The following is a 60,948-nucleotide window of genomic DNA, read 5'->3' as shown; positions in this document are numbered from 1 at the left end:
GGTTGCATCGCCTAAAGGACTCTAGGGCCATGCTTAGATCTCTGGGCATACGCACCCCAGCCACGCCGAGGAGGTCATACAAGCCTAGGCCACTCAGGAGCCTTAAATGCAAAAAGTGATTTCGTGCTTAACCAGTGGGGGGGGGGAGAATCCCAGGAGCCACCTCTCGCTGCGTGTAGACGTGCAGCCGCTGAGCCGGTGGTTACTTTTTGCCTAAGGGGGCGGACGCTCCGGGTTCTCGGCGGGGGGCAGCGAAGGGTCCAGGGCCGCCTCTTGCTCCTGAGCATGCGCCGTGAGCGAGCAGCGGCTAGGTGACCGTCTGTGCACAGCAAGTGGTTTTGAAGAGCCCGGCACCGGGAAGCGCATGCGCCAGAGATAGTCGCGCCGCACCCTTGGAGCAGGCCCCGCCCTTGCCCAGCACATGCGTGGCGCGCGCTGTAGCGCGAGTCGGTTGCGTGGCAACGGTGAAACACAAACGTTGCCCCGGGAACCGGAGGGAGGCGAGCGGCGGTTACGCGCCGCCCCTCAGAGCCCAGCCGCAGCGCGGAGGTGAGAGACGCGCTACAGCGCCTGCCGGGGGGAGGCACCAAGGGCTGCGCCCGCCTGTCCCCGCGCTGGGTCCCTGCCGCGCGGTGCCAGCCCCTGGCCGTCGCCTGATAGGGCCGGGCCGGGCTGCGGCCTCGGAAGCCGCCGCGGTGGCTGATCCGGAGCGACGCGCCCCAGAGACCCGGCTGCGCACAGCGAGCGCGGGCAGCCCCACCCGCTCCCCTGCCCCTGCCCCGGCCCCGGCCCCTGCCCCTGCGCCGCGCGGCTCGTCAGCCGCCTTTGCTGCTAGCCCGCCCGCCCGCCCGCCGGCGCCACCGCGGTGTTCCCTGGCCTAGGCGTGCCCAGGGGTGTCCCCGCGCCCTGGCGCTACGGTGTTACACAGGGCACCGGGGGATCTTCATTTGGCCTGCTCGTTATTTAAGCATTGGCAACACTCCCTGCCCAGCAGCTTTCCCTCTAAAACAGACAGACCAGCCCCGTGTAGCCACGCGAGGAAAAGTTGATCAGAAAAATGAGTTTTCTGAATGTGATATGGAAGAAAAACTTTTAAAGCTTCCCCCCCCCCCCCAATATTTCTCTATGCCTTTACTTTTCACTGCAGGTGCATGTGTGGGTGTGAGAGACAGTGAACGATTGGTGCATAGTGATCTGAGAGAATCACTTTTTAGCACAGTCTGTTTTTACCAACACTATCGGTTCTTGTTCTGATGTTGGGTAATGCTATAAGAGTTCCAATTTTCTGATTTAGCTTATTTGGAGAAAGCCATGTTTTTTACCTGCTAGTTCAGCTTGTCCTATTTCTATTATAAAACCGCTCATTCCACTGTTGACTGTGAAGTCAGAGGACTTAAGAGCTCCATCTATGATTTTAAAATGCTTTTAGAGTGCTTTTAAAATACATTTCTCAGGATTTTTAATTACTCATATGTTACAACAAGACACATGAAATTTGCTTTCTGGTGGTACTGTATACAGCTAACAGCACAGGTTAATAAATATTTACTCTGCTTAAATATATATACAGATATAGTGGAAACTTTGTAATCTTTGCACTTAATTGTCTTCATAAAAATGGCAAGCTCTCACAGCAAATATTTACAACACAACAGTGTTGTCCCCAGAAAACAGACATTTTCCATTGTTGCAGGACACTACTGGAGCTACTAGTCTGGTGGTGATGCATTCATTCTGTGGTTCTGCCTAGCAAGATGTGACAACATTTTTCTTATAGTATGAATCCTTCTACTTTCCCAGTAGGGCTCTATTCTATCTTTAAGCACCTAGCAGAGTTCTCAAAGCTTCTTTGTCACCATGAGAACTTGGAATAGAGCATACACATTCCAATTCAGTCACCAGACCACCTAACTTCTAAGTCAGGGTTTCCCAACCTATGGGTCGGGACCCGAATATGAGTCGCCATTACATTTCAAAAGGGTCGCCAAGTGTCTCCCCAGGTGACTCTGCCTCCCCTCCTTTCCCCGTTTTTGAATTGCCTTGGGTCATCAAGTCTTCCTGAATTGTCAAAATGGGTCCCCATTTGGAAAAGGTTAGGAATCGCTGCTCTAAGTATATTAACTGGAAAGGGTTGAAACTCCATGGTTCTGCAGGCACTTGTGGATTGCTGTGGGCATTTCATGGACTTTAATGCTGACTAGTCTTGGAAACTTGCATGATGCTTGCATCTTTCAAAGCACTGGCTGTGACGTAGTGGGGGTACTTGCTGGGCTGTGGTGACCCCTGCTGTCTGGAGCAAGACCCAGAAGGGAAAACCTCACTATGCAAAGGTAATGCCAAACTTGTTGAACCAGTAGCCAGACACCCCCCATGGAGAGGAACAAAGGAAGGTGGAATGCTGCCCTGACTGGGGGGCAGGGCTGGAAGGGAGTTTAGTTAGTGCTGTCGGAGAGCATGGAGGAGAGCCTAGGGGAAGGGGCTGGAGTTTAGGGGCCCAGTCTCCCCCATCTCAAGGGGGCCTGAGGCATCCTAGCCCAGCTCTGTGACCAGATTCCATCTGTGCTGTGCTGTATCCTGGAGAGGCAATAAACTTCCTCTATTCCACCGGCTGGTGCAGTCTGTTTGTGCCATTTCGGGGTGCAGGAGACGGGGGACCCCCAACGCGCCGTCACACTGGTGTCAGAAGTGGGATGCACTGCACCCCGTGGTTGGAGCTTCCAGCGGCGAGCGACAAGGCGCAGGAGAAGCAAGAGCCTGGAGCCAGGCATGCTGGAGACAGAGTGAAGCGGTTCCTGGGAATCGTTGGGCGCTGCAGCACTAGACTGGTGAGTCTGCACCGAGGGGACCCGCGGGCAGATGGCCTACGCCTGACTGTTGAAGGCAGAGCTGGTGGAGCTGTGCAGAGAGAGGGGCTTGCCTGTGGAGAAAGCAACCAAGGCCCAGCTGATTGCTCAGCTAGAAGAGAACGACCAGCCACAGGGCCAGGATCTTGTCCCCAGGGGAAGCAGCCAGACCCCCCCCGAGAGTGTGTCAGGCTCAGAGAGGGGGAGGAGTGCTGGAACTCACCGGAGAGATGAGACAGCTTCCCCCAGGAGGCCTGCAAGCTGCAGCCCATCTAGGGCAGGGGCCAGCCAAGCAGAGCTGCGGCGGCTGGAGATCCAGCTGCGGATCAAGGAATTGGAAGTAGAGGACCGAGAGAGGCAGCGGCAGCATGAGATGGCCATGGCAGAGCGGAGAACCGGCGGGGCACCGGCTGCGCCAAGTGCGGATGGGCCCCAGGGTCCCAGGACTGCCAGATGCTTGGAGAGGCCCGTGGTGGCCCAATTGAAGGACATGGGTGACATAGATGGGTTCCTCAGTGCCTTTGAGAGGGCCTGTGGACTGCAACGGGTTCCCCCAGCTGACTGGCTGCAGGAGCTCATCCCCGCACTGAGCCAGGAGGTGGCCGGAGTGCTCAGTCAGCTGGAGGACCTACAGCCAGGGGATTACAACCGAGTCAAGGAGGCCCTGCTGCACAAGTTCGGGCTGACCCCCGAGATGTACAGGAAGAAGTTCTGGGGGGTACAGAAAGGGCCACGGGAGACCTATGTGGATCTGGCCTCCCACCTGGCGCAATACTGCCGCAAGTGGGTGTCTGGAGTCGGAGCCCAGACTGCAGAGGAGCTGCTCAAGCTGGTCATGATGGAGCAGTTCTATGAAGTGTGCCCACCCAAACTGAGGCTGTGGCTCAAGGACCGGAGACCAGAGAACCCCCAGGAGGCTGGGAGGCTGGCGGATGAGTTCACGGAGAGCCGGTCCGGGTGTGAACCGGAGTCCCGGAGAGAGAGGGAACCGCGCAGAGACCGGATCTTGGCTGAGCAACGGAGAGAGACACCTCCGAGGCGAGCCCCAGGGATCAGGACCAGTCATCGATACCCCAGAGAACCAGCCAGGCCCTGGACAGAGACAGCCCAAAGCCTAACTTGCCATCGCTGTGGGCAAAAAGGCCACAAGAGGGCTCAGTGCACCAGGTCCCAGGACCGGGGACTTTCCAGGGTTAACTGGCTGGGGCGGGAGGAAGGGCAGGCTGCCCCAGAGGCAGGGGCTGGCAGGCAAACCTCAGCTCAGAGAGAGGGGAAGGATGCTCAGTGCACCTCCCCTGGGAGGTCTGATTCTCAGGAGGCGGATTTCTCCGTGTACCGGGTGGGGGCAGGACGGCCCCTGCGGAGTGAGTGCCTCATACCCCTGGAGGTGGATGGTAGGAAGGTGACGGGCTTCTGGGACACGGGGGCAGAGGTGACTCTGGCCCGATCCGACATAGTGGCCCCAGAGCGGATACTACCCCACGCGCAGCTGACCCTGAAGGGCATAGATGGGTCCCCGTTTAAGGTGCCTGTAGCCAGGGTGCATCTGAAATGGGGGGCGAAGGAAGGCCTCAAGGAAGTGGGGGTGCACCCGCACTTGCCCACCGAGGTGCTGATGGGGAATGACCTAGAGGAGTGGCCCCATGAATCCCAGCGGGCTCTAGTCACTACCCGGAGCCAGAGCCAGCGGGGGGCTGACAACCTGGGTCCAGGGAAGGACTCCGGGCAGCATCCTCAGGGTCCCATCCCAGTGGACACGGGGTCCAGCCAGGCTGGGACTCCGGACCTAGGCAAAGGTGGGGAACAGGTCCCGATCCCTGCCTCAGCAGCTGAATTCCAGGCTGAGGTGCAGGCAGACCCCTCCTTGCAGAGGCTGAGGGACCAGGCTGGCCTCCGTGCAGCTCGGCCCCGGGGGAGAGGTGGCCAGGAGAGATTCCTGCGGGGGCGTGGACTCCTGTTCCGTGAATGGCTTCCCCCCAGGAAGGCAAGGGCATGGGGGGGTCCAGCGGCAGCTGGTCGTCCCCCGAAAGTATCGCCTCAAGCTGCTGTATTTGGCCCACGATGTCCCCGTTGGGGGCCACCGGGGGATCCGGAGCACCCGGCTGAAGCTGCTCCAGCACTTCTATTGGCCGGGAATCTTTACAGCCGTGCAGCGGTACTGCCGGTCCTGTGACTCCTGCCAGAGGGGCGGGAGGGCCCAAGACAGGAGGAAAGCGGCTTGGGGGTCTCTACCCCAGATAGACCCTCTGGGCTTGCTGAGAGAGTTATGGGAGGGGAAGACCTCCCTGGATGGAGCTTCGGGGGTGGAAGCCGCCCTGGCTGTCCAGAGAAGGCTCACTGGGCTCATGGCCCCGGCCCGAGAGACCCTGGCCAGAGATCAAGGCCAGCGGAAGGGTGGGTGTGACCCCCGAGGACAGGCCTGCGCCAGTCGCCCTGGAGCGGGGCGGCGAGTGGACATAGGGAAGCCAGCTCATGTGGGGCCTTGCCACGGCCGGCCTGAGTCAAGGGGAGCACCCATGTCCCCGGGGCGGGTTCCCACGCAGAGGACCCGAACTTCCCTAGGTCACGAGCGGAGTGACCCTGCTCAGTTCGCTCTCGGAGGGGGGAGAACTGTGACGTAGTGGGGGTACTTGCTGGGCTGTGGTGACCCCTGCTGTCTGGAGCAAGACCCAGCAGGGAAACCCTCACTATGCAAAGGTAATGCCAAACTTGTTGAACCAGTAGCCAGACACCCCCCATGGAGAGGAACAAAGGAAGGTGGAATGCTGCCCTGACTGGGGGGCAGGGCTGGAAGGGAGTTTAGTTAGTGCTGTCGGAGAGCATGGAGGAGAGCCTAGGGGAAGGGGCTGGAGTTTAGGGGCCCAGTCTCCCGCATCTCAAGGGGGCCTGAGGCATCCTAGCCCAGCTCTGTGACCAGATTCCATCTGTGCTGTGCTGTATCCTGGAGAGGCAATAAACTTCCTCTATTCCACCGGCTGGTGCAGTCTGTTTGTGCCATTTCGGGGTGCAGGAGATGGGGGACCCCCAACGCGCCGTCACACTGGCGTATTCAGGAAGCTGCAAGTGGGGACTTTTTTCTCAGGCTAGAAGATCACCATGGAGGATGTGGAAATGCCCTGAGGACATCTTTGGAGACTCTGCAGTGGCTAATGAAGCTGTACATAGGGAGCCTTGACTGCAGCAAGGAGCAATTTAATAACAGGATGAGCTGGTGTGGAATGGATGTGGAGTGTGGTTTTGGCAGTTTGAAAGTCCACTGGCATTGTTTATACTGGAAGCTGGACCTGGCCGATGATAATGTCCCTGTGGTACATCACCTTGTGCTGTACACTCCATAATTGCAAAGGGTGAAAGCTTCCCTCAGGACTGGACTGATGAGACTGAGCGCTTGGAAACCAAGTTTGAACAGCCCAAGATGAGGGTTACTAGAAGAGCTCTGTGTGGGGCCGTATAGATCACAGATGCCTTGACACAGCACTTTGATACTGAAAATCAGTAAAACCTGTTGCTATGCATTGGAATGCAGTGGCTGCATTGCTAGGGGGTTACTCTGGCTTGTATGTAGCACTTAGCACTACAGTGACCATTGCTTTGCTTGGGCTTGCTTTCATGTAATGGAATAAAGATTGTATTGAAACACATGAATTTCAATTATTAAACACAGTAAATGTAGAACACACATGAAGCATGTAACATCTGCACTGGGTGGGAACTAGTGGGTGTCTGTGGGAGAGGCAGGAGGTGAGGCGTGCTGACACTTTCACAGGTTTGTACATGTCCAAGATTTATATGCAGCCCTGCTGACTGATGTGCTAAGAATAAGAACATAAGAATGGCCGTACTGGATCAGACTAAAGGTCCATCTAGCCCAGTAGCCTGTCTGCTGACAGTGGCCAGCGCCAGTGCCCTGGAGGGGGTGGACTGAAGACAATGATCAAGCGATTTGTCTCGTGCCATCCATCTCCAGCCTCTGACAAACAGAGGCCAGGGACACCATTCCAACCCTTTGGGTAATAGTCTTTTATGGACCTAACCTCCATGAATTTATCTAGTTTCTCTTTAAACTCTGCTATAGTTCTAGCCTTCACAGCCTCCTCTGGCAAGGAGTTCCACAGGTTGACAATGCGCTGTGTGAAGAAGAACTTTCACTTATTAGTTTTAAACTTGCTACCCATTAATTTTACTTGGTGTCCTCTAGTCTTTATATTATGGGAATTAATGAATAACTTTTCTTTATTCACCCTCTCCACACCACTCATGATTTTATATACCTCTATCATATCCCCCCTCAGTCTCCTCTTTTCCAAACTGAGAAGTCCCAGTCGCTTTAGCCTCTCCTCATATGGGACCTGTTCCAAACCCCTAGTCATTTTAGTTGCACTTTTCTGAACCCTTTCCAAGGCCAAAATATCTTTTTTGAGGTGAGGAGACCACATCTATACACAGTACTCAAGATGTGGGTGTACCATAGTTTTATACAGGGGCAGTAAGATATTCTGTCTTATTTTCTATCCCTTTCTTAATAATTCCTAACATTCTATTTGCCTTTTTGACCACCGCTGTACACTGAGTGGACGTTTTCAGAAAAGTATTCATGATAACTCCAAGATCTCTTTCCTGATTTGTCGTAGCCAAATGAGCCCCCATCATACTATATGTATACTTGGGGTTATTTTTTCCAATGTGCATTACTTTACATTTATCCACATTAAACTTTATTTGCCATTTCGTTGCCCAATCACTTAGTTTTGTGAGATCTTTTTGGAGTTCTTCACAGTCTGCTTCTGTCTTGAACAGTTTAGTATAATCCGCAAACTTTACTACCTCACTGCTTGCCCCTTTCTCTAGATCATTTATGAATATGTTGAATAGGACTGGTCCTAGGACTGACCCTTGGGGGACACCACAAGTTACCCCTCTCCATTCTGAAAATTTACCATTTATTCCTACCCTTTGTTTCCTGTCTTTTAACCAGTTCTCAATCCATGAAAGGACCTTCCCTCTTATCCCATCACAATGTAATTTACTCAAGAGCCTATGGTGAGGGACTTTGTCAAAGACTTTCTGAAAACCTAAGTATACTTTATCTATTGGATCCCCCTTGTCCACATGTTTGTTAACCCCTTCAAAGAACTCTAATAGATTAGTAAGACATGATTTCCCTTTACAGAAACCATGTTGACTTTTGCCCAACAAATTGTGTTCTTCTACGTGCCTAACAATTTTATTCATAACTGTTGTTTCGACTAATTTGCCCGGTACCGACGGTAGACTTACTAGTCTGTAATTGCCGGGATCACCTCTAGTGCCCTTTTTAAATATTGGTGTCACATTAGCCATCTTCTAGTCAGTAGGTACGGAAGCCGATTTAAAGGATAGATTACAAATCACAGTTAACAGTTCTGCAGTTTCCCATTTGAGTTCTTTTAGAATCCTTGGATGAATGCTATCCGGTCCCGGTGATTTGTTAACATTAAGTTTTTCTATTTGTTCCAAAACCACCTCTAATGACACTTCAATCCAGGACAGTTTCTCAGATTCATCTCCCACAAAGGACGGTGCTGGTTTGGGAATCTCCCCAACATCCTCAGCTATGAAGACTGATGCATTTTGCTTCTCCGCAATGGCTTTATCATCCTTGATTGCTCTTTTTGTATCTTGATTGTCTAGGGGACCCACTGTTTTTTTAGCAGGCTTCCTACTTCTAATGTACTTTAAAAACATTTTGCTATTGTTTTTTGAGTTTTTGGCTAGCTGTTCCTCAAAATCTTTTTTTGCTTTTCTTATTACAGTTTTACACTTAATTTGACAGTGTTTATGTTCCTTTCTATTTATCTCACCAGGATTGGACTTCCATTTCTTGAAAGATGCCTTTTTGTCCCTCACTGCTTCTTTTACATGGTGGTTAAGCCATGGTGACTCTTTTTAAGGTTTCTTACTATGTTTTTTAATTTGGGGTATACATTTAAGTTGGGCCTCCATTATGGTGTCTTTAAAAAGTATCCATGCAGCTTGCAGGGATTTGGCTCTTGTCACTGTGCCTTTTAATTTCTGTTTAACTAACCTCCATATTTTTGTGTAATTCCCCTTTTTGAAATTAAATGCCAGAGTGCTGGACTGCTGAGGTGTTCTTCCCACCACAGGAATGTTAAATGTTGTTATATTATGATCACTATTCCCAAGCGGTCCTGTAATAGTTACCTCCTAGATCTGATCCTGTGCTCCACTCAGGACTAAATTGAGAATTTCCTCTTCTCTTGTGGGTTCCTGTACCAGCTGCTCCAAGAAGCAGTCATTTAAGCCATTGAGAAATTTTATTTCTGCATCTCTTCCTGAGGTGACATGTACCCAGTCAATATGGGATAATTGAAATCCCCCATTATTATAGAGTTTTTTATTTTGGTAGCCTCTCTAATCTCCTTTAGCATTTCAATGTCACTATCACTGTCCTGGTCAGGTGGTTGATAATATATCCCTACTGCTACATTCTTATTATTGGAGCATGGAATTACTATCCATAGTGATTCTGTTGAACATGTTAATTCATTTAAGATTTTTATTTCATTTGATTCTACGTTATCTTTCACATATAGTGCCACTCCGCCACCCACATGGCCTGTTCTATCCTTCCGATATATTTTATATCCCGGTATGATTGTGTCCCACAGATTTTCCTCATTGCACCAGGTTTCTGTGATGCCTATTATGTCAAACTCCTCCTTTAATACAAGGTACTCTAGTTCATCTATCTTATTAGTCAAACTTCTAGCATTTGTGTAGACGCACTTTAAAAATTTGCCATTGTTTATTTGTCTGCCCTTTCCTGATGTATTACATTCCTTTATATGTGGTTGTTTGTCCACTCTGGCCCCTTGTTTGTCCTCTCCCCTCCTCTCTTTCCGACTACAGCCTAGAGAATCTCTATCAATGGATTCTCCTCTAAGAGAAGTCTCCGTCCTCTGTGCTGTGCAAGGGTGGGATGTGGGGGGGCTGCAATTAATCAGAGCTAAACTGTATGTGCATGGGCTTTGAGTGCATTGGGAGCCTGTGGGAATCTGTTTGGGTGGAGGTTGCATGGGTAGGTGTGGAATGTGGCAGGGCCGGCCTTAGGCCAATTCAACCGATTTCCCCGAATCGGGCCCCGCGCCTAAAGGGGTCCATGCCCTGAACCCAGAAGTGTGCCGGACACCATGGGCGGCGAGTTACTATTCAGAGCCGGGCCCTGCTCCAGCAATATTTAGATCTGGGTCTCTCCCCCTGGGTCTGTCTTGAAGTAGATGGTTTCTGGGTATTCGTCTGGCTCTTTCAATTTGTTTTTTTATTTCTCCAGGTGGGTGATTGAGGTTTATAAATGCTTGGTAGAGATCAGTGACACAGCCATGGGTACCCACATGGCCCCACAGTACGCTAACATCTTTATGGCTGACTTAGAATAATGTTTCCTCAGATCCCGTCCCCTTTTACTCCTTCTCTACTTTCACTACATCGATGATATCTTTATGATCTGGACCCACGGCCAAGAAACACTGGAGATATTCCACAGACATTTTAACAGCCTAAACCCCACCATCAATCTCAGCCTGGACCATTCTACACGAGAGATCCATTTCCTGGATACCACAGTACAAATCACCAATGGTAAATTAGACACCACTCTCTACAGAAAACCCACTGACTCATACAGTTACCTACATGCCTCCAGCTCCCATCCAGAACACACCATACGATCCATTGTCTATTGCCAAGCCCTTCGATACAACCGCATCTGCTCTAATCCCACTGACAGAGACCAGAAACTTTAGGATCTCTACCAAGCATTTATAAACCTCAATTACCCACCTGGAGAAATAAAAAAACAAATTGAAAGAGCCAGACGAATACCCAGAAACCATCTACTTCAATACAGACCCAAGAAAACCAACAATAGAACACCACTTGTCATCACGTATAGCCCCCAACTTAAACCCATCCAACACATTATCAATCAACTACAACCTATACTAGAACAGGATACTACACTTCGAGAGGCTCTGGGAGACAGACCCATAGTCTCCTACAGACAACCACCTAATCTCAGGATGATTCTTACCAACAACCACAGAACATACCACACTAATACCAACCCTGGAACTTTTCCTTGCAACAAACCCCATTGCCAGCTTTGTCCATATATTTACTCTGCTGACACCATTATTGGACTTAACCAATTCAGTTATAAGATCAAGAACACATATTCCTGTTCATCCAGAAATATAATTTATGTCATCATGTGCCAACAGTGTCCATCTGCTATGTACTTTGGACAAACGTCTCAGATGCTTCACCAAAGAATCAATGCACACAAAACGGATATCAGACAGTATCACAAAGAAAAAACAGTTTCTTGCCATTTCAACCTGAAAGGGCATTGTCTCAACGACTTGATTACCTGCATACTGCTTCAAAGGCATTTTAACACCAGACTTGAAAGAGAAACCTCTGAACTGTCATTCATGCTTAAATTTGACACTTTACGCCGGGGTCTGAACAAAGATGCTAATTATCTTACCCATTACAAAGATAGCTTCCCCAATTATCACCTCTAATATCACTAGCTCACAGACATTTACCTTGCCCCCCCATCCCTCCTCTGTTCTGAAATTTGATTTGTCCTTTTTATATGTGTTCACTTTTTTTATTGTATCCCTTTGGTATATATGGTCATGCCTATTTTCTTCCACAATTTGATCTGAGGAAGTGGGTCTGGCCCACGAAAGCTCATCACCTAATAAACCATCTTGTTAGTCTTTAAAGTGCTACATAGTCCTGGTTTTTGTTACAGTCCTGAAGAACATATTCAAACGATGGAGCTATCTACACATAGACCTATTTGCCACCAGCGCCAACAAAAAATGCCTAATGTCTTGCTCCAGAGCCGGCATGGGAAAGCAGTCCCTCAGGGATGCTCTCATCCTCAAGTGGGATGCGCCTTTACTTTATGCATTTCCCTACTTTCCCTTCCTCAACAGAGTGCTCATAAAGACATGAGAGGACAAAGTAAGAATCTTCCTCATTGCACCTTATTGGTCTCAACAACCTTCGTTTCCCCTCCTAAGCAAGATGTCCCGATACCATCCAGTCACGCTCCCACGCACTCCAAATATTCTATACCAACCGGGAATCACGTCTCCTCACCCTCAATTCCTGACTCTCTACCTCAAGGTGTGGTTCCTAGAGGATGCACAGGCATAGAACTGCAATGTTCACAGCAAGTACACGACGTCCTCCTACACAGCAGGGCTCCTGTGACGTGAAAAGCATACATTAATAAATGAACCCGTTTCACACACTGAGTGATCTCGCATGACATACCACTGAAGGATGCTCCGCTCCCCACAATCTTAGACTACCTACTGCACCTCTAACAAGTGCGCAAAACCTCTACCTACTGCATCTCTCCCTAAGCTCTATCAAGGTCCACTTGGCAGCAATAATGACCTTCCACATACCTGTGGATGATACTACGGTATTCACATACCCAATAACTAAGCGATTCCTAAAAGGGCTACAGGCATTATTCCCAGACATTGCAGCCCCTTGAGAACCATGGGACCTGTACGTGGTTCTAAGAACGCTGACTAAACCACCATTTGAACTGCTGGCCACATGTTCTTTACACGGCCCAACCTTAGACAGCTTTCCAGTGGCAATAACCTCGGCACATAAAGTGGGTGAAATAGCCGCCGTAATGGCAGACCCACCTTTTACCGTCTTCTTCATAGACAAAGTCTCTGTCCAACCAGACCCTAAATTCTTACCTAAAGTGTGTTTTTCCTTCTACCTCAACCAAACTATACACTTACCTGTATTCTTCCCAAAGCCTCATGTCAACACGTTTGAAGCACAGATGCACACCCTAGATATCAGAAGGGCGCTCTCCTTCTACATCCACAGGATGAAACCGTTCAGATCATCTCCACGAAAATATCGTCACAAAGATTATCACACTGGATCTCTAACTGCCTTGCTACATGATACTTACTTAACAACTTATCTTCACCTACTTCAATCTGGGCACACTCCACCAGAGCTGTCACCACCTTGGTCACTTATCTGAGAAAATTCTCCATCGATGACATATGCGCAGCAGACACGTGGGCATCAGAACACACTTTTGCAAGACATTACGTACTTGGGGAACATCTAAACTACATTCTTCTTTTAAAAGAGGAATGTAAATGAGGCAAATCAAAAGTGCAAATGAAGCATGGATTTAAATATCCGGCACTTCATTTGCATATTCACGTCCGAGCACTTTTTCGAAAAAGGGTTTTTTGAAAATGAAAGCGCAGTCTAGATGCGGTTCTTTCGACCCCCCCCCCTTTTTTTAAAGAACCCGTACTCCTAATTTTTTCAGAAGTACAGGTTCTTTCGAAAAAGGGTGGGCCTCTCAAAGTAGAAGAGGCGGTTACTCACCTTCCTGTAACTGACGTTCTTCGAGATGAGCATCCCTGGGGGTGCTCCACTACCCTCCCTTCCTCCTCTATACTTCGGAAAATAACACAATAAGACATAAAGATGGGGAAGTTTCATTGACTTCTGGATAGAGAAGGAACTGAAGGTGGGGGGGGGGGAGGGCGCCGCGCATGTGTGATGGCACCGGGGGGCCCGCATGGCCCCAAATGCACTGCTAGCAAAAATCCGTTGAGAGGCGCTGGGACTCTCCAGCACCTAATGTGGAGCACCCCCAGGTATGCTTATCTTGAAGAGTGTCAGTTACAGGAAGGGTCTGTTTAGTCTGCAGAAGCGAAGAGTGAGGGGGGACTTGATAGCAGCCTTCAACTTCCTGAAGGGAGGTTCTAAAGAGGATGGAGAGAGGCTGTTCTCGGTAGTGACAGATGGCAGAACAAGGAGCAATCGTCTCAAGTTGTGGTGGGAGAGGTCCAGATTGGATATTAGGAAAAACTATTTTACTAGGAGGGTAGTGAAGCATTGGAATGGGTTACCTAGGGAAGTAGTGGAGTCTCCATCCCTAGAGGTGTTTAAGTCTCGGCTTGACAAAGCCCTGGCCGGGTTGATTTAGATGGGATTGGTCCTGCCTAGAGCGGGGGGCTGGACTTGACGACCTTCTGAGGTCTCTTCCAGTTCTATGATTCTATGATAAGGGGATGGTTGGATGAAATAACATGATCTTGGTAACTAATTGACCATTCATTATCAGTTGGAAATAGGTCAATGGAGGGATGATAGGAGTTGCTATAGGGAACTTTCTGGTGTCTGGCTGGTGAGTCTTGCCCACATGCTCAGGGTTTAGCTGATCTCCATATTTGGGGTCAGGAAGGAATTTTCCTCCAGGGTAGATTGGCAGAGGCCCTGGAGGTTTTTCGCCTTCCTCTGTAGTATTGGGCACAGATCACAGCTGAAGGACTCTCTGCATGTTGGGGCCTTCAAAGTATTTGAAGGCTTCAATATCTGAGACATAGGTGAGAGGATTATTCTAAGAGGGGTGGGCGAGATTCTGTGGCCTGCACTGTGCAGGGGGTCAGACTAGATGATCATAATGGTCCCTTCTGACCTTAAAGTCTATGAGTCTATGAATAACCCCTTCTTACCAGGTGGTTTATCCACAACCTCCAAAGGCTATGACTGGCTCCCCTCATCAGGGGTACAAGCTCCTATCTGCAAGCCTCTGTGGATCCTCTTCTGCCTCTGGGTTCACCTCCCCTTCAGCATACTTGACCACAACTTCCTCCTTCTGTCTCAGTCCACTCTTGGATCGCCTCTTAGCCCCCAAAGTGTCCACAGGGGTTTTTGGAGTGGAGGTGGGGGTTATCCCCAGTATATCATTCAGCTCTTTGTAGAACCTGCAGGTTGTGGCACAGCACCAGAGTACTGGTTTGCTTCCCATGCCTTGTAGTAGGCATTTCACAGTGCATTCACTTTGATCCTGTGCTGTATGTATCCAGATTGTGGCCCCTTTTGGTCATGCATCTTGAGATGTTCCCATAGGTATCATAATTCCTATGGCTGGAGAGCAGTTGGGACTGGACTGTCTCCTTTCCCCAAATGTTGATGACTCCAAGTAGGGGATCTCTTGATGCGTGGAGCAAGCATAACTAGCTGGAGAGATGTGCTGAGAACACACCATACATCACCGAGCAAACAGAAAGGGGACTTTCAAATTTCAAAAGAATGCAAAGAGTGAGTCTGAGGGTTGGTCACCTGAGAACAGAACAGTAGAATTCTGACAGATGAATAGAGAAGCAAAACTAGTGTTGTGGAAAGGATGCTGGAGGCCAGTCACAATGCAGTACTACACTATGGTGTTCACACTGGCATCCCAGTGCACTATCCAGAGCACAGCAAACTCTACACTTCTTGCCGAGGTGGCTTACCTAGAGTGCACTTACTGTGGAGTTAGTGTGCACTATGTGCCTTACCAATGTAGACACCTCAAAAGTTACAGGGCCAGAGATATCTTGCCAGTGTAGACTTGGCCTTAGTTTCACTCTTTCATTTTTTTCATCATAGTTTAGTTACTGATTGAAATTTGGAGTCTATTTTCCTTTCCATCACCAATAAAGAAAAACTTTGTGGTATAATACATCTGTTTCCATCATCTGGTGCATATTACCCCACTGCCTGAGTTAGCCTGTTACAGAACTAGGATAACCTAAATTCATTTCAGATTTGCCTTTTTATTTTGTATATCATGCACAGAATCTGTATCATAAAATTGTTAAAGTTGAAAAATATAGTTACAAAGTGAAAGTAAAGAGAAGACAAGGGAGCAAATGGATGTTTTCGGTTAAAAGAAAAGCAAAAAGGAAGATAAAGATAAAATAGTGTTCCTGATCACAGGAGCTATAGAGGAAGAGAGTCATATACTTTTGTGAACTTGCCTCATTTATTTCTGACCAGGCTAAAACAAACTCTGTGACTAAACAAATATATTTCTTTCCTTTTCCTTTCACCTTTTAATTTAATTCATGACATTAAAATAAAATGGCTGCAGTGCCATCTGCTTTCTGTTCTGGAACAGGATCTCACAATTAAAATGAATATTTGGGGTTTTTATACAGTGAGATGAATAATAAAATTAAGAGAATTTGTATGGAACCATACTAATCTCTCATATGTTTAGAATTAATTTATATTTTTAGTTTTTTCAGGATCTTGTTATTGAACCATACTAGAATCATGCCTCTTCCAGACACCATGTTTTGTGCTCAGCAGATTAACATACCCCCTGAACTCCCAGATATTTTGAAACAGTTTACCAAAGCTGCCATCAGGACTCAACCTCGTGATGTACTGCAGTGGTCAGCAGGGTAAGTAGTACTTTATATATGGACTCACAACAAAATATTGCCGCATTACATAGAGACCTAAGTAAGTTGACTAGATATTAAATATTGTGTAGAACATATGCTGATATGTTTTTATGCAGGGTGGATTTGATTTAAATTAAATTGATTTAAATCAAGGTTTAAATCACTAGTCAGGAAGACTTGATTTAATCATGGTTTTCTACCTAAAAGTGCATTCTTGTTGGTTGTTATACCCTTAATACATTCTTTTCACAACTCAGAGATAGATATAGTTTTCATTTTAGAAGATACACAATCTATACATTTTTAAACAGTAATTTATTTTGAAAACTTTTCAGATGAGTTTTACATCTATATCAGAAAATGAATGGTTGGTTTGGTTATTTCATTTACCAAAAATAAGCGAAGCAGGTATTTATGAAGTGATTGGGAAATGAGCTATCTCGAATTCAACAGGTTAATCATTATTTCGAAGATTTTCTTGCTGTGTTGTTTTAGGAGAACGTTACCAGACAGACATTAAAATTGTTTTATTTAACTAAAACAAAAACATTATGTATTCTGGATATTTTTCTTCAAGAGCAAACATATAATATTTTAATAAAGCAAGCATCTGAATTTTTGAATTTAAACATTCAACTTTTTTAAAATCAGGGTTGTTTTTGTTTAAATTATTTTAAACTAAAATAGTTCTTAATAAATCAAATTAAATTGACTGTGTCAGCAAGGTCAATATGAGACATTTAAAATATTGGTGTCTGCAGCTACCTCAGTCATATTCACCTTCATTTTCCTGTTTGTTAATAGTCTGGAAAAGCAAAACAAGCTTTTCTGCTTTTTCAAGTGCAAAACAATATTTCAATTTGGAATGAGTAGTTCAAAATAAAATATCCTTTCTACACTGGCAGAAGAAGCTACTGCTGTTACAAGCGAGATTATCACATTAACAGTCTCTGAATCCAAGTGCTTAAGTGACTTCCACCAGTTTACTGTTGTGACTTTCTTTAAAACATCTTCAAACATACGTAGAAGGACACCCACCTCCCCCCATTTGCTCTTTCAGGTGCAGTTTAAACAAGTTTCCTGTTATGCGTTGTTGAGGTGCGAACCCCGCGACCCAATCGGCGATGGGAGCGGGGTTCCCCCCGTTCCTTGTGTTGCCACTCTAGGTGGCGAATATCCCCAAGTTTTTAGTCCCAACCACTGGTCTTTTCGGCCGTAGGGCCCTATGCACCCCGTGCGTAGCCGCCCAGCTGTGTGTGGGGGGGTAGGAGGACCCAGGCCCGCCCTCACTCACAGGCCCCAGCCCAGGGCCCTAAGACAGGTCCGCCCAGACCTGCTCAGCCGGCGGGGGAATCTTCCCCGAAACCCTCTGGCTCGCCGGGCTTAATTCCAGCCCCTGCCCTGGCCTCCTTCCTACCCCCACTCCTCTGTCCTCCTCTCCTTCCCCCCCTTCCACCGGCAGTTTTCTCCCCCCGGTTTTAAACTTCCCGCCCCCCCCCACCTTACATCCACGTCCGTGCGCCCTCCTGCCTCGGACTGTCGGCACACCCCTGACATAATCCTGCCTATGTCAGCACACCGGCCGGCGTGCCTGCCTCCGCCCCCCCGGAGGCGGATTGACCCGCGATGGCTGTGCAGGGTGCACAGACCCACCGCGTTCCCCGGGCAGCACTAAAAAGCGCGAGAGCAACCGCCGGCTCAGTGCGGGGCGGGCTCGCCTCTGAAGGGCAGAGGTGTCCCGCACCGTCACATGCGTAGTAGCTGCGAAAATCCCCATAATGTTAGATGCTTTTGAAACCACACTGCCTTAATAGAATCAATTGTATTCATGCTTATGAATATGTATGAAATGCATGAGGAAGCGTGACTGAGAAACTTCCAGTCCTAAAGCAGTACAGCATGTGTTCCCTTTTATGACTAAGGAAGTATCCTGCAAAGTGCATAAATTAATGTGACAGGTGGCCAGGTGTGGCTTTTTTCCTCGGGAAAGATGGAACAGCTTGCCAAGTTCGGGACCAAACCGGAAGCAGTAGAGCCTTCTCTCAGATCCGAAGGGACTCCAGGGACTCTTGTCATCTCATGGGCAATCTTTGGAAAGTTGTTGCCTGGCCAGCCACCTGTGAAATTGAAACTAATTCTCGCCATGCTTGCAGCCTGTCTCCAAACTGCCAGAATGAATGTGATGTGTATGTGAGTATTGCCGTACGATTAAGAACCTGTACTAATAAGCCAGCCTCAGTGCTGCTCCAGTTCACCCTTTGTCTGGTCTTATTCGTTGGCTGATTCCAAGGGCAGGTAACAACATATATTTCTTGAATGATTCACCCTTAGCTCTGAAGTTTATTGTAGTTGACATTATGGAGGGATGATTACTGGATGCACATGTCTTAGCCAACTCCTCTTCTTCAGCAGTTAATGTTTAATCCTGGTACCAAATATCAAGAATATTTGTGAGAAAATGAGCTGGAGATGGTGCTTGTGCCATTTGTTTTTTTAATGCTTGTATTTGAACTTTGTCATTGCATATTTCTCTTTTTAAGATCTCACTGAATTCCTTCCAAATTTCAAAAGCCTCAGCAATAAAACATCTATTTCCTTATATTTTTTTTCAAGGTTACAGAAATAGGTTTCAGGATACTCAGCATATTTTCTACATTTCTCTTAAGCCCAATGTTGAGAACTTTGGCTGAGACAGTACTATGAATTTTTTTTTATGATTTTGTTCACAAACTGTCATCAGATTAGGTCAGTTCTTGATGTAGTGCTCAAAACAGTCGACTACTGAGTCCCATCACATGCCTTGTGAGAGTTAGCTTGGTTCCTGCAATTTTTTTAGGACAACTGCTGCAAAGTAGTTCTTATGGGAGAATTTTGCAATTTCAACAACATGAACCTTTATTTGTGGAACATTGAAGTCTTTGAGTAGGAGGTGCCTCAAATGAGCATTGCAACCGTATGTTACTAGCTTGGGACTTTCTTCACTCCTACATTTCTTCTCATCTTGGATACATTTGCAATGTTGTCTGTGACCACGCTGTGTACTAGACAATTGAACTTTTTTCACAGTTTGTTATAGCTTTTATTGCTATTTCTTGTAAGTATTTTGCTGTGTGTTCATTTCCTGATGTATCAATTGTTTCTGTAAGGAAGATATTCCCTTCTTCTGTTGTCATACAAGCATGTACAACAGGATCGTTGTGGACAGTACTCCATCCATCAAGACTTAGGTTAATAATTTTACCCTCTACAATTTTACCCTCTCTAGACCTTTTGCTCACTGCTCAATTTCTCTTTCATATACTTTATCCTGCAATTTATCTGCAACATCTGCTCTGTTGGGTGGATTGTATTCTGATCTTAGTGACTGAATCATATTAATAAAGTGTTGATTCTTAATCATATGGAAAGGAGAATTTGTTGCATAAACAAACCAGGCAATTTTTTAATCAATTACCTATTTTTGTAATCTGCTCGTTCTTATCACAAACTTATCTATGGTTGTTTCTGGATGATGGAGATTTTTTTCCCTTTTGCTACAGGTGATACACTGTGCTTATGTGACATACATGATGTAACTGAAACTCTATCATTGACAGATAACTCTGAAACTATAGAAAATTATGATGATCTTGAATGTGGATAGTCTTCAGAATACTGTATGTTGAGGATGGATTCTCCTAAACAAATAAGCTAATGCAGTTATTTAATTATTATTAGCATACTTCTCATTTAGAATTACTCACTCATTGCATTCACTGACACTCAGAACTATTTTAAACATGAAATTGTAAAAGGAAGATCGGCCTATTTCAGCTATTTATTTTTTTCACAGCTGCATCAAAAACTATATATTTTGCTCAAACATGAGAATTTAAAAATAGTCGAGAAGGAAGACAGGAAGTCCTTAAGAAAAAAGCATTAAATAAAAAAAGTTTAAAAACCTGAAGAATCCTGCATGTTCAGACATGTTCTTTTCATCATCTTCAATGCAGCTTCCTCCTGAGAAGGAAAAATTCTCATTGTGTTGTTTCATTCAGGCAACCAGGTCTTGCATTTCTTTGTTGTAGTATTTGCATTTTGCACTCATGCTTGCCTTACCCACAGATAGATGAACTTCATTAAAATATTTCCAAACTGGCTCCTTTTTGCAATCTGTTGATATTATAGTTTTTCCCTGCTAGAGAGAGAATGGTATGGTAGATCTCGAATCAATGAATCTTACATTCAAAAGGACCTCAAGACTTCTGGAATATGCTGCTTTAACAGTTTCACTTTTGTTTCTACTGCCTGTCCCTTCCTTCTCACATTTATCTCCAGACTTCTTCTCCTTTCCAGATCTATTCCACACCAGTCTTCTGTTAATTAAACTTTTTGAAACTTTGCACATTTAGAGAGAGATAAGGGATTGACTATGTGTATGCAAATTTGCAGAGGGACATTAGGGTCACATCTTTCTATATTATTCATTCCTTCATTCATTCATTTATTTTAAAACATTTTTGCTGTTAATAAGCCTGTTATCTCTATAGACACAAATCCACAGTTTGAGAATTGCAAAACTAACCATCTCTGATGGTATCTTATAGACTGAGCACTTAGTTCCATTGGGTAGATAGATTAACCTAAATAATCTATATAGAAGCCTCAGGACCCCCATAAAATTAGGTCCCTAATCCATGAACTATTGGAACTCATTTACATACATTTTCTTAAACATTACATGAATATATTGTCTCATGCTATAGAATTAGAATTTAGAATCCGTATTCCATGATGAGATAACTTTGCGCTGTAATATATCTTAATTAAAACTATCATTTATTTTTATCCACTGTGTTTCATGTAGTCTATTAATTAGTTAAAAATAATGTGATTTAATTTATATTTATTGGTGCAATTTTAGATATGGACCTTGGCAGTTGTGATTTAGGATTGCTACCCTATGAACTGGCTCACATTTTTGATGCTGTTAATTTTTGCTTTGTATTGACTCATAATTCATTTTCCTCAGTAGATTTAATAACTAATCCTGGTTGAAAAGCAGATGCAAGGTGTTGCCATCTTTAGATCCTTGTATTTGGTAGGATTTTCTGGGGTAATTACTTTTATACATCAATTAAATCCATGTAATAGTTCATGGGAAGGAACAGAGTCTGAAAGGAATCATTTTCTGTGTTAGTTGAACTATAGCTTTACAATAAATACTGTACTATGTATTAAGAAGATATAGACTACTGTTGAAATGTGTTGCTCTTTGTAGTTTTCTTTCTGAAAATAGCTGTGGGGATAGTTTTTAGGAAAAGTTGTTAAAGTTGAGTGTTTTTTTAGATTTTGTGAGCAAGACACTGTATATGGGTAGTGAATGAAATGGAATTAAGTTTTTGGCCAGTTACAATAGTGTCATTGTCATTGTCTCTAAGAGGTAGATTTCTGTATCAGAAACATTAATATTCATTATTAGAGATGTGTGAGGAAAGCTTAAACGTTGCTATTTGTCAGCACAAACTAATAATATTTATAAATCGTTCCCCATTGCCACCAAGGAACATGAAACATTGCATGCACAATTAAAACACAATAATAATTACAGTGTCAAACATTGTGACTTTAATTAAAAAGTCAGATGGAAAATGGATACAGAGCTGGGGGGGAGTCTCTGTACAGGAACTAATCGAAGGCAATTTTCCATTTCATGATTACTTAGATTTTTGAAAAGCTTTTTTTTTTTTGTTTAAATTTTATTTGCTGATATACATTCACATTTGTTGATATTCCTGCTAATCTAGGTACTTCTCAGCTCTGTCAAAAGGAGAGCCCCTTCCTGTAAAAGACAGGATTGAAATGCCAGTAGCAACACAGAAAACGGATACTGGGCTGACACCAGGCCTCCTTAAAGTTTTGCACAAGCAGGTACAGCTTACATTGAATATACAATATTGTTGAGAAATGTCACTGGACATTTTCATAGTCATGACTCATAGATATCTGTAAAACTCTTCATAGACAGCTTGTTCCTAGTAGACCATTAAGTCAAGGAAAGGGTATGCCACAGATTTCTTGGGAGGAGATGGAGGGAAGTGGTCCTAAAGTTTTGTACTCTTAGTTTTGTCATAATCTCCATGTTTTTTTCCCAGAGTTTTATTTGTGCCATTGTGTTTTGTCTTTTAAAGCTTTCTGAGAAGGGCCGCGTGAACAAGATTGAACTAGAGAAAAAATGGAAACATCTGTGTTTGCCAGGGGAGCAGCTGAGAGCCCTCCTTGAATTGGACAACTTTGGTCAAGAGGTGGAATGGATGAAAGTTCTAGCCCTGGGGTGTAGTATGCTTGCTGGGGTATGTTGACTTGTTAAAATCTTCCATAATCAAAATCAAATGACAAAGTACCAAACAGATGATAGAATAACTATAGTAAATAGAAAAAAACAACAAATGATCGGGTAGCACTTTATAGACTAACAGAACATGTAGATGGTATCATGAGCTTTCATGGGCACAGCCCACTTCTTCAGATGAAAACTCGAAATAAATAGGAGAGGGGAAGGGGAGGGGGGAGAGAAAGAAAAAGAGAGGGGAGTGGGAGACAGAGCATCATTAAGTATCTGGAGATATAGATACTTATGGGTACTTAAACCTAAGCAGATAAAAGTCAAAGTCAATAGATAGATTCCTAAGACAGGAAGGATACCACTCAGAGACCTGTTAGCACCTTCAGTGGTTATTAAGTAGGTAGTGTCCTAGTCAGCCCATATCACGATTGAATCCATTAGCATGTGAATTGAATCCGTCTATTTCGAGTTTTCATATCCTAAACTCATAATTCCGGTCATCTGAAGAAGTGGGTTGTGCCCATGAAAGCCCATGATATCCTCTTTATGTTTTGCTAGTCTATAAAGTGCTATCAGACCATTTGTTGTTTTTTTCTGTAACAGACTAACTCGGCTACCCCCTGAAGCTATAGTAAATAGCTTATAGATCTAAATATAATTGTGTTATTTTAAAACCCCAATTTTTATGCAGCAAAGGCTGGCCATGTATTTTTGTTTGTCCTTAGCTTAGGATGGGGCAGCAGTGTTCTGGTAAGTGGAAGAAGGAGGAATAAAAGTGCTGCCTCTGCTGGTTGTAATATCAGTACAATAGCGAGCAGGTGATGCAGGAATACCACTCATTGACATAGAAGTGGTAGTAAATGAATGAGAAGAGGGGAAAGAGGACTGAAAAGATTCGCCATTAGTCTATTTTGGTAGCCTTTTTTAAAAAAAATAAAAAATAAAATGACAGTGACTATTCCTAGTTCTGTAGTATTTTAATTCTTTCAAAAAGTACTTTAAAACAGTTATGTTCTGAATACAGTTCTGTTGTGAGATAATAATGCCTATATGAGTAAGACTGGCTTATGGGAAGCCCTGAACCTCAATATTCCTTGTCCGTTTCCCTTCACCTGTGGGAGCTGGAGTACCAGAAACGTGAAGTGTCTCAGTTGGGAGCCACATCAGTGAGGGTTGGAGTTTTTTGAAGGTGTTTTTTGCTTCACATTTGTGTGGTATCCAACTGATTTTTCTGTGGGTCAGTGATCCCCAACCCAAAAAAGGATAAACTAACAAATGAAAGTTAAAATATTTATCTTTTTCATTATTTAAATTAAACAGTTCTCCCCAGCACTAGTGTAACCCTTCTGCTGGGTAGGCCTGGCAGCAACCAGGGCCGGGTTCAATATCTAGGGCTCCATCTCACGCAGAACTGGCTCGAGCCCCCACCCAGTAGCCTGGGAAATTCACACACCCATGGGCGCCTCTGAGAGGCAATGCTTCCCTACTCACAAGCACAAAGTCTGAGTGTAGAAGAGAAACATTTAATGAAACAGAGAGAGAAGTCACATGGCATTAACTTGGAAAAATACCGCAAACAGAGTTCATAGCCCAAACCATGAGCAAAGTCCAACACCCCAAGAGTCTCTGGAGTCCAGCAGCCCAAAAGTCTGATACCCCAAAAGTCTCCCAGAGTCGGACACCCAAAAGTCTCTGTCCCTGGCCAGTGCCGCCCAGCATTCAAAAGTTCACCTGCAGGGTTCTACCTGATAGGGGTACCTTACGTGGTCCAAGGCCGACAGCGCCACCTCTCTCTACAATTCTGCTGCAGCCTTTACCACGAGCCACTCCGCCACGCTCCAACACCTGCCTTGTTCTGCTCCACTGGCGCTCCGGTGCCACCTCTCCGTACGATTCTGCCACAGCCTTTATCACGAGCCACTCCCAACAGCTGTCTTGTTCCACTCCACCGGCCGCTCCCAATGGCTGCTCTGCTGGTCACCTGCCACCGCTCCTACCAGCCACCCGCCAATCATTCCCACCAGCCGCTCCGCTGGCTGCAATGGATCTGGCTCCCAGCCAAACCAGTGATTTCAGCTCTTAGGCTATGTCTACACTGGTGGCTTCTTGTGCAAGAAGTCTTGCACAAGAAAACGTCCACACTGCCATGTGCCAGCTGTGTTTTTGCGCAAGAGCGCCCATGGCAGTGTGGACGCTCTCTTGCGCACGAAAGCTCTGATGGCCATTTTAGCCATAGGGCTGTCTTGCGCAAGAAATCCCTGCCAAGAGTCCACACTGCCCTCTTGCGCAAGAGCTCCTGCGCAAGAGGGCTTACACCTGTTAGAAAAGAGCGTAACTCTTGCACAAGGAGCCCTCTCTTACCACGCCGTACTGTAAATTTCCTTGCGCAAGAGCAGGCGAGCAGTGTGGACGCTCTGCAGATTCTTGCACAAGAACGGCCGTACTTGCGCAAGAAGCCATGAGTGTAGACATAGCCTTCGTGATTTCAACTCTTTAGCCATCACCTAGACTAGCAAAAGATTCCAGCTTCCACTGGACTAGCAAAAAGACTCCTTATGGAGTCTACTTCAGGACTGTCCTTAAACAAAAGGGGGAAAGAGGCAGGTTGGGCTAGTCTTACAGCTCACACCTAGGAGGCATGAAGCAGGCTGCCTCAAGCCCTTTAGCCCTTCCCCCAACTCCATTCACTCAACTCTGGAAGGCGGGAGGCTTGTTCCTCGGAGACCTCTTACAGTGATGGTGTCTCTCCTGCAAGCACTGGTGTCATGTTTTACAGTTCCCACATTTAGGGGTAGGAACTGTAAAATTGACCCCCAAAACAGCCCCAAATTATTTACAATACACCACATTCCATTCCAACACTGATCCTCCATCAGCCCTGGCTGAGTTGGATTTACATAACCACACCTCAGATTCCTTCCCCCTCCTGGCATGAGCTGTATTTACATATCAACAGTTAACAGTTAATTATCTTGCAGAGCTAAACAATTGGAGTGAGCACCCCAACCTCAGAGCAGCTCCCTCCTTTTAGCTGGCTGATAACAAGCAGTAGTTCAGCCCCTGCTTACACTAGCAAAATGGCTGGGGCATAATTATGTAATTAACAATGAGTTTACATTAGCAACTGATAGTCCACTGAAAGGTTTGCATTGACCCAGGTGGTCCATAGGGTGCGCGGTGATGAGAGACCGTTCCCACCTCCTGGGAGAGCGGCACAGCCCGGGGCAGGAGGGTTAAATCTTGGCACGCCTCTTCGGAAAGGTTGCTGATCCCTGAGCTAGCACATTCATCTTCTTTAGTCATGACAATGAGTAAATGATATTCATAGATGATCAGAGTCACAGTTAGAGTAGCTTTCAGTTCTTCTTCGAGGTGTGTCCCTGTGGGTGCTTCCTGTAGGTTTTTGTGTGCTGCTTTGCTTCTCATTGGAGAATTAATATAGCAGTGCCCTCAGTAGGCTGTACACATGAGGCAGCTGGCACATGCTGTTAGGTGCAGCTACACTGCATGCACAACTAACCAACCCCTCAGTTCCTTCTCTGACACTGTTGGCTTTGGTCGGAACCCAGAGATTAACCCTCAAAGATCAGTTAGATTTTTAGTTGTAGAAATGAGATAGTTACCTGGTGTTCATTGTCTAGTTCACCTTCCCTCATTCCTCCATTCCACCATTCCTCCTGCCCTTTCCCCTCATTGTCTCTTGTTGGGCCCCTGGCATTTGTGTCTCCTCCACCCTTTGTGCCTTCCCCTTTCTTCTCCTGCTTTGGAGCCCTCCTTTCCCCTCAGCACAAACCCCTTCCTCTCTTCACCCACTTAGTTCTCCCCTTTCCCCTTCCCTTACTTTCTGCCATCCTGACACTTGCGCCTGCCAGGCGGAGCAGCATGGTGGGCAACTGCCCTGTGTGCCGGGGCTGGAGCCAGGGCCGCGGTGCTATTTTTAGTACCATAGCCCCAGCCCAGGTGCAGCTGCACCATGGGTTGGCTCCAGTCCCGGCACATGGGGCAGTCACCCGCCATACTGCCCAGCCCCGGGAACACCTGGGGCTGGGGCTGGGGCTGGGGCTCTATGGTGGCTGGTGCCAGGACTGCCGTACTAAAACCATGGCCCCAGTTGCTCTGAGGGGGTGGGAGGCATGGCAGGCAGCTGCCCCGTGTGCCAGGACTGGAGCTTGGGCAGCGGTGCTATTTTTAGTGCCTCAGTCCAGCCTCCGGCTGTGGCAGCTGCCACGCTGGCTGCATTGTGGCTGCCCATATGCTTCTGGGGGCGAGACAGCCACCTGCCTCCAGAAGCAACAGGGGCCACAGCTGCACGGCTCTGCTGAGGAGGTGGATGGGACTGAAATTCTTGGTGCGTGCCTGTGCAGGTGTGCACCTTACAGGGAACCCTAGGCACCAGGCACATTCGGCACCAGGAAGGCCCAGGGAGCAAAGGACCCAACTCAGGTCAGCTCTGACACCTGTGCAAGTTAAAACTCCTTTGGCACTGACCAAGTCGCCTTCAGTTCTGCCATTGGCAAAATCACATGCTGCCTCAGCACTGAATGCCTCCATGCCTCCTAATGCACCACTGGCACATCCCAAACATTTGGCATCGATGGTACAGCCTGCCTTACCAGTGCTTCCTCTGGCATCAGACCTCTGGTACTGGAGACTTTCACCACCAATGCGGACTTATTAGTCACCTTGGTTCCCGGAACACCACCATTCAGCACCAACAGCATGCCATATACCTCTCATTTTAGCTTGTCAGTCACACCAATTGGATCAGCACCTCTCCTTTAAGTGATGAGGAAGAAGACTCCTTCCTGGGTCTTTACACCCCTAGACAGTCCTCACCAAGACCAACAGAGGAGCCACTGTGCCATCCAGTTTGCCTTATTGGAATCCCTAGACCTTATACCGGACTCAGCAACCTCAACCGCTCCCACAGCTAGCTCCTTAACGCAGATCTCTGGCTTTCCCTACTTAATCAATAAATCAATCCATAGCAGAGGAGGAGGGAAGACCCTGAGATCATGGAGGAAGAAACAGACTCTGACTCCCAGCACTGGCACATATCTTGTCCTCCTCGGCAGATGATACCATCATGCCTCTGCCCCCTATGTCGAGGATGATTTCAAGTGTTTCCAGGATCTCTGCAAGAGAGTGGCAAACTTCTTGGATATTTCTCTGATGAACTTACTAGAGACCCAGCATAGACTCAGACATTCTTCATGTCTCACCTACTGCTAAGTTGGCCCTACCAGCACTCACGGATCTGGCTAAGGCAATGTAGCAGACCCCAGCCACTATCTCTTCCCTTCCCCATCCTGCAAAAGGTCAGTTAAGAAGTATTATGTGGCAACAAAAGACTTCTAATTCTTCCACCGTACCCCTAACTCTTTAGTGGTAGAGACCGTAAATCAATGGGGCAAACAGCAGGCTACACACACAATGCCCTAGTATAGAGACTGGAAGTGCCTAGATCTGTTTGGCAGAGAGTCATTCACCAGACATCCTTCAACTTAGAATAGCAAATTATGCTGTTCTACTTGCCAAGTTCACACACATGTTTGATCAACTGGCATCCTTTATTGAGCACTTGACAAACAACAAATGAGAACAATTCAAGGCCAATATTAACGAGGATGCATTTATTTCCCATGCTGTGCTCCAAGCTTCACTAGACTCCTCAGATACAGTTGTGTAATCCATCTCCACTGCTATAGTCATGCGACGAGCATCCTGGCTACATCTGTCTGGTTTCCCCACGGAGGTCCAGGCTATCATAGAAGACTTGCCCTTTGAAGGATCTAAGCTCTTCTCCAAATCCACTGATGCTTTCCTTCTCATGCTAAGGACTCCCAGTCTACTCTCAAGATCCTTGGTATACATGTTCCTGTAACCAAGAGAAAACAAGTGAGATTTTTAAATCAGAGCTACAAAGCCACTCCCTTCACTTAGCTGCAAAGGCAATATGATAACAGCTGCAAGCAGTTTCGGAACAGATGCAGACAACCTGTTGGCCATGCGTCAACTCCTTAGCCCTCCAACATCAAGACAAATCTTTTGAAGGGTTGGTTGAGGGTCAGTGAGCCCCAAAATCTCAAAGATAGCATCTGATCACTCCCACACCATTTGGGAATAGACTAGCATCTTTTTATCCAGAGTGGAATACCATTACCACAGATGAGTGCTATAGATTATGCAAACTGGTTATTGCAGCCCTGAAGTTTCTGGTCTCTGTCAGTGGGATTAGAGCAGATGCGGTTGTATCGAAGGGCTTGGCTATAGATGATGGATCGTATGGTGTTTTCTGGATGGGAGCTGGAAGCACGTAGGTAACTGTACGAGTCAGTGGGTTTTCTGTAGAGAGTGTTGTCTAATTTTCCATTGCTGATTTGTACAAGGGCTGCATTGGTCACCTTCATAGTCCAGCTTGCTTGCCTGCACATGAGGCCACTACAAACATAGCAACGAACAGTTTACAGACTACACTATCGCCATATCAACAAATGCCTTACTATGCCCTCCAAAATAAAGGATTCCCTCTCCTGGGGGACAGTCCAGGGCAACTCCTGCAGCAGAGTGCCTTTCCGCTCTATACCTCGATCGGTGATGATCACCACGTATGCTTCTCTAATTCAGTGTGGAGCCCACATTGATCACCACTCCATCCAAGCACGCTGGTCTCAAGAGAAGTCCAAACTACATATAAACCTCCTCGAACTCAGAGCAGTTTGCAAAGCATGTCAACACTTTCTACCCTTGATTCAGAACAAAACCATTCAAATATTTACGGACAATCTTATAACAATGTATTACATAAACCAGAGCTCATTCTTACTGTAATAGGGTGGACAAGGCCCCGACATCCCTGCGGATGCCTTTCTATACCCTGCCCAGCAACAGGAGCAGAAGAAAGGTCCTCCAAACAGAACAGAGTGGCAGCCTCTGCTGCAACCAATCAGGATGCTGCAGGCTGATATAAAAGAAGCTGCTAGACCAGGGCTTGGCAGTTTCTTCCTGGAGCTCGACCCAGACAGACCTCAGGGCTGACTGGGAAAATATCAGCACGCTGGACAGCTCTGAGTGGGAGCTGGACTTCATCCCTGGTTGGAACCAGGTCCCGCAGCTAAAGACTAGCCAAGAAGCCAATGGCAACCCTTGCAGAGCCCTGGACAGGGGAACTTGTCTACAAGACCCTAGACTAGAGAAAGGGGTGAATGGAGCAGCTTCCCGGAGAAGTGGCCCAGGGACGTGACAGCAACCAATCACTTTGAGATGCAGCAGGTAACTGCTACTTTTAGGGTCTCTGGTCTGGGACCCAGAGGAGTGGGCAGGCCTGGGTCCTCCCTCAACTCCCAACAACCACACCAGGGGATAAAAGAAGAGACCTGGTCTCAGGCCATATACTGGACACTTCCTCTCTGCAGACAGTCGAGTAGAGACTACAAGACTCCCCTCAGCCACTGATGAGTGCTCATAAGAAGGGCAGAGCACTTTACATTTACCCACTATATTTTGATGTGGTACAACTATGGAATTGGTGTATTCTGCATAACATTCATCTGACAGCCGCCTAGCTTTCAGGTAATGACAATATTATGGCAGACAATGTCAGCAGACACTTTGCTCTGAATCATGAGTGGGAACTCAGCACCAAATGATGCCCCAGTATAGGCCTGTTTGCAAACAGCAACATGTCCATGCTACTCGTCCAGAGCTGGCCTTGACTCTCAGTCATTGGGGAACGTCTTTATGATAAAGTGGGACATACCACCCATATATGCTTTTCCACCACTCCCACTCCTCCACCATGTTATCTTCAAAATAAAACAGGATAGAGCCACAGTCATTCTAATAGCACCCAGTTGGCCCAGACAAACCTGGTTCCTTGTCTCCTCCAAATGATGATAGCATCTCATTAGCATTTTCTACCTATCCCTTGCTTGCTCATGCAGAATGACGTACAACTATGTCACCCCAAGACTTAGACCCTACAACTTCATCTGTGGTTCCTTGCTGGCTGACCTCAGTCAAAACATCCTGTTCTGTACCTATCCAGGAGATTCTTCTCAATTGCTCCAAGCCATCTACGAGAAAATCATATATTTGCACAAATAGCACCTGTTCTTAATATAGTGTGATGGTCTTTCCATCTCTCCCACATCAGCTATCCTCCCATATATACTCAAGTATCTCCATGAAAGTGGCATTTTTTGTTGCCATCACTTCAGAAATGCTGGGTGGGTGAACTTGGAGCCTTCATGATGGACCCTCCATGTACTAGATCCCAAGTTTCTTCCCAACGTTCCTTCCTCCTTCCACTGTAATGAACCTATATACTTATCTGTCTTTTTCCAAAGCCCCACACTGACAGCAGAGAAGCAGCTCTGCATACCTTGGACATCTGCAGAGCAATTGCCTTTTGTGTAGAAAGGACCAGGTCCTTCCACAAGTGTTCAAGGATCTTTGTTTACTTTACCAAAAGGTCTCAAGGCATTGTTATTTCTAAGAAAGAGTATCCAAGTGGCTCTCCGAGTGCATTCACCTCTTTTACCGCAGTTTTAATCAGGATCCTCCAGCAGTGGTGCAGGCTCATTCCATGAGAACAATGGCGGCTGCTACAGCCTTCTTTAAGAACATCCCTCCACCTCCCACCTTTCCTCCTCTATGCTTTGGAACATCTCGTTCTGGAGCAGAGAAGGAACTGAGGAGTCAATTGGCTGCACATGCGATATAGTCGCTCCTAATGGCGTGTGCTTGCTTCCCTGCGTGTGCAACTTGCTGAGGGCACCGCTTTCTTAATTCTCCTACTAGAAGCACAGCAGCTCTCAAACACCTAGGTGGAGCACCCACAGGGACAACCATCTCGAAGAACCTCTGTTACTACACATGGAGAATAACCCTCTCTTCCTTACCTTTTAATTTTTTATATTTTAAGTGCACCATCATATATATAGTAGCCCAATGTCTGTGACTCTCTAGCGTTACAGTCTTGCCTCTGGGGGGCACTGTTGCCTCTCACCGTGGCGCTCGGCTGAGTTCTGCACCGCTCAGCTGGGCCACCACGGGGGAGCCCAAACGGCCGCTTGCTCCCCCGCGGCGGTTCAGCTGAGCGGCACAGAACTCAGCTGAATGCCATGGTGGGAGGCGAAGGATGGCGGGGCGGTGACGTACACATCCAGGGGGTGGGGCCTGGATGAGCGTGCTTCTCCGACGGAGACAGAGGAGAGTGGACAGAGAGTGAGAGGCAAGAGGGAGAGAAGAGAAAGAGAGAGATGGAGCGGAGAGAGAGTGAGAGGCAGGAGGAGGAAGAGAAGAGAAGGGAGAGTGAGAGGCAGGAGGGGGAGAAGAGAAAGAGAGAGAAGGAGCGGAGAGAGAGTGAGAGGCAGGAGGAGGAAGAGAAGAGAAAGGGCGAGTGAGAGGCAGGAGGGGGAGAAGAGAAAGAGAGACGGAGAGAGAGAGGCAGAAGGCGGAGGAGAGCTAAGGGGGGGGGAGGCAGTAGGAGGAGTAGAAAGAGAGAGAGATGGAGTGAGAGACCAGAGGCTCAGGAGAGCAGACTGACGTGGAGGAGAGACCTGAAAATCCCGTCTTATGACGGGCTAATTGGCTAGTTGATCTAGAATAGACAAACTTTGTGTTTCAGATTCATTGAGTTTTAGCTATCTGAGCCAATTTAGCACAGCCCTCACTAGCCCAAGGTCAGATACAATGAAATATTAGTTCACGGATAAAGTGATAATTTCTTTACCTGGTGATGTATTAGTAAATATGGCTGCGGACATATGTCTGTACAGTCTAATATGATGAAATTAATTGCTCAGTGATACACTATTTCCCTTTGGCATTGTTTACAAGAGTATAGATTTACACTAGGACCTATTCTATACTAACAAAATGTTCTTCTTTGAGTGATGTCCCCATGGGTACTTCATTGTTGGTGTTGGGCTCGTCCCAGCGCCACAGATTGGATACTTTCAAGCAATCCTCAGGTGGGCTGTGCATGTGCGAGTGGAGAGTAGCATTCCCGCCTTTGAAGTAGCGCTCTCAGCCTGCTTTTCCCTCAGTTCCCTCTTCACCGCCCTGGGCTACAGACAGAGCTCAGCCCTCTCCTCTTCAGCGTGCTCTGCATATCAAAAAGAAGCAATTGAAACCAATTGAGTACTTTAGATATCAAAGAGAAACAATTGAGTACTTTAGATAGACTCCTCTCTTTAGTCAAACAAAAAAAAAGCAAACAAAAGCTGCTAGCAGCTCTCATGGCAAACAAAAACAGCCAAGTCAAACTGAAACATAAAAATAAAACGAATAAACCAACTAATAACCAAAGCAGGCAGCTTGGTTTCATAGCTTGGGTGGTATACTCAGCCTTGGGGAGACATGCCAGTCCTACCTAAGGACAAGAAATGTGGAAGATGCTGGGAGCCTATGCCAGCCTCTGATGTCAACAGCAAATGCATACGCTTTTTTGGGGGGGAGGCAAATGTACAACAAAAATGTGTCCACTGCTGCAGCCTGACAGTGAGGGCTCACAAGGAGACAACAGTCTTGGTTGTATTCACAATGAATTTCAGAAGCTGACAGTCTTTTATGCAATATTATATTATAGTGAACAAAGAATGCTAATGCCTTCTGGTATTATGTCTTTCTTTTCTTGGTTGGGATCCTTCTAGTCCTTAATGGCTTCTATGAAGTATGCCTGTGAAATTCTAACAACTGATCCAGCGGGTGGACCTGCTCGCATTCCATTTGATACATTCTCATTTATCTACACGTACCTGGCTAGTATCGATGGTGAGATACCAGACCACTGTGTTGAAGCTTTCCTCAACACTCTTAAAGGACAAGCGTAAGTATAAATTTAGACCTGGGGCATGCATCAACTATGAGTTCATTCTGGTTTCATATGTCTGTAATTTTAGTTATATAATCTCTCTTTTCACTTCATCTTCTCTTTGTACTTGATAATAGAGAGCATAATAAATATCAAGAATAACATTTTTCAAAAATAGGTGCGTAAAGTTAGACTCTGGTTGGCCTCAATGTTAGGAGCATGAGCCAACAGTTTTTTTACCCATATGTTTATGTTTCCAAACATTAGGTTACAAGTTATGGTGTTCTCTCCTCCAGATTCAAAGCTATAAACATAATTTCTAACATCAGTGTGTTATTTGAAACCATAGCATTTTAAAGTTTGTTGTATTTTACCATAGATGTTAAACTGGAGAAGGGAAATAAACAAGCTGGCTATGTCTACACTGGCATGAATTTCCGGAAATGCTTAAAACGGAATACTATTCCGTTTTCAGTTTTTCCGGAAAAGGAGCATCTACATTGGCCGCGGAGTTTTCGTGATAACGATGCGCTTTTCCGGAAAAGCGCGTCTACATTGGCGGCACGCTTTTCCAGAAAAGCAAAAGCCCGGAACCATTTTGAAGAGGGCAAAGGCCACCAGACCTTTCCGGGGGCGGGGCCGGAGCTCCGTCCAGACGTGTGGTTAAAGGGGTCTCGCCGGGCAGTCGTTGGTCTCGTGCTCCCGTGCCTTGGGGCCTCTGCCAGGGACTGGCACACTTCGCAGGGTCGGTGGTTGCCCAATGAGTTTTGGGGACACCACCCTTTAGCCCCCCAACAGCTTTTCCCAGCGTTTTGTTTTGTCTGCTCTGCTCTGTCTGCCATGGAGCCGTGGGTGGCCATGTACCTGCTCAGGCCCCTGTTGGAGCTGTACAGGTGCCTGGAGCTCGTGCTGCAGGCTGGTGCCCTGCTATTCACATACCAGGAGGCAGAGATCGCCTTGGACTCCCTCACCAGGGAGGTCCTGGCAACCGTGTGGCATCAGCACCCCACTGTGGAGAGGCCCATTTGGAGACCAGCACTGACTGGTGGGACCGGGTGGTCCTCGGACGATGGGACGATTACCAGTGGATCCGGAATTTCAGAATGAGAAAGTGGACCTTCTTGATGCTGTGCACCTGGCTCACCCCCGTGCTGCAGAGAACCGCCACCCGGCTGCGGGCACCCATCTCCGTGAACAAGAGGGTTGCCATCGTGCTCTGGAAGCTGGCCACACCGGACAGCTACCGCTCGGTGGCACACCAGTTCGGGGTGGGAAGATCCACTGTCGGAGTGATTGTCATCGAGGTATGTCCCAGGGGGAGTGGGATGGGGGGAGGGTGCTGCATTCCAGTCCCAGGGACAGCCAAGACTCCCGGCTGGGTCGCCCAGGGGTTTGGACCGTCCCTCCCTTGTACAGGCCCGCTGGTGGGGGGGGCGTGGGGTGTGTGTGTGAGGACAGAGGGAATCAAGGGGGGGCCCAAGGGAGCGCACACTCACCCCTGGCTGTATGTGATGTGTTCCCTTGTGTTTCTCTGCACCCTTCTGTAAGTTGTCCACGCCATCAATGATGTCCTGCTCCCGCGAATCATCTGCCTGCGCGACGTGGATGATACCATGGCCGGCTTCGCTGCCCTCGGGTTCCCCAACTGCGGGGGAGCCCTGGACGCCACCCACATCGCTATCCGGGCCCCGGAGCATCGAGCAGCCCATTTCATGAACCGAAAGGGGTACTGATCCATCATTCTGCAGGCCCTCGTGGATCACCGGGGCCGCTTCGTGGACATCTACGGGGGCTGGTCCAGCCGGGCACACGATGCCCGCATCCTCCGGAACTCAGGACTGTTTCGCAGGTTGGAGGCGGGCACCTACTTCCCCCGGCGGGACTTGACTGTCAGGGACGTGCCTATGCCCATCTGCGTCGTCGGGGACGCGGCCTACCCCCTGATGCCCTGGCTCATGCGGCCCTACACAGGGCAGCCGGACCAGAACCGGGCCCGGTTCAATGATCGCCTCAACTGGGCCTGAAACCCAGTGGAGCTGGCCTTTGGACGCTTAAAAGCCCGCTTCTGTTGTTTGCTCACCTGTCTCGACACGGGTGAGCAGAATGCAACGGAGGTACTGGCCATGTGCTGCGTGCTCCACAACATTGTGGAGTGCAGTGGGGAGGCCTTCCTCCCTGCATGGGTGGCAGCCGAGGCACAGACCTTGGACCAGCCCGACACAGCTGCCATCCGCCAGGCGCGCCAGGAGGCGGTGCGCATTAGAGAGGCCCTGGTGGACATGTTTGCCCAAGCCCCATAGTAGGGTCGCCTGGGTCACCTCAGACTACTCCGTCCCATCTCCTACCCTTCCCCACCTACTCCCGTTACCTCCCCCCCCCAATAGTAAAGCGTCGGGTCACAGCACATCAGCTGTCATCGTGTCTGTTGGTCGGGTGCATCGGGCGTAGTTAGGGTTTTTCTTCTAAGTTAGGCTAGGGTTTAGGCCACCATCGCCTGTCCTGAAGAACAGCCAACAGGATTTGGGACTTGAGTGGAAGGCTCACATCAGTGCCATCTTCGACGGATCTCCTGGCTCTTCCTCTCCTGAGGCCCGGAAGGCCCAAAGGATTGATATGGCCTGCTTCGCTGTCATCTTCCGTCGAAGGATCTCCTGCCTCTTCCTCTCCTGAGGCCCGGAAGGACCAAAGGATTGAGGTGGCCAGCAACACCACAATCGTCCTCCCTGCGCCTAGACTATGTTTTAGAATCTGTACTGTGCATCTTGTAACCATTTGTGCTTGTTTGTTGCTATGTAAATATAGTTTGTGGTTTACATCTTTACTGAAAAGTCTCAGTATTTCTTTATGCGCCACAAACCAATGACCACTGAAAAAGGCCCCCCCCCCAGTGATAGAGTCATGAATTTGTTGTCCACAGTTTGTAACCCTGTTAAATTGAAGTGGCTAATTGGCATCTCACATCATTTCTTACAGTTACTAGAGGAACACAATAACCACACAAGATTCAAGTGAAAACAGAACTTTTTATTTACAAAGGAGGGGGGGGGCTTTAACTGGGAGAGGGGGGGGGGACCTTTAACTGGAACGGGGGGGGGACCTTTAACTGGGAGAGGGATGGGGGGGACCTTTACCTGGAACGGGGGGACCTTTAACTGGGAGAGGGAGGGGGGACCTTTAACTGGGAGACGGAGGGGGGGGCAGTTACTGGGACAGGTGGCCCCTGTGAGCGCCCCTCCGGGGGCGGCCCTGCCCACGCTGGGCAGACTGCGTCGGGGCAGGCTGCACAGTGAGGTGGCCACGAGTAGGAGCACGAGTAGGGGCAGGAGCAGGGAGAGGAGCAGGAGCTGGGAGAGGAGCAGGGATAGGAGGAGGCATGGGCTGTGCTCCGGGAGGGATGGCGGGGGCATGCGGACCGGCCATGCCATAGTGGATGGCATGCACCAAATGTGCCGTCAGCGTGCCCATTGTGGTGCGCATCCCTCGGCATTCCTCCAGGAAGGCAGCCCAGCCCTCCTGCCGCCAGTCCTGGTCCCCCTGCACCCGCTCCACAATTGAGGTCTGGATCCCCTCCACCGCGGTGATGTGACGGCGGAGCAGCTGGTCCTGGTGTCGGAGCCTCGGCCTCCGGGCTTGGGCAGCTGGGGGTGCCGCTGCTGCTGGAGTCGCAGGTCTGGTGCTGGGTCCCGCTGCAGGGAAGAGAACAAAGGACGGGTCAGTCAGGCAGGCCGTCCACTGTCCCCACACCTCATGCCCTCCACCCCGGAGCCCAGGTGACCGCACAGTTGTGTGGCTTGGGCCCACTCGGTTCCCCTCCTGCTCCCGTGTTGTATGTTGGCAAGGAGGACCGCCCCTGGAGTAGGGTCCTCCCTCCAGTTTTGTAAGCACCGGTCTGTATCCTGGCCCCGTGGAGGGCGGGAGGGTGCTTGTGCTGCGTTCACCTGTGGAACTCCCTGCCGGTGGAGACTGTGAAAAGCTTTGGGCTAATCACTGGTGTTTGACAGGGAGCGAGATGCATCCCCATGGCAGTGCCTGGGAGCACAGCTGTCACTGAAGGTCTGGGCTCTCAGATCCCCTCGCGTGGGATATCTCCTGGATGGAACCAGAAGAGTGACTGGGTGGGGGGATGTCCCATCCTTGCAGCAAAACTCAGGGGCCCATCTCCCTCCCACTATCCCTCCTGCAAGCCTGGTAGCCCAGGGACAGGTGTGGTCACAGTGGGGACTTCCTTCGGGGAACCTGCCAAGGCACCAGGAGCAGGTGAGGGGCTTGGTGGGGGTCCATGGTCACAGGACTATGACACTGCGCTTTTCCCAGGAGCAGCTGGCTGTGCCTCACAGCCAGGCATGGGACAGTGTGCCGTTCTCTGTGCTGCACCCTTGGTGGAGCAGCGGGCTCTGGGCTGAGTCCCTGGGGCCCTGGCCGGTTCCAGCCAGCATCCACCCTTCCCCCTGGTCCCGCCGAATGTGTGTGAGCAGCACGGTCCCAGGCGTGCCCTGCAGCTTCCTGCCACAGCCACCTGCCGCTCGGTCACCAGGCTGCACGTGGTTGCACGTGCTGCTAACTGCCTCATGCTACGCAGCATGCAGCTCACGTGGCCTAAGTGACATGCTCTCCCCCTCCCCCCTCCGGGCACCTGGCTCTCCCCCCCCCCACCCTCCGCCCCCCGCCCTTTGGGAGTGTAACCTGTAAAGACTCACCAGTGGGTTCCTCCCTGGCCTCAGAGGAGCTGCTGGAGGGGGCCTACTGGGTGGCAACGCTGGCCTCCTCTCCTGACGCGCTGCCACTGTCCTCTCCCTCCTCCGGCTCGGTGGGACGGTTGATGGGGGGGGTGCTAGCAGGTGTCCACAGGGACAGCTGGGGCTTGCGGGGCTGGCTGGCCCAGAAATGAGTTCAGCCGCTCAAAATAGGGGCAGGCATCGGGTCCTGCTCCCCTGCCCTCCGAGGCCCGCACGTACGCCAGCCGCAGCTCCTTCACCTTCGACCGCACCTGCTCGCAGTTGCGGCTGGGGTGTCCTTGCTGGGCCAGGTTCCGTTCCGGTGGTGGAACTGCAGGTCATGGAGACCCTCCTCCTCCTCCCACAAGTCCAGGAGGGTCTCCAGCTCCCTGGGGGTCCAGGATGGGGCCCTGCGTTTGCGGCCCCTGGGGGCTTCCTCCCCTGCCCCGGGTGGCTGGGCAGCACAGTTGGCACGTGGCAGAGCTGGGAAGGGTGGTCTCCTGCAGGCTTCTGCCACGTGCGGCCAGTAGCGTCCACGCTCTTTAAGACCTCGGGTTACCCGGAAGTCCGCTGCTTCTACGGGGTCTCCCGCTGTCCAAACCGCTTTTTTCCGTTTCTTCTGCTTTTCCGGAAAAGCTGTCTACACTGGCCCTTTTCCGGAAAAGCTTTTCCGGAAAAAGGACTTTTGCCCGAGCGGGAGCAGCGTAGCATTTCTGGAAAAGCGGCTGATTTTGTACAGTACAGCGTCATTGCTTTTCCGGAAATTCAAGTGGCCAGTGTAGACAGCTCGCAGCTTATTCCGGAAAAGCGGCTGCTTTTCCGGAATAAGTGGCCCAGTGTAGACACACCCGCTATGTAAGAGTGCATTTGTGGACTCTCTGTGAGGAGCAGCTACCCATCACTGCCTTTTAAAATTTGTAGAGAAGTGGATGGAATTACCTGAGGGCAATCCACTGATGCCTGCTAAGTGGTACAAGGAGAATACACTTGTGACCAACTGTATTGAAGGAAGCAGATTTTATAAGGAGATCATTCACTAGTGTGACTGTTGTACTGTCTTTGCATTGGCTAGCTCCGAAACCTGATATCTAGCATATTGGCAGAAGTTGAATTCTGCTACAGATTGCTGGAGATGATCTACTACTATCAACGTCCTCCTTCAGGAAAGGAACATCTGAGACTAGATCATAACTAGCAAGATTTTTAGGTCCTTCCATTTTTTTTTTAATATTAGCCATGATTCTAAGCCACTGGTAATTTCCCTTCCTTAGACATGATCTCAGGTGTTCATTTATCATTAACAGGGTCTGTTCTGTCACTCTGCTGCTCCTGCCACCTTTATAGATTTTATTAATCTTTCCAGAAAAGTATTATGGCAGCTCCTCACAGATTAGGCAAAGATGGTCTGGGCTCGTTTGTAGTTCTGCTTTCAAGAACAGTTATATTGGTTAGAGTGTCTAATTAATCCCTTAGTAGACTGGTCGTGCTTTTGACTGGTGTCCTGTATTGCAGCAGGATATAAGAATGGGATCAAACACTACTGGAGAATCCTATTTGTCTTAATGGATGTTAGATTCTGTACCACTGTGCCCCATAAGTTGAAGTCTCACAAGATAAATTTTGATGTCTTTGTTTGAGATCAGATTTGAAAGAAAACTTGCAGGGCTTGAGTAGTCTGTATACAGCTAGAATGTCTATATTGGTCCTGTTTCTAGCGTTCTATGTCGTCCAGGTGCATCTGAATGACTTGGGGTCTGGGTTAATATCTCATTTCCATGTGGGTTTGGTTGGGTTACCTGACAGTCACTTTGCCTCCCTACGGAACTGGGGCTCATAGGGTGGAATCCTGACCCCACTGATGTCAATGGCAAAGCTCCCATTGACCTCACTGGGCTGAGGATTTCACCTATTGTATGTTGTATGTCCTGCTGGAACAAGTTGTACCAGAATGAGTCTGACAGTGTCTTCAACCCAAATTTCAGTGATGTAGGCCAGGTCAGTTGCCTCAGCCACAATCGAGTAACATGTAATGCAGACTTAATTTTTAACCAGTCGCGTGTTCATGAGCCTGAGGTTATGGTGTATCAGCCTCAGGTCAGATGCCTGGAAGGGTCCTATTGACTCCTTAAGTTCAGTCCCCTGCTGGTGCAGGCTACTCTATCATATAATCAAGTCCTTGTTACCATGGCCTGCAAGCTGATACCTGGTTTATATGTATTGATATACATTTAAATGTCTGTTCCTACAGTCCATCCTGAGGATGTATATTTTTGTCTTGGGTTACCTCAGTCCGGTTAGGTAAATTTGTGAGAGGCATAAATTTGTTTGTTTTATTTGTCATTTTCTTTGGTGTGTCAGGGTCCCCAAGTTTTGTAACGTTGTCTCTCTTATATGCTGTTGGCATAGTCCTGATTTCTGAAAGGGCATATCTCGTATACCTGAATATTTGAGTAATACATTTCTGCTAGAGGAGGAGAAGAATATGATATACATGGATTGCTCCCTTCTTGAGCTGTAGGTATATGGAGATAACCTATTTCATTTGTGTCTGTGCTTAGCTTTTGTCCATAGGTACTTCCTGCTGATGGTGCAAGCAGGATTAACATAGTCACTGCACTAAATTAATTGACCCATAAGTGTGTGTTATTTTGAGCTTTCTTGTCTCTGGAGCATCTTTGGTGGGAAAATAAATGCACTAATGCCATCTCCATTTATATTAACAAATTGCTAAGCTTTCCTCTCACCACTTAGGATAACTATAGAAAAGCAATCATGCATACAATTATAATTATATTATTTAATGTAATACAATTATTTAGGTTTGTCTGGACCTTAAGTAAATTGTTATACAGTAGTTTGTTTAAAATTGTTAACTTTATTTATTCTCCCTTGTTAAGTTTATGAAAAGTTAATAGCCTCATGAGAGTTGGCTTTCACTTTTAAAGGTACTTTACTAGACTACTGCCACCTAGTCTGTATTAGCTATAAAGACAACACTTTAAGAGACTCCAGTTCTGTTAGCAGACCTTTGAAGTTGTTTGGGTTTAGGTTTCACTTCCAAGATCCCTTCCAGAATCCTAGGTCTGACTCTGTCTTGACCCTATTTTTATTTGAGCCCATTGAAGGGGGCTTTATGGAGCTTCTGCCCACTTGACTTTAGTGGATTTAAGAGCCAGAGCAACATTATCTAGTACAAGTTTAAATTCTATTTTTTAAATAGAGCAAAATTTGGCTGAAATTTACTTATTGCAGAAAAATGTTTCTAAAATGTGCAATGTTACAGAACCAGGTATTGTCTGTTACAACTGTTGCAGTGACATTCTGAACTATGCTACAAATAAAAGTGTTTAAGAGAAGAAAATGTATACATTAAGGCTACGTCTACACTGGCACCCTTTTCTGGAAATGCTTAAAACAGAACAGTTTTCCATTATAAGTATTTCCGGAAAAAGCGCGTCTACATTGGCAGGATGCTTTTCCGGAAAAGCGTCCATAGCCAATGTAGACGCGCTTTTCTGCAAAAAAGCCCCGATCGTCATTTTCGCGATCGGGTCTTTTTTGCGGAAAAGACTACTGTGCTGTCTACACTGGCCCTTTTCCAGAACAGTTTTTCTGGAAAAGGACTTTTGCCCGAACGGGAGCAGCATAGTTTTTCTGGAAAAGAACTGACAATTTTACAGTAGATCGTCATTGCTTTTCCAGAAAAGCAAGCGGCCACTGTAGGCAGCTGGCAAGTTATTCCGGAAAAGCGGCTGCTTTTCCGGAATAAGTGACCCGTTGTAGACACAGCCTAAGTGTAGCTTTAAAAAGTTCCGCCACTTGGGTCATTGAAAAAAAAATTTACTGAACGAATATTTATTTTCTTGTAATTTAGGGAGCGTAAAGGAGATCTGGTTGGAATTTCAGATTTCTTCATTCCAGCAAAGAAGATTTAAGAGAAATATAACAAGGACTTGCTGAAAGTACATACTACCAATTCAGAGCGGAACTTTAATAAAGTCTCAAGATGTTTAACATTAGCAGTCACAACAAAATAAAGACTTTGATATACCAGTATACATAATTTGCAGTATGATCTTTATTTATGAAAGTTGAATAAATCTTAGGATTTATTTGTTTTCATAGATGTGTAATTTTAGCTTTAGATTAGAAACTTTTAATAGAGGTTAATGGTTAAGGAATTTTTTGGAAATATTGTGTAACTTCATGTGAAGTAAAAAATTGTTTTTGATAGAGATATTGGCCTTCATAAATTAATCAAGATTCTTCTATCTGAAGGCCATATTTAAAGAACTTCAAGGAACTATGCTATTTATTTGTATTGTATGTGCTTATATGGAACTTATGCTTAGTAGATCTACCTAAATAAAGAAATCAGTTGTCCCATTTTTTTCCTAGTGTCCCGAAAACTTCTTTTGGCACCTAAAATATCTTGTTCTTCATGCAGTTGTCCATGTATATTCCACTTGTGGTTCACATGTGCCCCATTTTGCACAGTAATGACAATTGGGCCATGACTGCACAAATGTACATACAGTAGAGTTCCGATTATCCGACCTGAACGGGACCAACGGGTGGTCGGATTAACAAAAATGTCGGATAAAACGGAAACTGGTATGAAATCAGGTTTATTACTTATTATTCTACAGAACAAGTAACATAATAACTAACATAATAGAGTACAGAACATTTAGTATGCAGTGTATGGCAAAACACTAAAGTTATTGTTTAAAAAAATTAGTGATTGAAGTTTGTTTCCCAGCTTTGTTTCTCTTCCTTGCAGCAAGGTCGCGCCAGCATCTCAATAACATAACATCACTAGCAGTTGCCTCCCCTTGTTATTCAACGTAAGCCAGTGCCACCTCAAGAGCCTTGACCCCTTCACTATGACTAATTCTTTCCGTTTTGTCATTGTCATTTGTATCTTCATCATCTTCATTGTCATCCCAATTCACCAGAGCTATTATGTCAGTCAGTCCTTGTTGCTCGCCTTTCTCCATCCAGTCTTGTATATCATCATCATTCACCTTCTCACAGCCTGGAATTTGTTGTAACAAAGGTAGCAGGTTATCACAATTTTCTTGCACCATTTCTTGTGTGTTTTTGTCTTTCGAAACTGCCAGAGTTTGTGGTTCAGTCTCTTCCCATGATTGTGTGAGCCAATAAACAACATCTTTTATGTTCACTGTCCTTATCTTGTCTAGCATACCATTTCCATCCCCTATCACCTCAATGAGCGTAGTTAAAAGATATTTTTTCTTTAACACTTCAAGCACACCCTGGTCCATAGGCTGACACAACGAAGTGATATTAGGAGGAAGAAAAATCACTCTAATGTCCCCACTGATCAGTTCATCCTCATGAGGATGAGATGGCGCACTATGAATGACAAGGACTGCTTTCCTTGGTAGGTTTAGCGAATTCAAAAATTGTTCTACTGAAGGAAGAAATTAATTGAAAAACCTGCCTCAGAAAATTGCTGAATCCATCCATGCATTCCTCTGATTCTTGTACGAAACTGGTAGAGCAGTAGGTGCTATGTTTTTGAAAGCTCGTGGGTTTTTTGCCTTTCCAATAAATGTGAGTCTTAGTTTGTGGTTGCCAGTAGCATTACTACAGACTAGAATCGTCACTCTTTCTTTACTTCGTTTATACCCAGGAGCTGAAGCTTCAGCCCAGGAAGCTAAAATTTTTGAAGGCAGCATTTTATTGTTTAAGCGTCTCATCGCAGTTATACATCTGCTCACACGATAATCCTTCATTTTTGATAAGACAATGAAAACGTGCTTTAAATTTCAGAAACCCTTCCTGATTTGCCAATAATTTTTCACCATATATACTGAGCTGCCTTAACCCGTATCTTTTTTTCCAGTGATCAAACCAGCCTACACTAGCCATGAAATCAGGTTCCCCTTCATTAAATTCCTTTTGGAAACTCAGAGCTTTCTCTTGCAGAATCGGGCCTGTGATAGGCATGCCCTTATCCCTTTGCTGTGTGAACCATAAAAACAAAGCTTCACTCACCTTTTCATATTCACATTTTTTCATTGTTTTTCTGTCCTTCAGTCCTGCACTTGAGGGTTGATCAGAGCACCACTTTTCTAACTCACTTCTTTTCCTTTTCCAGTCACCAACTGTAACTCGCCCCACACTGAGTTCAGATGCAATTTTTAGCATGGACTCACCTTTGTCTATTCTCTTTAACGCTTCAAGTTTTTGTTCAATGGAAAGAACCACTTTTTTTCTCTTTTCACTTGCCATGTTCCTCAAACAATAAAATTATATTACACTAAGGGGAAAATGCAATTGGAAAAATGAAACACAATCACAGCAGAAACATAAATCATTGGCGCAAAGGAAGAAACGAAGCTACGACCATGGCAGTATGCGACACGTGGACGCATAAATAGCATGTTGAATGGCTATGTCGGATAAACTGGAAGGTCGGATAAGCGAAGGTCGGATAATCCGGACTCTACTGTATTACATACGCATCCTATCCTATCCAGGACATAAATGTGCAGCAGCCCACCCAGCTGTGGCAGTGAAGTGGAACCTTGGAAATGACCACCTCTCTGCATACTGTGAGATTCTATTGCTCTTTTAGTAGTGGTTTCCTTATTGTTAGATCAGTATAGTTACTGTAGTGTTGTTTAACTTAGGAGCCATTGAGAATGAAGATGATAATCTGGCCTTCATTTCCTTCGTCTAGTTGGTCACCAAAACTGTATGGAATTCATACAGAAACTATACATGGGTTACATCAAAATTTCAAATGTATGTAGCTCCATACAGATCTGAAACAATCTGCAATAAAAATATGAAATCAGATTGCATATAGATTGAAATAGCCATTTAATATGAATTTCACAGTCCTTAAAGACATTGTCACAAAAGGGTTCTGGTTTTCTATTTAGAAAGTATGATCAAGTTATATACAATTTCTCTAAATTATGTCACTCTCAAGCACTTGTCAGTTTGTAGTGTTTTTCTTAATGCAGATTCAGCATTGTTGCTATTTTCTATGATAGAAATCCCAGTTTTCTCTGAAAATGCTCATTGTTACTAATTCCTTTGTTAAATAAAGTGTATTGTGATCAGTGCTTTTTTTGTGACGGTACGCCACCTATTTTGCCAGCATACCTTAATTAAATGGGATTCTTCTCTGGCATTCTTCTCTGGGGCAGGTTGGCTCCCGATGGAAGCTCGCTCGGGACACGAGGTTCTTAAAGGGGCCGCGACTGCATTTTGGCCCTCGGCGCATTTTTTTTTTTTCAACAACTTCAAGCCTGTAGTACTGGCACCTTTTTTCTTACAAAAAAAAGCACTGATTGTAATTGATAGTAATTGAACACAACCCTACCTCATTTGTTGACTGGCTGAAAGAGAACCAGCCTAGAGGAATGTCCTCACTACCTGCTTCTATCATCGGGTTTTGTTTCAGCCCAACAGGGAAAATAAAACCAACTAGAATGTAAGTGCAAACAAACAAGGTATTTATTTATTTATTTATTCATTGATGGCACAGGGGAATGTGACAGAGAAAAATAAGCAGATGATACCGATTTTACTCCCAAGAAACAAGAGAGCTCTTTTGATGGAAATGCTCCCAGTAAACAAACAAACAAAAAAAAAAAGACTTGGTGCCCATAGAGTGCTGTTAACATGAATGCCTCAAAATGCTTTATAAAGGGGACAAGGCATCATAACCTCCATTTTACAGTCAGACTCTAAGGTACTGGTTGAAGATGTCTCAGCTATTTAGGGTGTTTGAGGTGTAAGACTTTAAAGCAATGGTTCTTATCCAGGGTTCCAGGCACCCCAGCGAGCTGCAAGGAGATTTCAGAGGGTTTGCCAAGCAAGGCTGCTATTATACTTGCTGTGGCCCAGAGTGAAAAGACAGAGATCCACTATATGGGGCTGAAACCTGGGGCCCCAAAGTCTGCCATCTGGGACTGAAGTCAAAGCATACACTACTTAGCTTCATGTTTCCTTCTGTCGTGTGGAGCCCCAGACAATTGTTCTGCTTGCTACTAATGCTGGTCCTGGCTTTTATACGCAGAAAACAGCTGTGGCAGAGGTGGGCCTGGTATAGCAAGGGAGGGGGGGAGGCTCAGAAAGAAAAGCTTAAGAACCCCTGCTACAGAGCATCCTCCCAAAGTCACTATGAACTTGCACAAATCTGAATCCTCATTGCTTGCTTCAATCATTGTATCAAGATGGGCTGAATGAAAAATGATAATGTAAAAATTATATTTATCAGTCAAAGGCAATACAAAAAATTACATGTCACCTGACACAAAGAGAAAAATCCATCTGAGACACGAGACCATGATACGGTTGTCAGGAAGAAGGAAGGATGGCATTGGCAGCCTGCCAATTGTGGCTACAACCTTCAATTCACAATGTATTGTCATCAGCATACTGCTGATATTCCCAGTTCTCAATGATCCAGGTTATGTCTATTTCTTTAACAGATGACACACACATCTTCTTTAGAGTCCCTCTATTTTCTTCTTGCATGGCTGTGATACTTCTCTTCATCCCTGAAATAGAAACAAGCCATTGCATCTGATGTCATGTTAGGATCTCAGCACTGAACATATTACACCAACAATGATTAATTGACTGAACTTTCACTGATAAGAGACTGAACATAACAGAAGCTTGAAGTCTTTTAAAACTGAAAATATTAATATCTACACATTTCCTTCAGAATCTTGTCACTTCATTATCTTTTGAGGATTCAGCGCCAGTAAGCTGGGGGTCGTTGCACAACCCTGCCCTCTGACAGAGCACAATGTTTCTTGTAAGAACATGAGACAAGCAGATGCTCTAGCATATGCCCCAAAGTATATGGTGAAACCATCTGTAGTTTTGTGAATCGATACATACTTGCTAGGAATTGTGCGCTACAATTCTCCCATTTATGTTATAAACCAATAGAAGGTCACAAATTGCTTGGGAGTCTGATTGCTTTTCATTACAGGGCAAGTTATTGCTGGAGGAGCCAACCCTGTAGTCCAGATCACTTGTGGTTTTTTGAAGATCCCATGGCAAATTCAGCCAGGCTAAGACTCTGTGCATGCATATCTAGATTACCACATCCTGTCTCCATGAATTCTCCTGCATTTCCACTTGGATTGAGTATTATGTTCATGCACTAATCTCTGATGCACCATTGCATTTCACTAGTGACAATCATGACTAATTGGTACAGACAGGCAAACAATTGCTTAGAATAAATACTTGCCTCTCTCTCTTTCTCTTGGAATCCCTGTCTTTGCCTCTCTCTCGTCTTCTTTTGTGTTTGTCTGGACTTCTGCTGGGATTTCTCCTATGTCTAGCTCGATCAACATCTTTAGAGCTTCCACAAGACTGTCGAGAGTCTACGGATGCTGACCGTCTCTCGTTTCTGAAGGAAAAAAAGTCATTGATTTTGTTTAATAAATAGTTATACAAACACTGTAGTTACTGGAATATTTTCATCTCCATTTGTCTGCCTCTGGTAGGCAATGAAAAGGGGCAGTAATTGATTTTGTAGGATCACTTTCTTCTGTTTGACATAATAAGAACTTGGAATCGAGACATATTTAGCCACTATTTTGGCTTCTCTTGATTGACAGGCAGCAATTTCTTCCCCAGCACAAAAAGGCTGAAACATGTTTGATTTGTTTATTATTTCAACCATGCAAGTCAAGAAATAAAAATTGGAAGCATCACCCAGTGATATAGACACACTTTCATATCACACAGGTAATAAAGTCTATTCCCACTTTTCTTTTTCAATACCCAAGTGAAGGATTACTGTTCTGTTAAGTATACGTAAGATACATTAGTAGTATAACACTTTTACTTTCATCTAACAAGTGCTTTTTTTGTTAAAAAAAAAATGCTGGAACTAGGTTTGCCAGATGCTTTAAAAAAAATTTGTTGAGCCAAAAATAATAATAATAATAATAAAAGCGGTCATGGCCCCTTTAATTGCCACGTCTGGCGCGGCGCCAGTGCCCTGCGGGGGGGAAAGCGGCAAGTACTGTCACAAAAAAAGCACTGAATGGAACTGCATCAGAACGTACAGGGACAGAGTCAACTTGACATTAGTCGATATTTTTTAAAAAGAATTCAAAATAGCTTACGGTAGTACTCCAGTGCTTCACCTTCCCTCCAATATTTATGTTTTCACATTTTCACACATTTTTCTCTCCCTAGCTGCTTTGTAATGGTCTGAGACCTGTGGTTTCAGTGATGTACTAGAACTCAGGAGAGTTGTGTTCATGTCCTGGCTATGCCACAAACTGCCTATGACTTTAGGAACAAATTGCTTTGTTTCCGCATCTGCAAAATGGGGTTAAACACCTCTTTTTGCCTGTCCTTTGTCTTGTCTACATAAGATAAGCTCCTCAGTGCGAGGACTAGCTTAGTATGGATTTGTAACATTCAGTAAAGTGGGTCTATTTCTCAACTGGAGCTTCTACATACTACTAGAATACTATTAAGGTCACTATGGATTGACAATTGCCAGTGTCTCTGCAGAAAGAAAGCATTTTGGTGAGTGCAGTGATGTTCTTATTAATACCTTCCTGAAGATTTTCCTGAAGTGGAAGATTTTCCTCCTTCACACATCTCTGCAGTATCTGTTCTGCCTTCCTCTTGCCAGTGGCTGCTGAGTTCTTCCATGTGCACACCAATCACATCCCGGATGACCTAGGAAGAGATTAGTAAAATAAAAATTGAAGCTAAAGACTAGAAAAGCCCAATGCAAAAAATGAAGTCTGAGGTGGTGTTTTTAAATACACTTGATATTTGTAAGGAAAAACATTGGTTTGCTGAAATAAGAACTCCAAAGTAACTGTATTATACCTTGAAAGGATACTGTCAACATATAGGTTGCTGGAATTTTGCAACATACAAAACTCTATTAAAAGTAGTTGTGAGATATTCAGTAACTTGCAGTGAAAAAAAATTGTTTGAATCTGAAAACATTTGTCTGATGTTTCTGCAATCCCAAATAGCTAAGGCACAAGATATGGATACTGAAATTGACTGGTCTAGCCGAACTGTTCACGAATGAAATAGAAAAGTAAAAACCATGTTTGGCATTTTCAAGTTCTTTTATTTTTAAGTCTCAACTGTCAGTATGGCAACTGATGTAAGGAAAAATGCATTTTAAATATATATGGTTTTTAATCCTGCAGTGCCCCTTTAAGTAGTTTATGCAACTTTCAAATTGACAAAGCTTAAACTAGAGGATAGACACAAAGTGATATGAGGAAAGACTGAAAACAAAACATGAGGAAAAAATATATTTTAAATCGTTAACATTTCTTTTTGAGATTTACAAAACTGCTAACACATTTACTAGTCCACATTTTCAGATATGATTAAAAAAAACAAACCATTTTTTGCCTACACATTGTGGTTGAAATTATTTTTACTAATCTGAAGAGAATGTTAGAGAGTTTATACCATGGGGGAAAAAAACATTCTAATGCCTGCAAAGGCTTGGGATTCATCAAAAGCATTTGATGCTCACCTCAGTGTAAGATTTCTTTGTTATATGAACATTCTTAGCTCTGTATGACTGCCGTCGTCTTTTATAGTCCCGCATTTCTGCCAGGATTTCAAGATGGGACTTTGGACCTTTTTGACCATCATCTAATACAAATTAAAGATGAAACAAATGGCTAAACAAACTAAAAACAAAATTGTAGGGACATATCGGCACTTGAGAATACAAATTGGGCTATCTTATAATGGTGCTGTTTACATGACTAAAGGTAAGTTTGTGTCGAGTTCTTTTAACAGAGGTTTCTTTGGTAATTCATTTACAGCTTGACACAGGGTGTAGTGAAATTGAGAGAAAGCCAGAATAGATCTGCTTACACAGTAAAGACCAAAATCAACAATCCCCTCCCAAAAAAGACATTCAAGTAATCATGCAACATTATTACATGAATGCCAAGACACTGCAATACAGAGTAATGGCTTGAAATAAGTTATTTTTTAAAAAACCTTCCTAAATACTATTTTACAAATCACATTTTCAAAACACATATTACTAAAGTCTGGAAAACAGAGGGATCAGTCCAGCAAATATTAATGTTTGAGCCTTGCAGATTCTTTTGTTAGATTGGGCTCCAGAAAACAGGGCATTTTAACTTGAATATATATTGTGTATTTTACAGAATTGAAGGAATCCTGATCTGTCTCTCTCATTTATATATTTCTCAAGAATTTTCTTTGAACCAAAGGACTATCTATTATGCATCTCATCACATTTCTGTTCCGTGCTGCTTATATAGGCTTTCACTTGCAGAAATCTTGCAAAATTTTACATTCAGTTGTGAGCCACAGTAGTAGAAGCCTGTTGCAGCAGAAATGAAGGATGCCTCCTTCTGCTGAGATGCAGGCAATAGGCACAATGAAAGAAGAGCAGCAGAACTGTTTGAATAGAAAGCTGCCAGAACTGTAGGAGAAAAGGGAAAAGATACAACAGGTACACAATGAACACTGCATTACAGGATGTGAAGATATTTTACCTATGTCATAAATTATAGTTATTTAAAAACATGTACAACACAAGAAGAGAATTTGTCACCTGCTTTCTGGACAAGCATGTATCATTTTTGCCCTTTTCCTAGAGTAGTTTCCCAACCTATAGGTCGCCATTACATTTCAAAAGGGTCGCCAAGTGTCTCCCCAGGTGGCTCTGCTCCCCCCGTTTTAGAATTGCCTTGGGTTACCAAGTCTTCCTGAATTGTCAAAATGGGTCCCCATCTGGAAAAGGCTGGGAACCGCTATCCTTGAACCACAATTTTCTTTATATTTTATTCATTCAAACCTTAATAGATGTTCAACCAAATCCCTCTACAATGTGACAATATTTGAAGATGACACACTTTTAAGTTGTAAAACTCAAGAACTGGAATATTTTTCAAACCTTGCGTGACTTTAGCTGCCAAATCTACAAAGAGATCACTGTCATTTTCAGTGGTCTGCGATCTGGACCTTTGTTTCTTTGTCTCTTCAAGGACATAATCATAGATTGCAAGACGATCAGCTTGAGTCAGGTCACAGATGAAACGTTTGTGATTTTGGGGAACTTCAACAGGCAGTGATGAATAGGCACCTACAACTTGTGAACAAATAGACATGACTTCTATAAAATGGCAGTATTGCTATACAAAGAAACTTGTGGGGAGGAGCATACATACTCGCACTAAGAACTTGGACACTATTTACATGCTTTCCACTTGTGCAAGATAGACTTCTTTAGCTTTACTAGATTCTGATAGTTTAAAAAGTACTTTAGTTGGCCTAATTTTAGGAGACCACTGAAGTCTGTTTAATGAAATGATAACTCTGTAGCAGACTGTCATTAAATAGCCACTATGCTTCTATTTTGTTGGCTCCCCAGGTGTGTATTTGAGGAAGGTTAAGAGTTTTTGTGTCTCCTGCAGGGACTAATGTGGGCTATCTGTGGAGGAAGTGAGAGAATGCCCATAAAAAAGCATCCAGTCCACAACATAATTTCCTTTATGATGTTAGTAGTGACAGCCCACTAGCCTGCAAAAAAATGTTTTTGCACTGATCCAACAGTGCATATTTATTTTTAAATTTTTCCAAATTTCAGCTGCAAACAGCCAATATTCTATCAGAAATAATTAGAATCAACGCCTCTGTTTAATCAAATAGATAATGATCAATTGTCTGCTCTGAATGCTTTCAATGATGATCCAAGACAGTTACTTTCTACCTATTCACATTGCTATCAGTTTAAAAACCCTGAAGAGAAGTAATGTAATGTAGCTGAGTTTACCTGTAGGGCTGCTCAGCTAACACCCTCTTTTAAACAAGCCAACAAATATAGCTGTGGTTTTAAAGTACAGAAAATTCAAACTTCTGGGTACTACGACGACCTTATTTTGACAGCTACGCACCATAAAACTTCACATTTCTTGACGCCTGTGTATTAAAAACCTGGACTACAACACTGCTTTAGTGCATATCATTCACTATAGTGTACTTTATTTCTACAATGCACCCTTCTCCAAAAAAGTGCCATAAAATGCATTATAGACAGAAGTAATACCAAAGTTGATAGCAGACTGTCAAAATGGTCTAATATTGTAAAGGGCATATTAAAAGTCATATGCATTTTAGTAGAAAACACGATCATGACCATGTTTAAGTTTCTTTATTAACTGTGCACCTTGATCTAAACTGTTTTGATAGGATATATATTACTTCTCATGCATTTTAAATATAATTTCCCTTGTTTAAAGTACTTTTGCATTATCTATATAATTGTTTTCCATTTAAAATCCACAACAATAAAAAATAAACCATTGAAACAAATATCCTTCCAAGTCATAGAGAAAAGAATGTGTTACCAAATAAAACCCGATAATAAATTAAGAAGTTGTAAGGTGAATGCAGACAGTTTGGACAACGTTGGTTCTTTCTTCAGATCACTTCTTAAAAGCGCAAGAGCACAATGTTAAAATGGATGGTGAGATATAGCTGTGACACCAAGTGGTCCATAGATGTATTTTTGCATTACAGTACATGATACATGATGTTGGTTTATTTTCTTTTAAAATAACGCCAGTCCGGCATTAAAACAACCTTCTGAGCTTTGCAGGGCTAGATTTCCAGTCCTTAATAGAGCTCTTGGGTTGAACATGGAAGACTTGAACCCTCCCCAGGTCCCTGCCAAGGGAGGAGAACACAGTCATAGCGTGGTTTCCCAAGGGAGACTGGGAAAGAGGTGACTTGAGTGATTATGAATGGGAAGAGAGAAAAATTGGAGAACTCCTGGCTACCTGTATATTCTACTTACCTTCACTGTAGCTTCCACCTTCTTTTGTACTTAAAGCTTTAGCTTGTTTAATAATGTTAAATTGTAGCTCCTTATCTGAAGAAAAGGAAAACAGATTTTACAGAGCTCCTGCAACTGTGTACAAGTCCACTCTGAGTCACGTGCTAGATCTATGCTTTTAGCTGGTGAGGTTTAATTGGTGGGTAAGCAGTGATTATTGTACAGAAAGAATAATCATTTTCATCCTGAATTACTAATACTCAGACTCAGGAATTCTTTGACAGGAATAGAAGTTTTAACCAAATGTATTCTGGCTTTTAATAAGTTTGTTCTTACATCCATTCCATTTTATTTAGTCCAGAAAACCAAACAAAAACTAATCAATAAGATTTATATTTATTCGACAATTACTTGAATATGATATCAAGTTACTCCCTCCTCTGGCCCTGCTACTGTATTCTGTCTCCTCTGTGTCTGTCTTTAAGGTTCCAAACTCTTGAGAAGAGTCTGATGCTGTATGTCTTGTTTTAGTTATTAATAATTATTATTATTATGTGCTAGCAGATTTTTCAAACACTAGATATAAACATCTGTTAATTGTAACACTGCTATATAAAAAGGAACAAGTAACTGAAGATCACATTTTCATCTGCCTTAAAAGTGCCTTATTATCTTGGTGTGAATGACCTCTAAATTCCAGAAATTAAAGTGAACCCTCCCTCATGCAACCAAGGACCACTCCACACTAATTTTTTTCAAGACCTTATGTAGCACTGCAGTGAAAACACAAATCTCCCTTCAGATGCTCTACTACAGCAACTAAACACTACTCTTAGGGCTGAGTCAAACTGCAGAGTTGGGAGATGTGATCTACTGACATTATAGACAGTCCAGTGCACAAACAAGGAAGAAACAAAGTACAGTAAAACTCCAATGGTCCAGCATCTGACGGTCCGGCAGTCCTGATGGTCCGGCACCATCAGGAACCTGGAAGTGCTCCGGGCAGCCGGACGATTGGAGCTGCTCTGCCCCCAGCTTCCCCAATTCAGCCGCTGCTAAAACTGACTAGCGGCTGAATCTGGACGCCTGGGACAGAGCAGCTGGAGTGCTGCCGGGTTGGTCCCATAGCGCTGCCCCTCGGGGCTATGCGACCAACCGGGCAGCACCCCAGGTGTCCCCAATTTAGCTGCTGCTGAAACTGACCAGCAGCTGACTCCAGGAAGCCCCAGGCAGAGCTGCTCTGCCCCGGGCTTCCTGGAATCAGCCACTGATCAGTTTCAGCAGCAGCTGACTTGGGGACACCTGGGGTAGAGCTGCTGGGGTGCTGCCAGGTTGGTCCCCGCAACGCTGAGGTGCGGCGCTGCAGGGACCAACCCGGCAGCACCCCAGCTGCTCTGTCCCAGGCGTCCAGATTCAGCCGCTGCTGAAACTGACCAGTGGCTGACTCCAGGAAGCCCGAGGCTTCCTGGAGTCCACCGCTGATCAGTATCAGCAGCGTCTGACTTGGGGACACCTGGGGCAGAGCAGTTGGGGTGCTGCCGGGTTGGTCCAGTAGCGCCGAGGAGTGGTGCTGCGGGACCAACCAGGCAGCACCCCAGCTGCTCTGTCCCAGGCATCCCCAAGAGCAGCTGGGGTGCTGCCCTGTTGGTCTCGCTGCGCCAAGGGTCGGTGCTACCAGACCAACACGGCAGTACTCCAGCTGCTCTGCCCCAGGCGTCTCCGATTCAGCTGCTGCTGGTCAGTTTCATCAGCGGCTGAATCAGGGACGCCTGGGGCAGAGCCAGACTATTGGAAGGGGGGGCTATGAGGGGTCTGGGGTGGCATCCCCCCCACCCCAGACTCCTCCTAACCCCCCCTTCCGATAGTCCGGCATATCTGATAATCCGGCACCCCCTGGGTCCCAAAGGTGCCAGATTATCGGAAGTTTACTGTACAGTAAAACTCCATCAGTCCAGCATCCAATGCTCCGGCACTCCTGATGGTCCAGCACCATCAGGAACCCGGAAGTGCTCGGGGCAGCAGGACAATTGGAGCTGCTCTGCGCCCGGTTTCTCCAATTCAGCCGCTGCTGAAACTGACCAGCAGCTGAATAGGGGAAGCCGGGGCCAGAGCAACTGGGGTGCTGCTGGGTTGGTCCCATAGCGCTGCCCCTCGGGGCTGCGGGACCAACCCGGCAGCCCCTCAGCTGCTCCTGGGGACGCCTGGAGCAGAGCAGCCGGAGTGCTGCCGGGTTGGTCCCGCAGCGTCGAGGGGGGGCGCTAAGGGACCAACCCAGCAGCACCCAAGCTGCTCTGTCCCAGGTGCTCCTATTCAGCAGCTGCTGAAACTGACCAGCGGCTGATACCAGGAAGCCCGGGGCAGAGCAACTCTGCCCCGGGCTTCCCGGAGTCAGCCTCTGATCAGTTTCAGCAGCAGCTGACTCTAGGATGCCTGCAGCAGAGCAGCTGGGGTGCTGCCAGGTTGGTCTCGCAGCGCTGAGGGGCGGCGCTACTGGACTAACCTGGCAGCACACCAGCTGCTCTGCGGCAGGCGTCCCCGATTCAGCCGCTGCTGAAACTGACCAGCAATGGCTGAATAGGGGACGCCTGGGGCAGAGCAGGACTATTGGAAGGGGGGGCTATGAGGGGTCTGGGGTGGCATCCTCCCACCCCATCCCCCTGATAGCCCCCCTTTCTGATAGTCCAGCATATCTGATAATCCGGCACCCCCTGGCTCCTAAAGGTGCCAGATTATCCGAAGTTTACTGTAATAGGAATTTGCAAACTGTGTTAGAGATATGGTGGAGGGAACCAATCTGACACAAATATGCTGATAAACCAGTGAAAACTTAGTTATAATACCCTCTGAGAACTTGAAAATGAAGAGGAAACACATTCTAAGAATAGCATTGGGTAAGGGAAAAAGCATGCTGCACAGTTTTGCAGAATGAAGGTAAAGTTATTTTTTAAAAAACTAGATGGTGAGAATAAGGAGGTTTCCTCTTACACTGATTACATCATCACTTGAAGTGTCAGCTTTCATTGTACAACCATTACTAAATTCAGACATACCCATAGTAACGGTGGGTATCTTTGCTTTCTCATAGTAAAATGCAGAGTCATACATTTCAGTCTAAAAAACAAAACACAATTATACCTTTGTGTGATAGTTAAGACTCAAGCATATCTACCCAAAAGTTCCCACATTTGCAGTCTGATAAACTTGTTTGGAGCTTAACACCCAGACAGAGCCTCACTAAATTCAGCTGGACTTGTGCATATGCAAAAGCCACCTGCACACATCTACCTGGAGCTTCAAGATAAGATTGCCAACTTTCTGATTGCAGAAAGCCAATCACCTTGGCTTTGCTCCTACCCACTCCATCCCCCCACCATTGCTTACTTGTTCATTTTCACCAAAATGGGGTGTGAGAAAGGATCAGGACTCCGGCTGGGGAGTGGGTTTTAGGATGGGGACATGGAGGAGGGATTGGGGTGCAGGAGGCAGCTCTGAGCTGAGGTCAAAGGATTTGGATTGTAGGAGAGCTCTAGGCTGTTGGGGGAGGGGGAGGAAGAGAGAGTGTGAGTGTGAACATACAGAGGGGCGGCAGGGGCAGTGTGTGGAGCCCCTTGGCTGCCCTTATGCCTAGAGGCCACAGTGATGTGTCAGCCACTTCCAGGAGCCACCTGAAGCCAGGACAAGCAGGGAGCCTTCCTTACCCCCACTGCACCACTGACTGGACTTTTAGTAGCCCACTCCTTCTTCAAAAGTCCTTCTGGCTGAAAATGGGACAATTGGCACCCCTAATCAGGGGCTTCCTATGCAACTTCCGTAAACAGCACATTGGTCTGACCTAACCCAGACCTCTTCAAGCTGCAGAAGTCATTCTGCTCCGCACGGCCTGCCCAGCAGCAACCCAGCAGCCCGCGGGAGCAGAGGCGGCTACCTGCTCCTCTCTGGAGTACTCCAGCCTCCTCAGCCGGCAGGACGCCACGTGCTTTGCCAGGGCGGCGCGGGGCATCTGGTGACCAGCATCGTAGGGGCAGGCGGCTCGCTCCCCCTGCGGGCGCAACACAGGCTCAGAGCGGCCGGACCCGCGGGACGTCACAATCGGCATCCCGTCGGGTTCCGAACATTCCCGACGCTGGGGGGGGGGGGGGGGGGGGTCTCAGTGTGTTTCCCGCGCAGAAAGCTCAAATACCGGACACCTGGCAACCCCACCGGGCCGCGCTGGGGGCGGGTTGGGGCTTAAGTGGGTTGGGGGGGGACGGAGCCGGGGGGCCGAGACCCCCACGCTGCGCACGACACGCGCCTGCCAGGCCACCGGAAAGCCCCGAGCCCCGGCGCTGGGAGAGTCTTGCCTGGTCCCCAAACCACACAGCGCAGGGGGCGGCCATCTCCGCGCGGGGGGCGTCAGACCCTGCTGGAAGGGCGGCGGCGGCGGCCATGTTTGCTAGGGGCGAGCTCCCCTCCAGGGAAGTGGCGTCCATTGTGCAAAGGGCGGGGGTGGCCATGTTGAGTGCGGGCAGGCAGGTTGCCCTTTGCTCCGCTGGTGGCGCGCGCGCGCTCGCTCGCTGACGGAAGCGGGGCTGCCACGCGCGGCGCCGGCCTCAGTTCAGTGACATTTCACACGCACGTGAAGCCCCGCAGGGGAACGCGCACGTGCCGATACAGGACAGGATGTAAAAGGTGTAAACGGAGCCCGGCCTCTTGCCGTCCAGTGGGCGCGTGTGAACAGGCAGCGCCTTAGCCAGCCCTAGAGGGGGCCTCGCTCGGCGCAGCGTGGCCCTGCAGCACCATAGAGCAGAGACCTGCGGAGGGAGCAGCCGCAGTCGGGGCCTTGCAGCCAAAACAGCCATAGAAGGGGCGGACTCAGCGAGGGCGGCACCTGCTGGGTGGAGTGAGGGTTTCAGGGAGAATCCGACAGCCCCGCACGCGCGACTAGCTCGGGCCGGTGCCAGCGGGGGGGGGCGGGGCCTGAAGCTCCCCCCCCCCCCCCCAGATTCCCAGCAGGAGGCGGCGGCTGCTCCCCCTCTGCGAAGTGCAGCTGGTGGGGTTGCTGCGCTGCGCTCTCGCTCCCTGGCGGGGGTGGGGAGGGGGGAAAGCAGCAGCCTGGGTACCCCCCACCCCCCCCTTATTGCACCACCCCACACGCTAGACCCCCTGCCCTGCGCTGAGCCTCTCCTCACCCAACCCTGACTCCTGGGGTTAGCAGATTTTGTGCCCCCCCCCCATGGTTCTGGAATGGGACCAAAAAATGAGGGGTTCAGTGTGCTGGGGGGGCTGTTGGGGAGGGTGTGGGGGCGCAGGAGTGGGGATCGGGGAGAAGTCAGAAGGTTGGGTTGCTTCCACAGCACAGCAGCACTGCCCCCCTGCTGCTCCCATTGGCTGCAATTCCCAGCCAGTGCGTGACAGGGTTGGAGCCTGCAGATGAGCGCTTCCCTGGGGTGCAATTCCCCGGGGGAAGGACGGGGAGAGGAGTGGACAGCAGCGCTGTTTCCTCCCTCCTCGCCAAGCAGAGCTGGAATGTAGGACTTCAGCACTGGCTTCCTGCTGCTCCCCCACCCCCACAATAGGGAGCTGGCACTTGAGCTCAAGCCCTGTGGCAGGCACTGAGCTGTGAAGACTCACCATGGGGCTGGAGAACCAGCACTATCTTGCCCCACTATGGGAAGGAACCCAGAGTCTTGTGGGCCAGAGCAAGGCAAGCTGAGGGTGGATCTGGCCTGGGAGCCAGAGGTTCCCTGTCCCTGCTCTTGCAAGAAAAAGAGGGAGGTGCGGGTAGCACTATGCAGGCAAAGCAAAGGAAGATGTAGATTGTGAACTTGTGGTTTTAGAAGACACAGTAGTGCACAGGAAAGCATTGGGTAGTAGCAGTTGCCACAGCCAGAGCTTGGGGCCCCTTTAAATTGCCAGGCCCCAGGCAGTTAACCCCTTTGCTCCCCCCTTGGCAGGCCTGCACACAGAATTTGAGATAGGTTTCCAGTGTTTTTAGCACCTATCATGGCCACAGACATACTACATGTGACAACAAAAAAGGACACATGAATATAGAATGGTGTACATACAAAAAGTACAAAGAGAATTAATACAGGTCTTTGGGACCAGGCTATGCGCCCAGTGCCAGGAAAGCTTGCCATTGTCCACAGCACCTGTTAAAATCCTGCCAGCTGAATTCTGTACACACTGCATTTTGTAAAGATAGGCCCAGAAGAGACCTGCAAAGAGGGAATTATTGTAATCCATCCTGGATGTCACAAAGCATGGATTAATATTTCATCATCTGCCTCTGACAATACTGTTGTCAGCCTCACTTTGTTCTTGTGCTAGGGCTATGATCTTTAAAAGACAATCCTGAAGGAAAGATTACGGCAATATCTTCACAAGATCAAAAGAGAACAATCTTTAGAGAATATCTTGTGTTCTTCAGACTGAACTCATCATTGTAAGCAGAAGTTTGAACTTCCCAAAACTCAAAATGCTAATACAAAATTGGATCATACTAGCAATATTGTTAAAAGAGTTAGACCGCTCAGTAGTGCCAAGGCAGGACAATCAGAATTAGACTCTGTGTGCATACTCAGAGTATGCAAGTACTCCAGGTGAGTAAGGGGGCCAGATCTGGGCCCGAAGACACCAACTAACTAGAATGGCAGGTTTTGGGGAAGATATCAGGAGACACTCACTATATAGATCTGAAAATAATGTGCCTTACAGTAAAAAAAAAACCCACGTTATATACTATTGAAAAGTGAAATCTGAAAACAATACAGGAAAAAATGGAATCATAGAACTAAAATTAGAACATTAATAAACGTAAAGTCTTGAAGACTCAGTTTTAAAACTGATTTAATTAAAAAAAACATAGGTAGAGGCTCTTATTTCAATTTAAATATCTTTCTTTGGTTTAATTTAAACTGATTCCTATCAGAAGTATGCTAAATCAAAATAAAACTGCCCATATAGGCTTTTTAGCTACATTGGTATAAAATCACAACTTTAATTAAACTAATGTAAGTTTCTTGTGTAGACAAGGATTTATTCAGATATTTGGACACACCTTGGCCTGTTGTTTAGGCCCCTCACCTAATAAAACCATAGATGTGTAGGCCTTGAAGAGTACATCTACACAGCAGGGCTAAAGTCGAATTAAGCTATGCAACTTCAGCTACAGCAATTGCATAGTTTAAGTCAAAATAGCTTAATTCAGCATTTGGCACTGTCTACACAGCAGGAAGTCAAAGGAAGAACACTCTTCAACTTCCCGTACTCCTTGTGAAATGAGGATTACCATGAGTCAGGGTAAGACGTCCTCCAGGGTAAGAAGTCCTCCATTATTTCGAAACGAAGGCTCACAGTGTAGAATGTCGGTTATTCTGAAATAATGGTGTTGTGTAGATGTACCCAAAGGGACCTCGATCTTGCCCAATCCTCTGCACTCATGGCAGGACTAAGTGTTATCTAGATTGTCCCTGACAGGTGTTTGTCTAACCTGCTCTTTAAAGTCTCCAATGATAGAGATTCTACAACCTCCCGAGGCATTTTTTTCTAAGTACCTTACCACCCGGACAGAAGTTTATCCTAATGTCCAAACTAAACCTGAAGACTCTTCTCCCACCCTCATATCTCTGGCTCGCGGGGCTCAGAGAAGCTCATGGCCGCTTTGAGTGGTGTGCGGGGCAGGGCAAGCTGGGAGCCTGCCCAAGGCTCCCACTGGGCTCTGGGCTGGATCTAGGCCGCAGGCTGTATTTTACCTGCCCCTGGCCTAGAACCAATAATTAAAAAATGATTGTGTAGTACTGACATAAAACCTAACAAATGTTTGATTTATTTTGACCATATAATCGGTGTACATTTTCTTTCCAAAGGCCCATCTTAATGGTTAGATGCTGGTATTTCTGCTCACACTGAGCAGCACCGTACCCCATTAGCCATCTCACCGATCTTAATGGAACCACTTATGGAACAAAGGACTATTCATGATGAGCAAGGATTATGAAAATTTGACTGTGGCAGCTAAAATATAGTTCATACAGAAGTAATCAGTGGAATTCTATAGGGATCAAGGAATGATAGAAATTTCAAAAAATATTTTTCAAAGCTAAGAAAAGTGCCTTCTGATACATTTGG

At 46.4% G+C, this 60,948-nt stretch overlaps 2 protein-coding genes across 2 annotated transcripts; one reads left to right on the top strand and one right to left on the bottom strand.

Annotated features, from left to right (window-relative positions):
- The first annotated feature begins 396 nt into the window (after positions 1 to 396).
- On the top strand, positions 397 to 42,403 carry ROPN1L (rhophilin associated tail protein 1 like). Its single transcript, XM_075921474.1, has 6 exons — positions 397 to 549; positions 15,986 to 16,153; positions 21,943 to 22,066; positions 22,327 to 22,488; positions 33,140 to 33,315; positions 41,890 to 42,403. Exons 1-6 carry the CDS (start codon positions 422 to 424, stop codon positions 41,948 to 41,950), a joined length of 819 nt encoding a protein of 272 aa, XP_075777589.1. The 5' UTR covers positions 397 to 421; the 3' UTR covers positions 41,951 to 42,403.
- Positions 42,404 to 45,490: 3,087 nt separating this feature from the next.
- Positions 45,491 to 57,372, bottom strand: SNRNP48 (small nuclear ribonucleoprotein U11/U12 subunit 48). The gene is made up of 9 exons (XM_075921473.1): positions 57,180 to 57,372; positions 56,765 to 56,878; positions 55,890 to 55,950; positions 52,861 to 52,935; positions 50,959 to 51,153; positions 49,552 to 49,673; positions 48,595 to 48,722; positions 47,269 to 47,430; positions 45,491 to 46,561 (listed from the first exon to the last, which is right to left on the bottom strand). Exons 1-9 carry the CDS (start codon positions 57,330 to 57,332, stop codon positions 46,522 to 46,524), a joined length of 1,050 nt encoding a protein of 349 aa, XP_075777588.1. The 5' UTR covers positions 57,333 to 57,372; the 3' UTR covers positions 45,491 to 46,521.
- Between the last annotated feature and the right edge of the window lie 3,576 nt (positions 57,373 to 60,948).

This window comes from Pelodiscus sinensis, chromosome 2 (assembly GCF_049634645.1).
Source record: "Pelodiscus sinensis isolate JC-2024 chromosome 2, ASM4963464v1, whole genome shotgun sequence".
NCBI classification, from domain to species: domain Eukaryota; kingdom Metazoa; phylum Chordata; order Testudines; family Trionychidae; genus Pelodiscus; species Pelodiscus sinensis.
Note: the sequence above shows the minus strand (reverse complement) of the source record. Positions and strands in the feature narration are given on the sequence as shown.

Bases quoted from the DNA above. Each gene is read 5' to 3' on its own strand.
- ROPN1L (XM_075921474.1), top strand. From the start codon at position 422: ATGCGTGGCGCGCGCTGTAGCGCGAGTCGGTTGCGTGGCAACGGTGAA. The intron at 22,067-22,326 runs GTACAGCTTACA...TGTCTTTTAAAG, and splicing joins TTAAAGTTTTGCACAAGCAG to CTTTCTGAGAAGGGCCGCGT. The intron at 22,489-33,139 runs GTATGTTGACTT...GGATCCTTCTAG, and splicing joins GGTGTAGTATGCTTGCTGGG to TCCTTAATGGCTTCTATGAA.
- SNRNP48 (XM_075921473.1), bottom strand. From the start codon at position 57,332: ATGGCCACCCCCGCCCTTTGCACAATGGACGCCACTTCCCTGGAGGGG. The intron at 51,154-52,860 runs GTAAGTAGAATA...TTTGTTCACAAG, and splicing joins AGGTGGAAGCTACAGTGAAG to TTGTAGGTGCCTATTCATCA. The intron at 48,723-49,551 runs GTGAGCATCAAA...ATCTCTTCCTAG, and splicing joins CAAAGAAATCTTACACTGAG to GTCATCCGGGATGTGATTGG.